Below are 71,331 nucleotides of genomic sequence, written 5' to 3' on the forward strand. Positions count from 1 at the left end.
AGTGTCAGCTTGGGAACTGAAAGGTCCTGGGTTCGATTCCAGTCAGGGCATGTACCTTGGTGGCAGGCATATCCCCAGTAGGGGGTGTGCAAGAGACAGCTGATCGATGACTCTCATCGATGGTTCTGATGCTCTATCTCTCTCCCCTCCTCTCTGTATAAAATCAATAAAATATATTTTTAAAAAAGAAATTAATAAAATATATTTTTTAAAAGAGTTATAAAAAAAAATGATCGTAAGAATCAAGTCAAAGATTTGGAACACAAAGAGCCAGAGGACACTCCTCTGAAGAGGCAAGAAGAGAAGAGAATCCAGAAAGTGGAAGATAGTGTAAGAAGCCTCTGGGACAAATTCAAGCATTCCAACATCAGAATTATGGGGGTCCCTGAAGAGGAAAGAGAGCAAGATACTGAAAACCTATTGGAAGGAATAGTGACAGAAAACTTCCCTCACCTGGTGAAAGAAATAGACTTACAAGTCCAGAAAGCACACAAAACCCCAAACAAAAGGAAACCAAAGAGAACCACACCAAGACACATCATAATTAAAATGCCAAAAGCAAAAGACAAAGAGAGCATATTAAAAGCAGCAAGAGAAAAGCAGTTAGTTACCTATAAAGGAACACGCATACAACTGTCAGCTGATTTCTCAACAGTAACTATGCAGGCCAGACGAGAATGGCAAGAAATATTCAAAGTGATGAATAACAAGAAGCTATAACAAAGATTACTCTACCAGCAAAGCTACCACTCAGAATTGAAGACCAGATAAAGAACTTCACAAATAAAATTTTTAAAAAGCTAATCACTGCCAAATCAGATTTTTAAAATCAAATTTTTAAAAAGTTCATCACTGCCAAATCAGAATTATATGAAATGCTGAAAAGTATTCTTTAAAAAGAGGAAGAAGATAAAGATAAAAATTATGAATAACAAATATGTAACTATCAACAAGTGCATCTAAAAACCAAAGGAATTAAAAATCTGATGAACAGTTTTAACCGGTGAATATAATAGAATCAGAGGTATACAAAGGAAGTGGACTGACAATTCTCGAGGAGAAGGAGAATGGGTGTTGCGGGAAGAGACTGAACAAAAATTGTACACCTACGGATGAGAACAGTGGGAAGTGGGGAAAGGGCAGAGGGTGGGGTAGGAACCTGGTGGAGGGGACAATGGAGGGAAAAAAGAGGGACAATTATAATAATCTGAACAATAAAAATTTATTTAAAAAATAAAAAAGAAAGAAAGAACATTTGTGATTATATTGGGCCTGTCTGGATAATCCAGGATAATATCAGCATCTCAAGATCCTTAAATGAATTCTATCTGCAAAGGTCCTTTTGCCATGTCAGGTAACATATCATAGCTTCCAGGGATAGGACATGGGCCTTCTTGGGAAGGGGTTATTATTCAGACTACCACGGCTAGGGACCAGGCAAAAGAGTACAGGGTGGGCCAGGGCAAGCCCCACATGCTTTCCTTCCCCCTTATCTTCTGCTTCCTTGCTTCTGTTATTTTCTGCAGAGTTTTCACTTCATAGAAAGCAGAATTCTTAAGAATAACATTTGGTTCCTGTCTGTGGTCACTTTGAACATAACTGTGCCCCATGCCCCCTTTTCCCTCCCAAAAGTGGCCGGGTTCAAAACCCCACTGCTTCCTCCCTCCTTCCTGGAAATCACCCAGGTTGCTCCACTGGCTCAGCACATATCGAAGTTCCATTCACTTCGTCATTCATTGAGGGGGCTGCTATCCGGGTTTCTCCACCCACCCCACCCACCCCGGTTCCCAATAAAGGAATGCAGAGCAGCTAGAGCAGCACAGACACTCACAGGCTCAGACACCAGCCACTATCTCTCCAGCCACTCTCTCCTTGAAGCTCGCCTCCTCGCCCTCCAGCATGAAGGTCTCAGCAGCCCTCCTGTGCCTGCTGTTCACCGTGGCCGCCCTCACCACCCAGGTGCTTGCTCAGCCAAGTAAGAGCCCTCCCTCCTTCCCTTGGAAGCACATCACCCCATCTCTGGGTGATCTTGGCCCATGAGAGCATAAGGGGAATCCCCAGGCTCACTTTAACAACAAGGTCAGGGAACTCGGGGAAGGATGAGGCATGCGCCTGCTCGCACAGGTGCTCCTGGGCAGAGGCAGGGTGAGAAATCCAGCTGCAGAACCCAAATCCAGCCCCTGTAAGGACTCCAGCTGTGGAAATACCCCCGGGCACACACAAACTGTCGTCACCGCCTGAGCTCCTTTCAGCAGTATTTGGAGGGCTGGGGTGATCGCAGAGACGGACCTCATGTGGTGGGTGTGAAGGTACAGTGAAGGTGAGTGAAAGAGCCCCAGCATCTGGACTGTGCTTCATTCAATCCAGTTTCCTGAGACACGGCTCAGCAAGAGGCAGTGGGCATGAGGAGACTCATGGCCAGGCGGAGGTTATGTGGAGCCTAAAGGGGGACCCATAGTGGGGTCCCTGACCTTCCTGACCACAAGGGTCTGCATTCTTAGCTCCTCCTAGTGACACTCCAGGGAATTAGGTCATTTTAGCAGCTCCCCTGCCCTCCAGTAGCAGTGCTCTATGCCCATGTCACAGCACAGGAAACTGAGTCAGTGTGACATCCTAGCTCTGCAGGATCCACAGAAGTATTGGAATCAAATGGGTTCTACCTCTACTCCTGATTTCCCTTCGCCTTCTCCTAACTACTTCTTTTCTGCTCCAAGTAAGATAAAAAAAAAAGTCGAGTCCATCCTAAAATGCTTTCTCTTTATAGTTCTTTTTCGAGACATTATCCCAATCTGCTGCTACAGTTTTACGGATAAGAAGATCCCGTTGCCAAAGCTGGTGAGCTACAAGAGAGTCACCAGCAGCAGTTGCCGCAGAGAGGCTGTGATGTGAGTTGAGCCCCAGCCCTCCCTAGTCCAGTTCTTCCCCAGGAAAAGGGAGCCTCAAACCTTAGAGTCAGAGAGGGAACCACCTAATCCAGTCCCCGAGGTGCCCAGTGGGAATCCTGAGGCCAGGAGGGAAAACCTGACTCTCAGCATCACTCTCCACCCCACCCCGGTGCTTATTCAGACCATGCCAGTGTCTTCCGCCAGAGGTCAGGATGGCTTCACCTGGGTCCTTTAGGGGAGCATTTGCCCTGAGTTCCCTCCTCCCTCTTCTATTAAGTTCCCAGGGCAGCTACTTAGAGACAACTGAGCTACATGGCTAGGCTGACACCTCAATGGAACTGCATCTAACTGTGCCCTCTCTCCCCACAGCTTCAAGACCAAACTGAACAGGAATATCTGTGCTGACCCCCAGCTGAAGTGGGTCCAGGATTCCATGAAGCACCTAGACAAGAAAACCCAAACTCCGAAGTCTTGAATGCCCACTCCACAACCCAAGAATCTAACCCTAATTTATTGCCTCCTATCTGTCCCTAAATGCCCTCCGATATTATTTTATTGTATTTTCAAAGAATATGAGCTTTGTTTATTGATATGAAACATGATGTCTTTTTTTTTTCTTTTTTTTTTTTAATAAGTTTTCATTTTTCATATTATTACAAATGTTCCTTCCCCCTCCCCCCCCCCCACCATTGCTCTCCTCCACCAGGTTCCCACCCCACCCTCTGCCCTTTCCCCTCTCCCCATTGTCCTCATCCATAGGTGCACAGTTTATGTTCAGTCTCTTCCCACGCCCCCCTCTCCCCTTTTCCCCAAGAATCGTCAGTTCACTCCCCTTCCATACCTCTGATTCTATTATACTCAACAGTTAATATTGTTCATCAGATTTTTTTAATTTCCTTGGTTTTTAGATTCACTTGTTGATTATTACGTATTTGTTGTTCATAATTTTTATCTTTGTTTACTTTCTCTTCTGAAAGAACCCCCTTCAGCAATTCATATAATTCTGGTTTGGTGGTGATGAACTCCTTTAGCTTTTTTTTATTAGTGAAGCTCTTTATCTGGCCTTCGATTCTGAGTGATAGCTTTGCTGGGTAGCTTATTTTTGGCTGTAGGTTCTTGCTATTCATCACCTTGAATATTTCTTGCCATTCCCTTCTGGCCTGCATGGTTTCTGTTGAGAAGTCAGCTGACAATCGTATAGGTGCTCCTTTATAAGTTACTACCTTCTTTGCTCTTGCTTCTTTTAATATTCTCTCTTTATCTTTTGCTCTTGGAATTTTAATAATGATGTGTCTCGGTGTGGTCCTCTTTGGATTCCTTTTGTTTGGAGTTCTGTGCACTTCCTGGACTTGTAAGTCAAATTCTTTCACCAGGTGGGGGAAGTTTTCTGTCACTATTTCTTTCAGTATGTTTTCGATATCTTGCTCTCTCTCATCTTCTGTAACCCCCATAATTCTGATGTTGGTTCGCTTGAAGTTGTCCCAGAGGTTTCTTACATTATCTTCAATTTTCTGGATTCTCTTGCCTTCTAGCTTCTGTGGAGGAGTGTCTTCTGGCTCTTTATGTTCCAAATCTTTGACTTGATTCTTGCGATCTTCCCTTCTGTTTTTAGGACTCTGTAGAATATTTTTTATTTCAGACAATGTATTCTTTATTTCTTGTTGATCCCTTATCATTTCTTGTTGACTCCTTATTAATTCTAGTTGATCTCTTTTCATATCCTCATAGGCCTTATCCATCTTTTCTAGGAAATTCTTGAAAAACCTTATAAGCGTAGATTTGAACTCTATATCCAGACGCTTTTTGTCCTCCATTTCTTTCGTTTGTGATCTATTTTGTTGTCGCATTTCGCAGTTACAGATGGGATGGGGTTTCAGGGTGGAGCCTGCAGCTTTGGCTTCCGTCAGCCCCGCCCTATGCGGGTCCTTCAGTGCTCGCTGCCGGTGCCTCTGAGAGAAAGGTGCCCTCGATTTTCGCCTGCTGCCAAACAGTCTATGCTCTCCCCCAATGAGCCCGGTATTGGGGTTCAGTTCAGTTGGAAGTGGAGTTGGAGGTGGCGTTCACAGCAGTCTGGAGCCCCAGTCTCCTTCCCGTCAGGGCAATCCCGCGGCACAGCCGACCGTCCCTTCTCTGTGCGCAGTGTGCGCGTCTCCGGGACCTCCTTTCTCCGCTACCCCGGGGTTCCGACTTACAGCCCAGCTCCCTATGGCTGAGCCTGAGTCCCCGGGGTCTGGCCCAGAACTGGGGTTCAGAGCAGTCAGGGGCCCAGCACAGTCGGAGTTTTATCTCCTTTCCGCTAGGGAACGCCCGCCAGGCACTCGGCCTCCCTCCTCTCTGGCTCCGTCCTCTCCGCGCGCCGCGTGTCTCCGTACCTTGGGCTTTTACAGCTCCTCCGCGCTTCCTTCTGGTTTTCTCCTTGCTTCTTGTTGTAGGATTTCCAGTCAGTCGACTTTCCTGTAGTTCTGGGTAATGTCCATTTTATATTTTAGTTGTATTTTATTAAAATTGTTGTGTGCGGCTGCGGCTAGTTGCCTACCCGAGCAGCCATCTTGGATTCTCTCTGAAACATGATGTCTTAAGTAATGCTAACCTCATTTAAGATATTGATGTTTTAAGTTTCTCTCCCATGGACACTGGTATTTGTTAGACATGGAGACTTTGTCTAAATTGCTTCCCTCAGGGGGGGTGCCCTGCAGTTCCACCCCTGAAGTGGCATGAGAGTCCTTGCAACAATCATGAATACAAACACGTGTTGTCTTAAATTCTAAGGCATTGCTAAAAACGTTATTATGGAGATGTAATAATTACTCTGGAGCAATTTATATATTTTTGTACAAAACCTGACTTTTGGTGTTTTCTTGAAGGAAGTTAAAAAGCTGAGTATTTGCTTGATAAGGACGGAAGGGCAAGGCTTCAGAGGACAGGGCTCATGTTTTGAAGGAATGAGGACATGGATTGCCTTGGTCTTTCCCCCTGGGGGCTCATCTGAGTGCCTAGACAGAAACCTTTAGGGCAAGACTCAATCAGGCATTCTACCCCTGCCATTCCGGCCCCAACACCATCTGCCCAGGTCCCAACTACCCTTGTGACTCCTTTAGCAAGAGTCCCACCTCCATTTCTTTTCTTAGAGTTCCTGAGCCACCCCATAATATTTCCCCTAATCGATTGCAACAACCCCCAACCTTTCCACATTCAATTAATTCTCCAACTTGGAAAAATACAGACACTGCAGACTTTTGGAAATCAGGGGGAGAGTTAATCATCATCAATAAAATGGTTAGAGCCAAAACCGTTTTGGCTCAGTGGATAAAGCGTCTGCCTGCGGATGAGAGGTCCCGGGTTTGATTCCGGTCAAGGGCATGTACCTTGGTTGTGGGCACATCCCCAATAGGGGGTGTACAAGAGGCAGCTGATCGATATTTCTCTCTCATCGATGTTTCTAACTCTCTCTCCCTCTCTCTCCCTTCCTCTCTATAAAAAATCAATAAAATATATTTGTAAAAATAAATATAAATAAATAATAAAATAAAATGGTTAGATTAGAATTTCATAGAGGGTAAGACTTGAATTTATCCTTGATGAATGAGAAGTGGGGGTTTTCTTCTTAAAAAAGTACAAGATCATTAAGAAAACAAGGAAGAGTGTAAGCAAATACCTAGAAAGTAAAAAAAAATGATGGCAGGTACATCAAGGAGGGAGAAAACTGCCCTAGCCAGTTTGGCTTAGTGGACAGTGCATCAGCCTGTGGAGGAAAGGATTCCAGGTTCGATTCTGGTCGAGGACATATACCTTGGTTGCAAACTCCTCCCAGGCTTGGGCCCTGATCAGGAATCAATGGAAAAATACCCTCAGGTGAGGATTAAATAAAAAAAAAGATTTTAATAAATATAATTTTTTTTTAAGAGGAACTGAACTGATCAGATTTCCATTGGGGTCCATTCTGGGTCAGGTGAGAGGGATGTTTAGAAAGGAAAGTTGAATGAACGACTGTGAATTTCAAAGTGGTTAATTAGTGCTCCACTTCATAAGTTAAAAGATGTTGAAAACATTCGCTCCACTGAAGAAGGACAGGCCAGAGTCGGAGGTCCCAGGTTCTGAGGTCACCAGATGAGTTTCAGGAAATGGAACTTAGTGGCTTCATGCACATCTGGAGAGACAGGGACAAGGGAGAGGCTTCTGCCATGATCCTAGCAGGAAGTGACGAGGACCTGACTATGGAGCCAGAGTCAGCCTTGGAAAAGAAAGAGGTGGGCAGGTGAAATGTTGAATGTGGTAGATGGAAGAGGCAGACCTGTGACCTAAGATACTGAAGTCCCTATCTCAACACACGTTTGAAGGAGTCAACTTCCCTGAAACCAGAATGTCCTCCCAATCACTATACCCCCATCCCCACCCAGGAGGCAGAATCATCCATTTCCACTGATGGGCCTTTTTATTCTAATGTCCCCCTAAAGTCTGTGTTCCCTTGCATGGTGTCTGACCTACCTGGGAAGTATCTGTCTGATCCACAGGTACACAGACAGACCCTGCTCTAAGAAAGCTGCTTTCTCACCCAAGCGAATGCATTTCGCATTCTACTAACCTTCCCAATCCCATCAGGAGATGGCTGCTGGGCCGAGACAGACCAGGCTCTGCCTCTGGAAGCCTGAGGTGCTAGGAGACCCTGGCTGGAGGAAGGACACGGGGGCTTTAATTGTGGAACTGGCACTGACCCAGCAGGCTGGGTGTTCTGAGTCTCCATAGATAAAGTGAGGCTAGCCTAGTGTTACCAATAGGAGCCCCATGGGCCCTAGATGTTAAAATCTGGGAGTGTGTCTCTCAGAAAACTTCCATTTCAACCAGCGGGAGCTGGAGAGGGAGAGAGGTGATTCCACCATAGCTTCCAGTCACACTTTCTAAACGGCCCTGATACATCAGTCAGCAGACAATTTCCCGGCAGCGGTGTATAGCACTCACTGCCCCTCATGCCAGGTCCAACCCCTCCCTGCCTCTCTCCCTCTCCTGCAGTCTATAACCTTAGTCTCCGGTCATGAGTCAACCTCTAATTGCAGCGGATGCCAAGAGGCAAAGGGAGTGGAGTGCGAACCAATGGGCCCTCTAATGCCAGGCAGGTGAGGTGTGGGGTCTGGAAGGAGGGGAGGCCAAGAGATGGGTGCCTGTGTGCTAAAACTCCCAAATAATCTGTTCACACTCCCATTTCAAGTCACATCTATTTATTTTGAAGAAATTTGGAATCCAGCTCAGCCTGGGATTCCTTACTCCTTGCATGATGAAATGTGAGCACAAAGCATTGGCCACAGGCCCAGCTTGAGGAGAGAATGTTAAGTATCGTGTATTGATTTCCTTCACTGCCAGCAGCCTATTCCAGGAAATCTGGGCTTTTTCTATCATGCTAAAAAGTCTTCCAGCCTCAGCTCATTGTCAAATTCCAAAGCCACTTCTACATTTTTACTATCTGTTACAGCAGCACCCTACTTATAGTTATACAATTCTGTATTTGTTTTTTTATTGTAACTATAACAGGTTATTATCAAACTAATGTCTTAAAGCAACACAAATATATTATCTTAAATTCTGGAGGTCAGAAGTCTTTCTGGAGGCTCTAAAGCAGAATTCTTTTTTTTTTTTTTTTGCCTTTTCCAATTTATAGGAGCTTCCTGAATTCCTTAGATCGTGGCCCTCTTCCTCCATCTTCAAAGCTTCATTAAATCCACCCATTTCTCTCTCTCGCTTTCCATGTCTGTCTCTCTCTCTCCTCTACTTCTGTCATCACATCTGGTCTCTGATTCTTACTATCCTTCCTCCATCTTATAAGAACATTTGTGGGCGGAGAAACCAAGATGATGGCATAAGGTAAACACCTAAATGCAGCCTACCACAACAATTTTAAAATTACAACTGGAAAACAGAGCAAATATCGCCCTGAACCACCAGAATGCTGGCTGAGTGGAAGCTCTAACATCTAGGAAGGGAAGATAAAGGACGCAGACCCTCAGGAGCTGTGGAGGTGCGGAGATCTGTGCTCGCAGAAAGGGTGGCTGCCAAATACGCTGCTGGCATATTTGAGGCACACTCGGAGAGGGTGGGCAGCTAACTTGCAGCTAGCTTTTTTGTTCAGGAGGAAAACAGAACCTCCCTATTGAGCCGAAACTGGTTTGGCTCAGTGGATAGAGTGTTGGCCTGGGGACTGAAAGGTCCCGGTTTCGTTTCTGGTCAAGGGCATGTACCTTGGTTGCGGGCACATCCCCAGTAGGGGGTGTGCAAGAGACAGCTGATTGGTGATTCTCTCTCATCGATGTTTCTAACTCTCTATCCTTCTCTCTCTTCCTCTCTGTAAAAAATCAATAAAATATATTTTTTTAAAAAAACCAACAAAACAAAACAAAACAAAACAAAACAAAACAAAAACTCTCTATTGCACTGATAGCCAGCTCCAGTCAAGAAGACATTGGATTGTCAGGCAGTGGGCAAAACTCTCTCACAGGTGCACGAGGCTAGCAGCCATTACTGGGGGACACAGGAACAGGACCCTCTTAGGGCGGGGCTGACAGGAAATGAAAGCTTGTCTGCGCCACCCCGAGACTCCACCCAAGATGAGCACAGAAGCCCACCCAGTGGCTAGCTTTCTCGATCTGGAGAAAAACAAAACCTCCCAACAGCACTGATAGTCAACTCTGATCCGGGAAGAAAATGAATGTCAGGGAGCAGGCAAAACTTGAGAACAGCCTTCCCCCAAGTGGTGCACATGCCAGCAGCCAGTGTTGTGGGACTCGGTGAATAGAACCCTCTTAAGGCAGATTTGGCAGGAAACCAAAGCTTGTCTGTGCCACTCTGAGACTCTGCCCCATCCAAGCTGAGCACAGAAGCCCTCCTAGCTGAGACACTGCTGATCCTCACAGCCAATTGGCTTGGAGATCAACTCTCCCCAGTGATACCAACAACAAGCAAAGCTTAACAACAAGACTGCACACACAGCCCACAAAGGGCTTCTCCAAGACTATACACTTCAGGTAACTGGGAAAGCTGAGCTACTGGGCCCTGCAAGGACACCTAGCACACAAAGCTACTCCATCAACTCAGGGAAGCAGCTAAAATGCAGGGAAGAAGCAGGAAACAAAGGAAGGAAATGGAGGAAAGCAAAAGAATGGACATAGAGTTCAAAACCACAGTTATAAGGTTTTTCAAGAATTTCCTAGAAAAGGCCAATAAAATAAACAAGACCTTTGAGGATATGAAAAGGGGTCAACTAGAAGTAAAGCATACACTGACAAAAATAAAAAATATTATACAAAGTCCTTAAAACAGATGGGAAGTTTGCAAGAATCAAGTCAAAGATTTGGAACACAAAGAGCCAGAGGACACTCCTCTGCAGAAGCAAGAAGAGAAGAGAATCCAAAAAGTTGAAGATAGTGTAAAAAGCCTTTGGGACAACTTCAAGCAAATCAGAATTATGTGGGTCCCAGAAGAAGAGAGAGAGCAAAATACTGAAAATCTATTGGAAGAAATGTGACAGAAAACTTCCCCCACCTGGTGAAAGAAATAGACTTACAAATCCAGGAAGCACACAGAACCCCAAACAAAAGGAATCCAAAGAGGACCACACCAAGACACATCATAATTAAAATGCCAAAAGCAAAAAACAAAGAGAGCATATTAAAAGCAGCAAGAGAATAGCAGTTAGTTACCTATAAAGGAGCACCCATACGATTGTCAGCTGATTTCTCAACAGAAACTATGCAGGCCAGACGAGAATGGCAAGAAATATTCAAAGTGATGAAGAGCAAGAACCTACAACCAAGATTACTGTACCAGCAAAGCTATCACTCAGAATTGAAGGCCAGATAAAGAACTTCGCAAATTAAAAATATATATAAAGGAGTTCATCACTGCCAAATCAGAATTATATGAAATGCTGAAAAGTATTCTGTAAGAAGAAGAAGATGATAAAGATAAAAATTATGAATAACAAATATGTAACTATCAACAAGTGAATTTAAAAACCAAGGGAATTAAAAAATCTGATGAACAGTATCAACCGGTAAATATAATATAATCAGAGGTATAGTAAAGAAGTGGAGTGACGAATCTCGGGGAAAAGGGGAGTGGAGGGGCAGGAAGAGACTGAACAAAAACTGTGCACGGATAGATGAGGACAGTGGGAAGTGGGGAAAGGGCAGAGGGTGGGGTAGGAACCTGGTGGAGGGAAGCAATGGAGGGAAAAAAGAGGAACATTTGTATTAATCTGAAGAATAAAGATTTATTTAAAAAATAAAAAATTAAAAAAGAACATTTGTGATTATATTGGTCCTGTCTGTATAATCCAGGATAATCTCAGCATCTCAAGATCCTTAAATGAATTATATCTGCAAAGGTCTCTTTACCATGTCAGGTAACATCTCATAGCTTCCAGGGATAGGACGTGGGCCTTCTTGGGAAGGGGTTATTATTCAGACTACCACGGCTAGGGACCAGGCAAAAGAGTACAGGGTGGGCCAGGGCGAGCCCCACATGCTTTCCTTCCCCCTTATCTTCTGCTTCCTTGCTTCTGTTATTTTCTGCACAGTTTTCACTTCAGAGAAAGCAGAATTCTTAAGAATAACACATTTGGTTCCTGTCTGTCGTCACTTTGAATATAACTGTGCCCCATACCGCCCCCCCCACCACCACCACCACCATTTCCCTTCCAAAAGTGCCCGGGTCCAAAACCCCATGCTTCCTCCCTGCTTCCTGGAAATCACCCAGGCTGCTCCACTGGCTCAGCACAATTCAGAGTTCAGGTTACTCCACCCACCCCTGGTCCCAATAAAAGGAATGCAGAGCAGCCAGAACAGCACAGAGACTCACAGGCTCAGACACCAGCCACTATCTCTCCAGCCACTCTCTCCTTGAAGCTCATCTCCTCACTCTCCACCATGAAGGTCTCAGCAGCCCTCCTGTGCCTGCTGCTCACCATGGCCGCCCTCAACACCCAGGTGCTCACTCAGCCAGGTAAGCGCCCTCCCTCCTTCCCTTGGAAGCACATCACCCCATCTCTGGGTGAACACGGCCCATGAGAACAGAAGGGGGATCCCCAGCCTCACTTTAACAACAAGGTCAGGGAACTGTGAGAAGGACAAGGCGTGAGCCCGGTCGCACAGGTGCTCCTGGGCAGAGGCAGGGTGAGAAATCCAGCTGTGGAACCCAAATCCAGCCCCTTTCAGGACTCCAGCTGTGGAAACACACACACACACACACACACACACACACACACACACACACACTGTAGTCACCGCCTCAGCTCCTTTCAGCACTATTTGGAGGGCTGGGGTGATCGCAGAGAGGGGCCTCATGTGGTGGGTGTGGAGGTACAGTGAGGGGGGGGGAAGAGCCCCAGCATCTGGACTGTGCTTCATTCAGCCCAGCTTCCTGAGACACGGCTCAGCAAGAGGCAGTGGGCATCAGGAGACTCATGGCCAGGCATAGGTTACGTGGAGCCTAAAGGGGGACCCATAGTGGGGTCCCTGACCATCCCTGACCACTAGTGTCTGCATTTTTAGCTCCTTCTAGTGACATTCCTGGGAATTAGGTCATTTTAGCAGCTCCCTTGCCCTCTAGTAGCAGTGCTCTATGCCCATGTCACAGCATAGGAAACTGAGTCAGTGTGACATCCTAGATCTGCAGGATCCACAGAAGTATTGGAATCAAATGGGTTCTACCTCTACTCCTGATTTCCCTTCGCCTTCTCCTAACTACTTCTTTTCTGCTCTGATTAAGATAAAAAGAGTCAAGTCCATCTTAAAATGCTTTCTCTTTGTAGGTCCTTCTCCAGATAGAGTCATTTCCCCAACCACTTGCTGCTTTTCATTCATGAACAAGAAGATCCCGATGGCAAAGCTGGCGAGCTACAAGAGACTCGTACACAGCCAGTGCCCCAGCGAGGCTGTGGTGTGAGTTGAGCCCCAGCCGTCCCTCGTCCAGTTCTTCCCCAGGAAAAGGGAGCCTCAAACCTTAGAGTCAGAGAGGGAACCACCTAATCCAGTCCCTGGAGGTGCCCAGTGGGAATCCTGAGATCAGGAGGGAAAACCTGATCCCCAGCATCACTCTTCACCCCAGTGCTTATTCAGACCATGCCAGTGTCTTCCGCCAAAGGTCAGGATGGCTTCACCTGGGTCCGCCAGGGGAGCAGCTTACCCTGGGTTCCCTCCTCTCTCTTCTAATTAGTTCCCAGGACAGCTACTTAGAAACAACTGAGCTGCAAGGCTAGGCTGACACCTCAATGGAACTGCAAATAACTGTGCCCTTTCTCCCCACAGCTTCACGACCAAACAGAACAAGGATATCTGTGTTGACCCCCGGCTGAATTGGGTCCAGGATTCCATGAAGATCCTAGATAAGAAAACCCAAACTCCAATGCCTTGAATGGCCACTCCACAAACCAAGAATCTAAACCTAATTGATTTCCTCCTAACTGTCCCTAAATGCCCTCCGATATTATTTTCTTGTATTTTCAAAGAATATGAGCTTTGTTTATTGATATGAAACATGATGTCTTAAGTAATGCTAACCACATTGAAGATATTGATGTTTTGCCGAAACCGATTTGGCTCAGTGTATAAAGCGTTGGTCTGTGAACTGAAAGGTCCCAGGTTGGATTCCTGTCAAGAGCATGTACTTTGGTTGTGGGCACATACCTGGTGGGGGGTGTACAGGAGGCAGCTGGTTGATGTCTCTCTCTCATTGATGTTTCTAGCTCTCTATCTTTCTCCTCTCCCTTCCTCTCTATAAAAAATCAATAAAATATATTTTTAAAAAAAAGATTTTGATGTTTTAAGTTTCCCTCCCATGGACACTGGTGTTTGTTAGACATAGAGACCTTTGTCTAAATTGCTTCCCTCAGGGGGGCTGCACTGCAGTTCCACCCCTGAAGTGGCATGAGAGTCCTTGTAACAATCATAAATACAAACACATGTTGTCTTAAATTCTAAGGCATTGCTAAAAACATTATTATGGAGATGTAATAATTACTCTGAAGTAATATATATATTTTTGTACAAAACCTGACTTTTGGTGTTTTCTTGAAGGAAGCTAAAAAGCTGAGTATTTGCTTGATGGTGAGGGAGGGGCAAGGCTTCAGAGGACAGGGCTCGTGTTTTGAAGGAATGAGGACGTGGATTGCCTTGGTCTTTCCCCCTGGGGGCTCATCTGAGTGCCTAGACAGAAACCTTTAGGGCAAGACTCAATCAGGCATTCTACCCCTGCCATTCCGGCCCCAACACCGTCTGCCCAGGTCCCAACACTGTCTGCCCAGGTCCCAACTACCCTTGTGACTCCTTTAGCAGGAGTCCTCCCCCCACCCCATTTCTTTTCTTAGAGTCCCTGAGCCACCCCCAATATCTCCCCTAATCAATTGCAACTACCCCCAATCTTTCCCCATTCAATTAATTCTCCAACTTGGATTAATACATACACTGCAGACTTTGGAAAATCAGGGGGAGACTTAATGACCGTCAGTAAAATAGTTAGATTAGAATTTCATAAAGAGGGTAAGACTTGAATTTATCCTTGATGAATGAGAAGTGGGGGTTTTCTTCTTTAAAAATTACAAGATTATTAAGAAAAGAAGGAAGAGTATAAGCAAATACCTAGAGGTTAAAAAAAAAAAAATGATGGCTGGTACATCAAAGAGAGAGAAAACTGCCCTAGCCAGTTTGGCTCAGTGGACAAGAGCATCAGCCTGTGGACAAAAGGATTCCAGGTTCAATTCCAGTCAAGGGCACATATCTTGGTTGCAGGCTCCTCCCAGGCCTGGGCCCTGATCAGGAATCAATGGAAAAATATCCTCAGGTGAGGATTAAAAAATAAAATTGAATTAATATGATTTTTATTTTTAAGAAGGACTAAACTGAGGTCCGGAGGTGAGTTTCAGGAAATGTAACTTAGTGGCTTCATGAATACCTGGAGAGACAGGGACAAGGGAGAGGCTTCTGCCATGGTCCCGGAAGGAGGTGACGAGGACCTGACTATGGAGCCAGAGTCAGCCTTGGGGAAAAGAAAGAGGTGGGCAGGTGAAATGTTGAGTGTGGTAGATGGAGGAGGCAGTCCTGTGATCTAAGGTACCGAAGCCCCTTCCTCAACCCACGTTTTAAGGAGTCAGCTTCCCTGAAACCAGATTGTCCTTCACCCCATAGGTATCCCCCCATCCGCACCCACGAGGCCGGAATCATCCATTTCCATGGATGGGCCTTTTTATCTGAATGTGCCCCTAGCGTCTAGGTTAGAGTATTGCACTCCCATTCAGCATGGAGCCTTGGCCTCTGAGAGAGTCAAGGACTACAGGTAGACTGGGACTTCAATGTATCAGGAAAGTCCCAGCTGTCATTTGTTGGGGGCATTATGTTGCCAAGTATGTTGGAAGCAAAGACTGAAGAAGACTTTAACTGTTCTACCTGGAGAATAATGTTTGAACCTTCTATGAACCAGAGACAAGCAACGACAGCCATCAAAGAAGGCCACGCCCACAAAGCTGTGTCCAGAGTTACTCAAGAGTAGCGATGGATGAGGAGGAGCTGGCCTGAAGGTCGATCTAGGGGCCCTGGACAAGGGAGCTCCTCCTGAGAGCAGGATCAGAGCCCCCAGCCTGGGAATGGGATTTACACAGAAGTATTTCAGAACTGCTGTAGTCAGTCGCTGCTGGCTGTCCTGCAGTGAGGGTAATAATAGTAATTCTCTTGTTCCTATTCCACCAGGCACCTGGGTGTGTTGGGGATAAATTGTTCACTTTTTTAAAGTACTATCATTTTTTTAGTTGGAAGCTATAAAATTTACTCCTATATGGCCTTATCTCCTTTTTTAAAACTGTGTAAGCTTTACCCAGCCCATATGACTCAATGGTTGAGCATCAACCTATGAATCAGGATGTTAGGGTTCATTCCCAGTCAGGGCACATGCCTGAGGGCTCGATCCCCAGTAGGGGGCGTGCAGGAGGCAGCCGATCAATGATTTTCATCATTGATGTTTCTATCTCTCTCTTCCTCTCATCCCACTTATAATTTACTAACTCATCCATTACTTCCTCTCTGAAATTAATTTTTTTTAAAAAACTTTTTTAAAAAAATTGTGTAAGTTTTAAAAAACTGTGGTTAAAAAAACCACATAACATAAAATTGATCCTGTTTACTATGTTTAAGTGTACAGTTCGGTAATGTGCAGTATTTTAACACTGTTGTACAATGGATCTCAAAACGGTTTCATCTTGCAAACTAAACCATTGAACAACAACTCTCCACGTCCCCCTCTTCATGGCCCCTGGCAACCATCATTCTATTTTCTGTTTCTGTACGTTGAGTTATACCATATTTCTCTTTTTGTTGCTACCTTACATCACTTAGCATAATACCCTCAAGTGTTAACCATCGTATAGCACGGGACAGAATTTCCTTTCCCTGTAAAGGCTAAAAAACATCCCGTTATGTGACTGCACCACAGTTTGCTCATCCATCCATTCCTCAGTGGACACCAGACTGCTTTCACCTTTTGGCTATTGTGAATAATGTTGCCATGGACACGAATGTGCACATATATCTTCGAGATCCTACTTTCAGTTCTTCTTCATTTTTACCCAGAAGTGGGATTGCTAGATCATGTGGTAATCCTATTTTTAATTTTTGAGGAACTGCCAGACTTGTTTCCATAGTGGCTGCACTATTTTGTATCCTATCAACAGGGCACGTGGGTGTCAGTTTCTTCACAACCTCTCTAACACTTTTTTTCAAATAGTAGCCATCCTGATAGATATGAAGGGATATCCCATTTCAATTTCCTTTCTCTAATGATTAGTGAAGTTGCAAAAAATAATATAGAGGGCTTTTATTAACCCTTGCAGAGCTTTCCCTAACGTTAGCACCCTACTTTCTTTAGGTTTTGTAAGGTTTATTGCATCTCTGCTCCACATATCATCTTCAGTATGTGATCCAGGTTGAAGGGAAGCCTCACCTGGGACATGCTAACCTCATGGTAAAGAGGGGGAAAGCCATAGTGGAAACATGAGATGATAATGTCTGCACAGAGATAACATGTGTAACTTCTGCTCACAGCCAATTGACCGAAGCTAGACTATTCATGCCACACAGAAGCCGTGTTCATGAGACATGGCCACAATCCCTTGGAGGCCCAGAACATCTCTTATCCTGAGTACCTGGAGGACTGCTAGGACCTCACCTCTCTCCTATTTCTGAGATGGTCATCTTCCCTCAAGTCCAATACTCAAGTGCTTCCTGGAAGCCAATCCACTCTCTCAGGTTTCAGTTCAGAAGAAACGGGAGTGTTTGGGGGCAACTTTTTTAGGAAGCCATCAGCATCACTCTGAATCTGTCTCCAGTAGCTTTTTATCCACTGCCCCTCCTTAGTTTCTTACTCTTAAAAATGACAACTAACACTCACTGCAATTGTGTCCTAGACTTCTAGACAGTCTCATCCCACTTAGGATTTACTAACTTGTTCATTACTTACAAAAATGAGGTGTTTTTATTATCTTTCCTTTTATAGATATGGAAACTGAACCACGGGATGAGTGGCTTTCCTATGGTTGTCCAGCAAAGTGAGCAATGTTACAGTCCTTTTCTTTTATTGTTATTATTTTTAATCCTCATCCAAGAATATGCTTATTGATTTTTAGGGAGGGAGGGAGGGAGGGAGAGAGAGAGAGAGAGAGAGAGAGAGAGAGAGAGAGAGAGAGAGAGAGAGAGAGAGAGAGAGGTGAGAGAGAGAGAGAGAGAGAAAGACATTGATGTGAGAGAGAACATTGATTGGTTGCCTTCCGTATGTGTCCCCACTGAGGATCAACCCTGCAACCTTTTGCTACCTGGATACAATTTTTTTCTTAAACATGTCACTCAACTGCCTCTTGTTTCCCAAGATTTCTTGGTCCTTGTTCCGCAAATAAAACAATTAGAACAATGTGGCTGTAAGGAGCTTCAGGCCATGCATGAAGTTTGTATCCGACAAATACAGGATGTGGATAAAGCTACTTGCTAAATCTGTGCTCATGGCAGATGTTGCATGTCAGTCCAGGCACCATAAACTCAGACCCAAAGCAAGGTCCACAATTCTCCCTGAGAGGTCTCACTTGGCTTCTCTCACTAGTCAAGAGTAAATAGTATCTTAACAAGTCCCCTCCTAAGCTCATAATAGGCCCTGCTAAATGCAATGTGGTACCCTGAGTTGCATCTTAGGAGAGAAAAAGGACATCAGTGAAAACACTGTTGAAATCCAACTGAAGCCTAGAGTTTGGCTTATAGTAATGTACCAAAGTGGGCTCCCTGATGTCAAGAAATGTACTATGGCTCTGTACCATCTACATATAAAAAGCCAGCAACCATAATGCTGGACCGACCAGAGACCAGAATACCAGAATCCCTTGCCCAGGCTGGCCCTGACCTCTCCCCCGACCCCCACCCCCTTAGATAACGTGATAGGGTGCAAGTTTGAAGAGGGAAAGTCAAAGACATAGGGGGGTAAGGCCTTAAGGGTCTGCGGGGCTGGGTGATGGGTCTGGAGTAGGTTTTCAATAGGAAGACTTGATTGGAAAACGGCTCAGCACAGTACCTTTCTCATCGCGACCAGGACGTGGACTGAACGGGCAGTTATCTCCTGAGTGCGCTTGGGATGGACATGCTCACAGCAGCGGCAATGCTCCCGAAACTTCACTGATTCCAAATAGCAAACAGCTGTCACCGCCAAAACAGAAAAATCCTCCCGAACGAGAGGACCTGCACGTTGCAGCGGGACTGAAGGAAACACCACTTGAGCAGCTAGAAAATCCGGAGGAAGTGTGCAGCCAGAGGATTGTGGGATTGTGGAGGCCGAGTGGGCGCCTAGGGCTCCAACGTGAGCCTGTTGCTGCGCATGTCCATAGCCAGCCCTATAGGCCCAGGTATCACAGTATTTGGACGTGACTTCTGGCGGAAAGTTATTTCCATGGAGGTTTGCTGATCCCTTGCAGCAGGAAGATCAGAATGAAAGGTTTCATTCGTTACCTTGATTTGAAGCGGAGGAAAATGGGATAGTGACGAATGAGAAACTTCGGGGACAGTGAAGGGCAGTTTGTCCAGGCGGTTGAGAGCTAAGAATTAGAGTTTAATTGGGATAGAAACCCTGCTAATAGCACCTAATGCCTGAAGTCAGAGCACTCTCCTTTTAGGTTTTCCAGTTCAAGTTTTTGGAGACTGCCTATTGAAACATTGGAAAGTGTTTGGATAGAAGCCCATAAGTATTAAGTACTTGCTGTGTTTACCATGCTTCGCTCTCTGTAAGGAATATGGAATAATGTTAAATGCCTCATGTTCTCAAGGAGTTTGAATTGTGAAATAAAAAATAAAGAGGAAATATAAATCTTAAAAATAAAAAAGAAGCTTGAGTTTTAGGGGCGAAATCAGACAGGCAGGTAGAGGGCTTAGGGATGACCAGTCAGGCAATTGGGCGAGTGGTTAGGAGCCAGCGGCCCGGATTGCTAGAGGGATGTCCCGAATTGCAAGAGGGTGCAGGCCAGGATGAGGGACCCCTGCCCCCATTCACGAATTTCATGCACCAGGCCTCTAGTGTTAAAATTGAGAAAAACGGATTCCCCAATCTGAGGAACAGAATAAAAAATGAAGATTCCCAGAGACCTATGCAACACCGTCAAGTGTACCATTAAACACGAATGAAAGACCCACAAGAAGAAAAAAAGAGGAAATAACATTTGAAGAAATAATGACTGCCTACTTCCCAAATTTGGTGAAAATCATTATCTTATACATCCAAGAAGATCAACAAACTCAAAGTAGGGTAGACTCAAAGAGATCCATATCAAGATATGGATATGGATCAAAGTCAAAAACTAAGAACAAAGAGAAGATATTGAAAGCAGCAAGAGAGAAGAGATTCATTGCATCCTGGGATCCTCAATGAGATTAACATTTAATTCTCATAAAAAAGCCATAAAAGTAAAAAAAAATAAAAAAAAATTAAAAAAAAGGAATGGCATGTCATATCCAATATGCTGAAACAAACAAACAAACAAAAAATTTACTTCGGACAAAAATATCCTTCAGAAATGAAGATGAAATGAAGACATTCTTGGCCCTCAAAATATCCCAAACAGAATCCTTCAGGTAAAAGGAAAGGGCATCAGACAATAATTCAAAGACATAAAAGTAAAGATAACCACATACATAAATATAAAAGGCAGTATGCATTTATACTTTTATGTAAACTATTTTTTCTTGCATCAAATTTAAAATGCATGTGCATAACGCAATAATTATAAATCTATGTTGAGGGGAATGCCATGTATACATACATAATTTGTGACCATAATATCTTTAACGTGAGGGAGGGGGTGGAGCTCTGTAAGATTCAAGTTTTCATATACTATTGAAATTAAAATTTTGTAAATACAAACTAGGTTCTGATAAATTACAATGATAATGGTGATCCTCAAAGCAACCACGAAGAAAAATAACTCAAAAAATATGATAAAAGAAATAAAAAGGTACACTAGAAACTACTATTTATCATCAAAAAAAAACACAACACAAAATAGTCATGGAGGGGAAGTGAATTCTGTAAGATGATCACATAAGACATATCTCATATTCTCATATCTTCTCCTCAACAACAGCAACCTTACATCCATCCTGGACAAAAGTGTCTTTTGGGGAGCTGTGGGATCTAGCACCATTTGCAGGGGAACTGAAAAGAGACTAGTCCACTCATTCGTCAGGTAAAAGGCACACAGATCTTGTCTCTTGCTATAGAATTTGCCATGGCACAAAGATCAGTTCTAGCCGAAACCGGTTTGGCTCAGTGGATAGAGCATCGGCCTGCGGACTGAAGGGTTCCGGGTTCAATTCCGGTCAAGGGCATGTACCTTGGCTGCGGGCACATCCCCAGTGGGGGGTGTGCAGGAGGCAGCTGGTGGATGTTTCTCTCTCATCGACGTTTCTAGCTCTCTGTCCCTCTTCCTTCCTCTCTGTAAAATTCAATAAAATATATATTTTTTTTTTAAAAAATCAGCTCTAATCCCTCTCGGGTGTGGTCCCGGAGGCCCTGGAGAACACTGTAGGTAGGCAGTCATCCACAGAAGAGACAGCCTTTGTAGAAGTCCATATTTTCAGCAGAGAAAAGTCAACACACCGCTGGAGCGAAAACAAACAAGTTCGGGCACATTGGAGAGGATAGAAGGGACAGTTTGACGTTACTGACATCACCACTCCCCCAGGGCACAACTCAGTGCCAGAAGAGACCTAGAACATTATTTCTCCTGAAGGGAAAGGGGAAGTGTGGAGTGAGCTTCCACCATGCCTCAGCTGTCCTGAATGCTACCACAGACACCGTTTCTCTCCTGCCCCATCACAGTACTGAGTTGTGAGCTGCGTGACTGGGAGGCAAGAAGAGACTGGTAGAGCAGCAAATAGAACTTTTGAAAGGTAATAAAGAGAGACAGGCCTTATTAGCTGCATGGTGAACTCCATCAAGTAACCCCCCACAATCCACTGCAATGGTCTCACTTGCAGATCCTGCTAACCAACCCCAGATACCCTGAGTGTGGCTAGTTCCCCGTGAGTGCTGTCAGCAATGGTGAGAGCGAGCTTTGTCATACATCTTATGAGCGTGCACAGAAAGCTGGCCTGAGTCAGTGGCCAGGGAGAGACCACAAATGTGAACTTTAGCTCCGCCCTTGAGAAAGCGAGAGAGGCTGGCAGCACTGGCCTGGTGTTGCGGGATTGAGAGAAGGGATTCAAGTTTAAAAGTTCTGCCACAAGATGGAGCTAGAAGCATGGAGTAGGCGTCTGTATAAAAGTTCTGAGAAAGCCTCAAAATCCCTAGCAAGACTGATGTGTTTCTCTCCAGAAGTCAGTCAGTAAAGACTGGAGCAAGTAACTTTCACTTCAGATTTAAAAAGAGAAATACAAGGTTTCAGGAACACACACAAAAAAAATTTAAAAATGTAACACCACCAAAGGATTACAATAATCTTCCAGTAACTGACCCCAAGGACAAGAGGATCTACAATATACATAAAAAAGAACTCAAAATAGCCATTTTAAAGAAGTTCAATGAGCTATAGGACACTATGGAAAGACAGTTCAACAAAATCAGGAAAAAATACATACATAAAATTAGAAGTCTAACAGATAGAAATCACACCAAAAAAATAAAACTTTTGGAGCTGAAGATGCAATGAACGAAATAAAAATAAATGCAGTAGAGCAGGGACCGGTTTGGCTCAATGGATAGAGCGTCAGCTTGGGGACTGAAAGGTCCCGGGTTCAATTCCGGTCAAGGGCATGTACCTTGGTTGCGGGCATATCCCCAGTAGGGGGTGTGCAAGAGGCAGCTGATCGATGACTCTCTCTCATCAATGTTTCTAACTCTCTATCTCTCTCCCTTCCTCTCTGTACAAAATCAATAAAATATAAATTTTAAAAATAAATAAATAAATAAATGCAGTAGAGATGTTCAATAACATAATGGATTTAGTACAAAAAAAAAGTTTACTGAGAAGACAGAACCTTTAAAATTATCTACTCAGAGAAGAACTAAAAAAGAGAAATGAAAAGAGTAAAGAAATCCTATGTAATCTCTGGGATAGAATCAAAAGTTATTGGAGTCCTATAAAAAGAGAGAAGAGAAACGGGAGAAAGCTTTTGTAAAAAAGTAATGGCTGGAAACATTCCAAATCTGGGGAGGCATTTTGGACATCCAAGTTTTTGTTGTTGTTGTTGTTGTTATTGTTATTGCTGGAGGCCCGATACACAAAATTCTTGCAAGAGTAGGCCTTCCTTCCCCTGGCTGGTGGCACCAGCTTCCCTCCAGCACCCAGGACCCAGGCTTCCCTCACAGAGGGAGGCTCCGCCTATCCGCAGCAGCCCTCCAGTGTGTCATTGGCCTGGGTCTCCCTCTTTGGGGTGATTGTGGAGCCCCCTGATTGATTGCCCCACCTGCCAGTGGCCTATGCCTCCCTCTGCAGAGTGATCATGGGGTGACGGCCGGGCTCCTGACCAATCACATCACAGCTGCCTTGGCTGGCCTGGCGCCAGTGGGTGTCATAAGGTGGTCCCGGATGGTCAACTGGATGGTCGACTGGATGTTTCAGTCTTTCAGTCGATTTGCATGTTATGCTTTTATTATATAGGGTTATTATTATTATGGGCATTCAAGTTTTTGAGGCTCATAGTTCCCCAAATAAACTCAAAGAGATCTTCTCCAAGACACAATGTAATAAAACTGTCTAAAACCAAAGACAAGAGATATTTTCAAAAGCATAAGGAGAAAATAGCTCGTAACTTACAGGGAAACTCCCAAAAGATTATCAGCAAATTTCTCAGTAGAAACCTTAAATCAGAAGAAAGTGGGATGATATAATTGAAGTGCTGAAAATAAAAACTGCTAACCAAGTTGTCCTTTAGGAATGAAGGAGAGATTTTTAAACAAAACCTGAGGGAATTTATCACTACTAGACCTGTCTTACAAAAAATACCGAAATAATATAAAGGATGCTAATTAGTTACATGAGAACATAGGAAAATATGCAACACATTGGTAAAAAATACGTAGATAGTCCAATTTAGAATACTCTAACATTGTAATATGATAGTCTATTAACCATTTAACTATAGAATAAAGGTTAAAGGACAAAGTATTAAAAATAAATATAGCTAGAATAATTTGTAGCATCAAAAACACAAAAGGGAGAGACATGGTAGAGTTTTGTATGCAATTAAAGTTAAGCTGTTATTAGTGTAAAATAGATTGTTGTATCTATAACATCTGTTATGGAAGCCCTGTGGTGACCACAAAGCAAAAATTTACAGTAGACACAAACAAGGCAAAGAAAGGGGAAGCAAAGCCTATCACCATATGAAAGCATTGATTCACAAAGGAAGGCAGCAAGAAAGGAAGGGAGAAGCAAGGGAACACACTCCAGAACAACCAGAGGACAGTTAATAAAATGGCATTGTTAAGTCATTAATGGTTAATAATTACTCTGAATGAAATGGATTAAATTCTCCAATCAAAAGACATAGAGTGGCTGAATGGACTAGAAAAACAAGACTCAACTCTATGCTGCCTATAAGAGACTCATTTGAAATTTAAGGATACACATGAAATCAAGATGAATGGAATGGAGAATATATCCCATGCAAGCGAAAAACAAAAGGGAGAAAGGGTAGCTATATTTTATCAGACAAAATAGACTTTAAGCCAAAAACTATAAGAAGAGATAAAGAAGGTCATTATATAATGACAAATGGGTCAATTCATCAAGAGGATATAACAATCATGAATATATATGCACCCAACATTAGAGCACCTAAATATATTAAGCAAATACTAACAGATCTAAAGAGAGAAATAGACAACAATGCAATAATAGTAAGGAACTTCAGTAACCCACTTTGCACAATGGATAGATCATTCAGACAGAAAATCGGTAAAAAAAAAAAAAAAAAAAAAAAAAAATAGAGCAAATATACCTAATAGATATACTACAGCACTTCTATCCAAAAGCAGAATAGACATTTTTCTCATCACACACAGAACATTCTCCAAGATAGATTATACAATAAATAACAAAAAAACATAGCAAATTTAAGAAGATAGAAATCATGTCAAGTATTTTTCCAACCACAATGGTATGAAACTATAAATCCGGAGGACACATGGAAAACCCACAAATATGGAAATTAAACATACTCTGAATTCAATTAAACATACAAAGAAGCAACTAAAAGAAAAACTAAAAAAATATTATCAAACAAATGAAAATGGCAACACAATATACCAATAGTTATCAATGCAGCAAAAGCACTTCTAACAGAGAAGTTTATAGCAATAAATGTCTACATTAAGAAAAAAAGAAATGTCTCAAATAAACAATTTAACTTTATACCTAAAGGAATTTGAAAAAGAAGAATAAACTAAATACAAAGCTAGCAGAAGGAAGAAAATAACCAATATCAGAGCAGAAATAAGTGAAATAGAGTCCAGAAAAAGAAAAAAATATGACCTAAACTAAGAGCTGGTTTTTTTTTTAAGAATGAACAAAATGGACAAATCTTTAGCTAGACTAAGAAAAAAAGAGAGAAGATTCAAGTAAATAAAATCAGAAATAAAAAAAAAAGACATTACGACAAATACTACAGAAATACAGAGACTACTATGAGCAATTATACATCAACAATTAAATAACCTAGAAGAAATAGATAAGGTCTAGAAATATGAAACCTACCAAAACTGAATCATGAAGAAATAGCAAATCTGAGTAAGTCAATAATGAGTAAGGATGAATCAGTAATCAAACACCCTCCAACACAGAAAATATCAGGACCAGATGTTTACCCTGGGGAATTCTACCAAACATTTAAAGAAGAACGAATGCCAATACTTCAGAAACTCTTCTAAAATATAGAAGAGGAAGAAACACTCTCAACAGCATATTAACAGAATCATATATCATAATCAAGTGGGAGTTATCCCTGGCATGCAAAATGGTTTAACATAAACAAATCAATAAGTGTAGCATGCCACATTAATAAACTAAAAGATAAAAATTATATGATCCTTTTTTTAATTTTTTAATTGATTTCAGAGAGGAAGGGAGAAGTAGAGAGATAGAAACATCAATGATAAGAGAGAATCATTGATCAGCTGCCTCCTACTGGGGATGGAGCCCAAAAGCCAGGCATGTGCCCTTGACTGGAATCGAACTGGGGACCCTTCAGTCCACAGGCCAACATTATCCACTGGGCCAAACTAGTTAGGGCAAAAATCATACTATCCTTTTAATAACTGAAAAATAAAAGCATTTGACAACATACTTAATCCTTTCCTCATAAAAACTTAACAAATTGAGTAATAAAGTATACATATGACAATCCCACAGCTGGCTTTAACTCAAAGGCTAAAAAATGTTCCTCCAAGATTAGGAAGAAGACAGAGGCGCTCACTCTCACCACTCTTACTCAACATAGCACTGGAATTCCTAGCCAGACAAATCAGCCAAGAAAAATAAACAAATGGCACTCAAATCAGAAAGGAAGAAGAAAAGTTTTCTCTGTTTACAGATGATATAATCATAGAAAATTCTAAAGACTCTACCAAAAAAATTGTTAGAAGTAATCAACAAATTCAGTAAAGTTGCAGGATATAAAACCAACATACAGAAATGAGTAGTGTTTCTATACAATAATAACAAAATATGTGAAAAAAAATGAAGAAAACAAATCCTTTCTCAAGAGCATCAAAAACAATAAACTACTTAAGAATAAATTAAATCAAAGAGGTGAATGGTCTTTACACTGAAACCTATAAGACTTTGATGAGGAATTGAAAAATAAATAAATAGCCCAGGACCAAACCAGAGAGGGTTGGACCTGCATTACCACCATTTGCCCACCATTCAGAACTGAAATATCATTGCTGACATGTACACATAAGGAACTGTTTGACATTGAAATTGGGTCTCAAAAGTATTGGTGGCCCAGAAAGAAGCTCACTACAGACTGATTCATATGCCTTTCAGCATAACGATTATTGCTTGTCTCATTTTTTATTCTTATAAGTTTATTTCCAGTAAGACATGATCTCACTCATCTAGGGAAAATGGTGACCAACATAGACTGATGAGCAAGAACAGACCCAGAGATAAGGAGCCATGTGTCAGACTGTTGGACCTCAAAGGGAGGGTGTGGATAAAAGGGAGAGATCAACCAAAGGACTTATGTGCATACATATGAGCCTAAACAGTTGTCAAGGACAATAAGGGGACGGGGGTATAAGTGGATGGGGAATGGGGGATGGAATGGGGGGTTGAGGACAAATATGTGATACCTTAATCAATAAAGAAATTAATTTTTAAAAGAAAAATAAATGGAAAGATATCCCATGTTTATGGTTAGAAAAAATAATATTGTTAAAATGCCCACATCATCCAAGGCCATCTATTAAAAAAATGAAAATGACAATAGCATTTTTTCACTGAAAAAAAAAAATCCTAAAATTCATATAGAAACTCAAGGACCCCAAATAAGCAAAGCAATCCTGAGAAAGAAAAACAAAGCTAGCAGCATCACAGTTCCTGATTTCAAACTATAATACAAAGCTAGTATAGTAATTATGTCCTAGGTGGTTTGGCTCAGCAGATAGAGCTTCAGCCTGCAGACTGAAGGATTCTGGGTTTGAGTCCAGTCAAGGGCACATACCTTGGTTGCAGGCTTCCAGCTCTGGTTGGGGGCATGCAGGAGGCAACCAATTGATGTGTCTCTCTCAATTCGGTGTTTCTCTGTCTCGTCCTCTCCTTTCTACTCTCTCTAAAAAATCAATGGAGAGAATCCAAGATGGCTGCACAGGTAAACACCTAGCCACAGCCGCACACAACAATTTCAATAAAATACAACTAAAATATAAAATGGACATTACCCAGAACTACAGGAAAGTCGACTGACTGGAAATTCTACAACGAGAAGCAAGGAGAAAACCAGAAGGAAGTGCGGAGGAGCTGTAAAAGCCTAAGGTACGGAGACACGCAGCGCGTGCACGGAGAGGACGGAGCCAGAGAGGAGGGAGGCTGAGTGCCTGGCTGGTGTTCCCTAGAGGGAAGGAGATAAAAGCTCTGACTGTGCTGGGCCCCAGTTCCAACTGCTCTGAACCCCAGTTCTAGGCCGGACCCCAGGGACCCAGGCTCATCCATAGGGAGCTGGGCTGTAAGTTGGAACCCCGGGGAAACGGCGAAAGGAGGTCCCGGAGGCGCGCACATTGCGCGCAGAGAAAGGACGGTTGGCTGTGCCGCGGGATTGCCCTGGCAGGAAGGAGACAGGGGCTCCAGACTGCTCTGAACGCCACCTCCAATCCCACTTCTAACTGAACTGAACCCCAGTTCGGGGCTCATTGGGGGAGAGCCTAGACTGTTTGGTAGCAGGCAAAATCGAGGGCACCTTTCTCTCAGAGGTGCTTGCAACAAGTACTGAAGGACCCTGAGACTCAGGAGCCGCATAGGGCGGGGCTGATGGAAGCCAAGGCTGTAGGCTCCACCCTGAAACTCCGCCCCATCAGGGAAGCTGTGAAAATGCCGAGATGAAATAGATCACAAACGAAAGAAATGGAGGACAAAAAGCGACTGGATATAGAGTTCAAATCTACGCTTATAAGGTTTTTCAAGAATTTCCTAGAAAAGGTAGATAAGACCTATGAGGATATGAAAAGGGATCAACTAGAATTAATAAGGAAATGATAAGAGATCAACAAGAAATAAAGAATACATTGTCTGAAATAAAAAATATTATACAGAGTCCTAAAAACAGAATGGAAGATCGCAAGAATCAAGTCAAAGATTTGGAACATAAAGAGCCAGAAGACACTCCTCCGCAGAAGCAAGAAGACATGAGAATCCAGAAAATTGAAGATAATGTAAGAAACCTCTGGGACAACTTCAAGCAAACCAACATCAGAATTATGGAGGTCCCAGAAGATGAGAGAGAGCAAGATATCGAAAACATTCTGAAAGAAATAGTGACAGAAAACTTCCCCCACCTGGGGAAAGAATTAGACTTACAAGTCCAGGAAGCGCACAGAACTCCAAACAAAAGGAATCCAAAGAGGACCACACCAAGACAAATCATAATTAAGATTCCAAGAGCAAAAGACAAAGAGAGAATATTAAAAGCAGCAAGAGCAAATCAAGTAGTTACCTATAAAGGAGCACCTATACGATTGTCAGCTGACTTCTCAACAGAAACCATGCAGGCCAGATGGGAATGGCAAGAAATATTCAAGGTGATGAATAGTAAGAACCTACAGCCAAAGATAATCTACCCAGCAAAGCTATCACTCAGAATCGAAGGCCAGATAAAGAGCTTCACTAATAAAAAAAATAAAAAAAAAAGCTAAAGGAGTTCATCACCACCAAACCAGAATTATATGAATTGCTGAAGGGGGTTCTTTCAGAAGAGAAAGTAAATAAAGATAAAAATTATGAACAACAAATACGTAACTATCAACAAGTGAATCTAAAAACCAAGGAAATTAAAAAAAAAAAAAAATCTGATGAACAATATTAACTGGTGAATATAATAGAATCAGAGGTATGGAAGGGGAGTGAACTGACGATTCTTGGGGAAAAGGGGAGAGGGGGGTGTGGGAAGAGACTGAACATAAACTGTGCACCTATGGATGAGGACAATGGGGGGTGGGGAAAGGGCAGAGGGTGGGATGGGAACAAAAAATAAAAAATAAATAAATAAATAAACTGGTTCTTAGATGGGGGTTTGTGGGGGGGGTGGGAAGGGTTCTACACCTAAGTTAACCCTGTTATTTGAAATCTCTTTGGGGGATTGGGATCTAAGCTTAAATTAATAAAAACTTTTTCTTAAAAATAAAAAAAAAATAAATAAATAAAATAAAAAATAAAAAATAAAAAATAAAAAAATCAATGGAAAAAAATATCCTCGGGTGAGGATTAAACACACTCACACACATACACACACACACACACAACTAAGCTATAGTAATTAAACGAGCATTTTACTGTTATAAAAAAAAATGGACACTTACCAACAAAATAGGATCAAGAGCTCAGAAATAAACCCTCACATTGCAGTCAACTATCTCCTGGACCACACACACACACACACACACACACACACACACACACACACGGATAAGGTTCTGTTTCTTAGAAGCACCAAGAAGATGGAATATACACACTGGGTTAGAAAATCAGCTGTTCTGATGGCTTACATCAAAGTGATCTGAGGAGAATCCAAGATGGCTGCTCGGGTAGGCAACTAGCCCCAGCCGCACACAACAATTTCAATAAGATACAACTAAAATATAAAATGGACATTACCCAGAACTACAGGAAAGTCGACTGACTGGAAATCCTACAACAAGAAGCAAGGAGAAAACCAGAAGGAAGCGCGGAGGAGCTGTAAAAGCCTAAGGTACGGAGACACGTGGCGCATGGAGAGGACGGAGCCAGAGAGGAGGGAGGCTGAGTGCCTGGCTGGCGTTCCCTAGAGGGAAGGAGATAAAAGCTCTGACTGTGCTGGGCCCCAGTTCCAACTGCTCTGAACCCCAGTTCTAGGCCGGACCCCAGGGACCCAGGCTCATCCATAGGGAGCTGGGCTGTAAGTCGGAACCCCGGGGAATCGGCGAGAGGAGGTCCCGGAGGAGCGCACAGTGGGCGCAGAGAAGGGCCGGCCGGCTGTGCCGAGGGATTGCCCTGACGGGAAGGAGACAGGGGCTCCAGACTGCTCTGAATGCCACCTCCAACTCCACTTCCAACTGAACTGAACCCCAATACCGGACTCATTGGGGGAGAGCATAGACAGTTTGGCAGCAGGCGAAAATCGAGGGCACCTTTCTCTCAGAGGTGCTTGCAACAAGTACTGAAGGACCCTGAATCTCAGGAGTCACATAGGGCGGGGCTGACGGAAGCCAAGGCTGTAGGCTCCACCCTGAAACCCCGCCCCATCAGGAAAGCTGCCTGCGAAAATACCTAAACCAAATAGATCACAAACGAAAGAAATGGAGGACAAAAAGCAATTAGATATAGAGTTCAAAACCACACTTATAAGGTTTTTCAAGAGTCTCCTAGAAAAGGCCGATAAAATAAATGAGACCTATGAGGATATGAAAAGGGATCAACAAGAAATGATAAGGGATCAACAAGAAATAAGGAATACATTGTCTGAAATAAAAAATATTATACAGAGTCCTAAAAACAGAATAGAAGATCGCAAGAATCAAGTCAAAGATTTGGAACATAAAGAGCCAGAAGACACTCCTCTGCAGAAGCTAGAAGGCAAGAGAATCCAGAAAATTGAAGATGATGTAAGAAACCTCTGGGTTTCTTACATCAAACGATCCAACATCAGAATTATGGGGGTCCCAGAAGATGAAAGAGAGCAAGATATCGAAAACATACTGAAAGAAATAGTGACAGAAAACTTCCCCCACCTGGTGAAAGAATTGGACTTACAAGTCCAGGAAGCACACAGAACTCCAAATAAAAGGAATCCAAAGAGGACCACACCAAGACAAATCATAATTAAGATTCCAAGAGCAAAAGTCAAAGAGAGAATATTAAAAGCAGCAAGAGCTAAGCAGGTGGTTACCTATAAAGGAACACCTATACGATTGTCAGCTGATTTCTCAACAGAAACCATGCATGCCAGATGGGAATGGCAAGAAATATTCAAGGTGATGAATATTAAGAACCTACAGCCAAAGATAATCTATCCAGAAAATCTATCACTCAGATTCGAAGGTCAGATTATGAGCTTCACTAATAAAAAAAAAAGCTAAAGGAGTTCATCACCACCAAACCAGAATTATATGAATTGCTGAAGGGGGTTCTTTCAGAAGAGAAAGTATATAAAGATAAAAATTATGAACAACAAATACGTAACTATCAACAAGTGAATCTAAAAACCAAGGAAATTAAAAAAAAAAAATCTGAGGAACAATATTAACTGTTGAATATAATAGAATCAGAGGAATGGAAGGGGAGTGAACTGATGATTCTTGGGGAAAAGGGGTGAGGGGAATGTGGGAAGAGACTGAACATAAATTGTGCACCTATGGATGAGGACAATGGGGAGTGGGGAAAGGACAGAGGGTGGGGTGAGAAGTGGGGGAAAGGAACATTTGTAATAATATGAACAATAAAAATTTATTAAAAAAAAAAAGTGATCTGAGAAGACTCTGTGGATAAGGAGGTCGCATGTAGATGGAATCTTTACCAATTTCTGTAACTGGGAGTAATGGATATTTGAAAAAGAGGTAATGAAGTGGCATGAACAAAGTCACAGAGGCAAGAATAAACTTGATGTAAAGCTAAAGCCAGACTAAACAATGTCCAGATTGCTTCCATAACTGTTCAAGGTTGTGTAATGCTCCTACACATTGAAAATGTTTCCTCTCTTGCATCCATGTCCATGATGGGTGATCCAGTTATGAGTATGAGGAGGCAACACATGGCCTCTCATTAAAGCTGTCGAATGAGCTCAAAAGAAGCCTGGAGACATTGCTAGAAATACATGACAAAGATTCATTCAAGCATGTTAGGGTTTATTTATAAACCAGAAACACCATGAGGCAACACTCGAGTGTCGCAAAGAAGATAGGAATACTGAGGGTTCTTATGGTAAAAAGCACATTTTTCAAAAATCTTTTTTTTTCAATTACAGCTGACAAACAATATTATATTAGTTTCAAGTGTACAGTATGGTGATTAGACTTTTGTGTAACTTATGAAGTGATCACTCCATAAGTCTAGTACCCATACGACACCATACATAGTTATTACAATATTGTTGACAATAATACCTATTCTGTACTTTACATCCCTGTGACTGTTTTGTAACTAATGATTCTTAATCTCTTCGCCTTTTTCACCTCCTCCTGTCTGACAACCTTCAGTTTGTTCTCTGTATCTCTATGCATTTGTTTCTGTTTTATTTGTTTATTTTGTATTTTAGATTCTACTTACCTACTACAAGTGAAATCATATAGCATTTGTCTCTCTCTGTCTGACTTATTTCACTTAGCATGATATCCTCTAGGTTCATCCATATTGTCACAAATGGCAAGATTTCTTTCTTTTTTTTATTGACTGAGTGATATTCCATTATATATATATATATATATAAAAGAAATCTTGCCATTTGTGACAATATGTATGAACCTAGAGGATATCATGCTAAGTGAAATAAGTCAGATAGAGAGAGACAAATGTTATATATATATATAACAATCTCAGATCTTCTTCATCCATTTGTCCATCAGTGGACACTTAGGTTGTTTTCATATCTTGGCTATTGTAAGAAACACTATGATGAACATGGGAGTACATATATCTTTTCACAAATAATGGGTTTCTTCCAAACTGTGGGATGCTTCTCTCCTATATATCTCACTGTGGTATTGTGAACATCCTCCCAAAAATCAATGCTTTTTAAACATTTTTAAGGAGGTGCTGTCCCAATTAAACCATAATATTATTATAGAAACTAATGTTTTTAGGAGAAACCAAGATGGTGGTATAGGTAAATACCTAAACTGCTGCCTTGCACAACAATTTCAAAACTACAACTAAAAGACAAAACAAACATCATCCAGAACCACAGGAAAGCTGGCTGAGTGGAAATTCCACAACTAGAAGGAAAGAGGAAAGCACACGGAGAATCAGAGGAGCTGCAAAAGGCTGGGGTATGAAGACACGCACATGGGCGGCTGAGCGCCTGACATCCCTCAAGGAGTCTCATATTGGAGAGGGTGCAGGCTGGGCTGAGGGACACCCCCACCCCATGCACAAATTTTTTGCACCGAGCCTCTAGTCATAATTAAAATGCCAAGAGCAAAAAAAACAAAGAGAGAATATTAAAAGCAGCAAGAGAAAAACAGTTAGTTACCTACAGGAAGCACCCATATGATTGTCAGCTGATTTCTCAACAAAAACTACACAGGCCAGATGGGAATGGCAAGAAATAGTCAAAGTGATGAATAGCTTCAGATAAAGAGCTTCACAGAAAACAAAAAGCTAGAGGAGTTCATCACCACCAAACCAGTTTTATATGAAACCCTGAAAGGTATTCTTTAAGAAGAGGAAGAAGAAGAAAAAGGTTAAGATAAAATTTATGAACAATAAATACATATCTATCAACAAGTGAATCTAAAAGTCAAGTGAATTAAAAATCTGAGGAACAGAATAAACTGGTGAATATAATAGATCAGGGGCAGAGAAAAGGAGTAGACTGAAAATTCTCAGGGGGAAAAGGGTGTGGGGGTGGGAAGAGACTGGACAAAAATCGTACACCTACGGATGAGGACAGTGCGGGGGAGGTAAGGGCAAAGGGTAGTGTGGGAACCGGGTGGAGGGGAGCTTTGGGGAGTAAAAAGAGGAACAATTGTAATAATATGAACAATAAAGATTTATTAAATTTTAAAAAATAAATTAGTGTTTTTAAATGTATGACTTGTAATTTTCACATGACATATTTTTGGATAAAACTTGACATTGGTGGATTTTAAAGAATGTTTTAGAAGAATGAGTATATTGCTGGCCTTGGACTTGCCCACAGGTTTGGCTTACCTGAAAGACAGGAGCGTCAGGTAGGCTGGGGCCAGGTGTAGCCAACTCAGCAGAACCAGACTTGACATCAGCCCCAGTCATTTGTCCAAATACCTTCTTTCTTTCAAGTCTGTTTCTTTTCTCACCATCCCACTCCCTACTCAACAGTCTCCCCCTCATCTATTGCATCAACCTTGTGGCTGGCTGGTTTTCCCCTTTCTGAGGAAGCCTTGAATCCAAAATAACTCAAACATCACATCACCTGCATTGAGAAATCAGGGAGGGGTCTGACAGATGACCTTGTAAAGTCTCCTCCACATCTGGGAACCATATGTCTTAAAAATTTCTATCTTGAGGAAGAGCAAGGAGGGTGAGGATCCTAAATCCAAGGCAGGATATTGACAAGCCCTTGACCACTTCAGGCTTTGAGCTTCTTTTTTTTTTTTTCCTTTAAATCAATCTTTATTGTTCACATCATTACAAAAGTTCCTCATTTTTCTCCCCTCCACCAGGTTCCCACCCCACCCTCTGCCCTTTCCCCACCCCCCATTGTCCTCATCCATAGGTGCACAGTTTATGTTCAGTCTCTTCCACCACTCCCCTTTTCCCGAGAATTGTCAGTCCACTCCCCTCCCACATCTCTGATTCTATTATAATCAACAGTTAACATCGTTCATCAGGTTTTTTAATTTCCTTGGTTTTTTTTTTAATTAATAAACTTTTATATTTTTAAGAATAAATTTTAAAATCTAATAATTTTAAACCTTTTTTTTTCTGCCCTGGGAACTGAGAAGCAAACTTGTTTACATGTAAACTTGCCCTTGGGCTATCAAAAGGTGTAGTCATTCAAATGTAAATGAACACATTGTTTAAAGATAGCTGCTGGCTGGAATTGGATTACCTGTTCTGGGTGGGAAGGGGTTTTTTTATTTGTTTGTTTTTTAATGTATTTTATTGATATTTTACAGAGAGGAGGAAGGGAGAGAGATAGAGAGCTAGAAACGTCGGTGAGAGAGAAACATCGACCAGCTGCCTCTTGCACACCCCCCCAACGGGGATGTGCCCGCAACCAAGGTATATGCCCTTGACCGGAATCGAACCTGGGATCTTTCAGTCCACAGACCAACGCTCTACCACTAAGCCAAACCAGTTTTGGCGGCTTTGAGCTTCTTGAAGGCAGAGGATTCTCATCAAAGCCCTAGTATAAATCTCAAGGTGTCAGGAGAAATTAGACAACTTAGAGTCAACCAGACAGCACACTTACTGGTGACAATTCGCTACCAATGCTGATGCTCAGGCCAGGTCCAGCAGCCATTTCTGCCTCTCCTGTTAATGAATCGTAAGGTAAATATCTGTGTTTTCCGATGGTCTTAGGCGACCCTGCTAGCGGTTCTCAATCTGTCGCGACCCACAGGTTGAGAACCACTGCTGTAGAGCAGTGTTTTTTAACCTTTTTTGGGCAAAGGCACACTTGTTTCATGAAAAAAATCACGAGGCACACTGTAGAGGCTGAAAGAAATAATATAGAAAAATTCCCCTGCTAGCCCAGACTTCCCTTGGGAATGTGACCTTTAGAACTGCCCCAGGAAAAATAGGGTATAAGCCACACAGCACCAGACCACCAGACTCAACCCCGAGGTAGTAAACTGGATGTATTATCAACACAGCACCAGACCACCAGACTCAGCCCCTAGAGGTCGTAAACTGGATGTAGTATCAACGTCCTGCGGCGGTTCCACCCTGTTCCTTGTGATAATGTCTATCCTCCCCTCAAGGAATTCCTGTCCCTCTTTCTGGAAGACCCCCTCCCCTTGTCCTTTGTTCTAACTTTGCGGTTTTTGCCTTTATAAGCCTGTAAGAAGTTCTGCTCGGGACTTGACTTGGCTGCTCCTGCGTGAGTAACAGGTCAAGTCCCAGCATGCTGGAATTAAGTCCTCTTGCTGTTTGCATCAAGTGCCGTCTCTTGCGTTTGACTGGGTCGTCGCTGATCCTGGGTCAGGGCAGGGGTCTCCTTTGGGGGGGTCCAACATCTTGGGGGCTCGTCTGGGATCAGCGGCCACCCCTCAACCGCGGAGCTGACCTTGGAGGTAAGAAGGGGTACCCCATGTTTGTCTGTCTGGTTCTGTGCTGTGTTGTGTTCATTGTCTGTCTGTCTGGTTCTGTGTTGTGTTGTGTTCATTGTCTGTGAAAGCTTCTGTTCAGGTTCTAGGTGCACACTTTCGGTTTGTCAGCCATTCAGTGACTCGTGAGAGTGGCCGGACAGTGGTCGGTAGACGTGCCGGGAGGGCCACAGGCTGCAACCCTGGGGGACGCCCCAAGGGTGCAGGAGAGCCAGGGGCAGCTGGCGGTCTCCAATCAGGTGTTGGGTTCGAGTCCCGGCAATCGGGTGTCGGGTTCGAGTCCCGGCAATCGGGTGTCGGGTTAGAGTCCCGGCAATCAGGTGTTGTTCTGGTCTGAATGAGTGTTGTTGTGAGTGTTGAGAGAGTGCGGCCGCAATTGAGTGTGTGGGAATTGGTAAAAGTGTTTTTGTTTTTACTCTTTTGGATTTGTTTTGGAATTATTTGTTGCTTAACTGTTTATAAATTGGGAAGAAAGAGAAAAATGGGACAAGGAAACTCAAAGGAGAGTCACCTAAGCCCCCTTGAATGCATAGTTAAAAATTTTCCGGACTTAAAAACGAGGTGAAGGCTATGGTGTTTCTGTAAGATGCCTTCACTCTCCGGAGACTCTGTGAATTGGAATGGCCGACATTTGGGGTTGATTGGCCTTCAACAGGGACCATAGACATGAGGCCCTGCACAGGAGTCCGGTGGATAGTCTGGGCATCCGGACCAAATTCCATACATTGATATCCAGATTGATGTTCTTTTTAATAACCTCAAATGGCTGAAGGAGTGTGGTTGTCTCCTTGACAAGGGAATATTGGGAAAGGGACCTCCCAGGTCCGTCTTACTCGGCCGGCCACAGGTGAGCAGAGAGAAAGAAAGAAACCTTTAATTTGTTTAAAGCTGAGTGCTCCGACGGCTAGCAAACCGCCCCGAGTGGCCACTGGGATTCCTTTTTCCCAGGGGTGCTTTGCTCTCTATCAGAGGGGTATCAGCCCACCTAACAATATTTATGTCTATGTTTATTGATTTGAAGGTATGAAATTGTAACAATTGTGGTATAAAAAAAAAAAAATTAAAAGCAGAGACCAAATTCTAAAGTTAACTATTTACAAGAAGGAAGCTTGAGCTGGCAAAGTTGCCAAGTCTGTCCAACGAGCTCATAAAACTAAATGAATCTTATTTCTGCCACCACCCAGTCTTGATCAGTGGTGGAGGAACGGTCTCAGAACTGTTTGTTTCAATTAGCCATTTAAGTTTAATGTAATTAATGATTACAGTACATTGTAAAATCTTTAAAGGAAAAGGAAAATATTTTGTGGGCCTCTTGGTCCTTGTATGTGTGTCAACTCAAGTTATAATTTTAAAATCAGTAAGAGCTTGTCAGAAAGTTCAGGGAGTGTGATTGCAGTGTAGGGGTCACCAGTTCCCCCAAGGCACCTTCGCTAGCCAGAGGCAAGCAGCGGACTGCCAGATGGACTGCCAGATGAAAACGCCCTGGTGGCAGCACCGCCTTAGTCACCTGGGACCGGCTCGCTCCCTGCCTCCATTCACCTCCAGGAGTTGTTTGAGTAGCTGGAGGCAGCAGATAAATTAAAACTGGTTTCCCAAATCATTGTAAGCAGCTTTTGAAATTCCCCACCATGAGGCGGAAACTACTTAGTTGATAATGGTAAAGGCTAGGAGGCTTCAGCTAAAGAATGTGTTCATTTGCATTTGAATGCTAATGTGATCTGCAGGGAGTGGCAAGTAATTCCATGGCCTTGCTTACAATGTTTAGTTTTTGACATTGATATCAGCTAAGCAGAGTCATAGCTACTTAAGTATAAATTAAATTAGAAAAAGTTAATTGCAGTAACTAAATGCCTAGAATATGGCAGGCTAAACTGTATTACATGTGTTAAGAATAAGCAATAATGATCAAAGATCTCAAGGATTAATTTATTCTCATTTTTCAGATGAGGAATCTATATGATGCTTGAGCCCTCTCCAGATTGTTTCATACAGACCTAAGTAAATTTGTTGGGAATTTATAGTGTGCCTCTTGTGAAGAAGTAAGCCAAGTCATATATTTTTCTCTTAATGTAGAAAAAGTGATAGCCATATTAATTTGTTTTGTTTTGCTTTTCTCATATGCCATTGTTGTTATCATTTCTAATTGCATTGTAAGCTTGAATTGGGCTTGTACCTGCATCTTGTATTTTGTTTAAACTATAGGAATCATTTTTGGTTTCAGTCATGTGTATCTACTTTATAGATTTAAGTAGACTTCATCACAAAGGTTTAGAATTGTGTTAAAACAATGTGAAAACATGGTTTAACGCCCCCGTGACTGCTTGGACACTTTTCACCGTGTTCTATTAGGGGACGTAAAGGCACAGTTAGAATTCTCCTGTTCCCCTTTTCAGTCTTTTCAGAATCTGAGATCTTTATCTGTAGGAAGAATGTGGCAGTTTAAAATTCAAGCGGCTACTGGGAACAGAGTGCTAGACCTGCTCTCTCTTCCCTCTGCCTTTCCTAAATATTTTAAAATAATGGAAGATTTGAGGTATGGTTATAGATTTTTGAAGGACATAGAAAGAAGGTTTAAAAGCTAATGTAAAATAGTGAAAGTTTTTATGAAAGTTGTGCATGTGATGAGAAAGAGAAACAGGGAGAGAGGGAAAGAACAAAACAGAGACTTAAGAAAGAGACTCTGGGAGTCCGAGAGGGAAGGATTTAGACAGAAGCAGAAACAAAAATTGAAAGAGAAAGTGATATGAATGTATAAGTGTAAATATGTATGTGAGAAAGGGAGGAAGAGAGATATAAGCTAGAGACAGGAAAGGACAGAGATTAGAGAGGGAGAGAGACAGAAGGTGAGGCCAGAAGAGACAGAGACAATCTGAAAGAAAGGGAGACTTAGATTCCAAGGGTTTTTAACCTCAAGCCCTGACGAGACCAGGGCTCCTTTCAATTAAGCTCCCAAGGGTAACCTTACAAGTGAGAGGCAAAGCTATTAATTTCCTGGTGAGCACTGGGCAGTTTATTCAGTCTTGACAGAGCCGATGGGACCTCTAGGAAGATATCAGTCCAGGGAGCCACCAGACAAACTGACTGTTTTCCTTGGACATCAAGAAGGACTGTAGACCTAAGAAGGAACACATACTAGAGGAACACAGCTGCTAAATTGGACTGAAGTAGAACAACAGGCCTTTAAGGAGCTAAAGAAGGCTCTCATCTCAGCACCTGCCCTAGCCTTGCCAGATGTTACGAAGCCCTTCCACCTTTATATGAGTGAGGTAAGGGGCATTGCCAAAGGGATTCTCACTCAGCCTCTAGGTTCCTGGAAGAGACCTATTGCCTATCTGTCTAAGAGACTATGAAGGGGGCAGATAAGCAGACTCTGGGCCAGGAGCTAGCCCTGACAACACCCCATGCTGTTGAGGCCCTCCTTTGAGGTGCTCCAGAGAGATGGATATCAAATATCACCCAGTGCCACGCTCTTCTCCTGGACCAGCCCTGCGTCCGATTCCATAAGACACTGGCCATCAACCCTGCCAGCCTGCTTCCAGATGATCCAGAGGAACCCATTCATGATGGCATAGAGGTAACAGACGCAGTACTGACAGATGTCCTGCCGTCATCACCAGACAAAGTACTGTTCACAGATGAGAGCAGTTACGTTCGGGATGGGATCTGATATACAAGGGCAGCAGTAGTCAACCTGGACCCCACACCATTTGGGCACAGTTCCTGAACTTTTGGCCTTAATCCAGGCCCTTCTATGGGGACACAGTGCAGTCCCCCAGGAAAGAGGATTACCAACTCCAGCCAGAAAGGACATTATTTTAGTCTTATTTGAGGCCATCTGACTCCTAAAAGCAGTTGCAATAGTGCACTGCAAAGGACATCAGAAAGGGGAGACAATTGAAGCCAGAGGAAATAGAGCCACAGACCAAACTGCTAAGGAAGATGCCCAAAAACCAGTGGGGCCTTTACAAGTCTTAGTAACCCTGCCGGACCCCGACCTACACCAAACAAGAGAAGGAATTGGCTAAACAGAAGCAAGCCATCAAAAGACCAGATGGTTGGTGGCCCCTTCCAGATGACAGATTACTGGTCCCAGAGGCTCTAGGTCGGACATTAGTTGCCCAGTTATACCAGGTTACCCACTTAGGTGCCACCAAGACTTCTAAACTTCTGTGAGGCAGATACAGGTAAATGCTAAGCAAGAATAGAGGGACCCCCTGAGAATTCGGGCCCCAGGAAAATTCCCTAGGAGAGCATTAGAAGGTGGGTTTCACAGAGATTAAGCCACCAGCATTAAGGTACAAGTATATGCTAGTTTTTATAGACACCTTCTCAGATTAAGTTGAAGCATAGGATAGAAACTACCTCTGTAGTAGTCAAGAAATTACTCCAGGAGATTATACCTAGAGTCAAGCTGCCAGTAGTCATAGGATCGATAACAGCCCAGCCTTTGTATCAAGGTGTCTCAAAGTATAAGCTCAAGCCTTAGGACAGGCATAAGTGGAACTCTAAAAAGTTTAATTAAATTTGTCCTAAAAACCAGTGAAAATTGGACCAACCCCCTGCCCTTCGCCCTATTATGGGCCAGGTGTATCTCCTACTGGGATGGTTACCCCCCTTTTTTGAGATCGTGTATGGTAGACCTCCCTCCATTCTTCCTGGGGTCAGGGAGAAACTGAAAGCTAGAATTCATAACCATTCCCTTGCTCAAGTCCTTATAGGCTCTGCAGTTAACCCAGAGAGCCACCCGTAAGCTTGTTCCAAATACACTGCCAGTGCCCACTGTGGACCCTGTACACCCCTTCCAGCCCGGAGACTCAGTGTGGGTAAAGAAGTTCACTGTCCAAGGACTCACCCCAGCCTCACAAATGACTGTTGGTTATGTCTCAACCCTGAACCCCCTTATTATTCAGAAATTGCTGTTAACATCTCTCTTGGAGATACCCCACAGGACATAAAAAACATCTCCTTGGACGCTGCGAAGGGTCACTGCCAGTGGGGTCGTAACCCGAAACTTACTCTCAGGGATCTACAAGGACAAGGGACGTGCCTGATGCCTGCTAATTACCCTCTGAAGGACTCTTTCTACACCTCGTCCTGCGCCTCCACCATCCTGCTACCGGAGGAGCCATCTCGAGGAGAAGCAGCCCTGCTGGCTGCCCCTGAAGGAACTTGGTGGGCTTGTACCAATGGAATAACTCCTTGTGCCTTTCCCCCGTTTCTCTTACAAGGAATCGCCTAATCACCTTCATCAGGGAGAGAATAAGTACTGTACAAGTACTAATGCTCAGACAGCACTATCAGTCTCTTCGTCAGGAAGACAGCTTTGGAGAAGGGTATATAAAGACTAAAGTTCCAAGATTAGAACTTACCAGAAAGAAAAAGAGGCGAATGTAGAGGCTGAAAGAAATAATATAGAAAAATTCCCCTGCTAGCCCAGACTTCCCTTGGGAATGTGACCTTTAGAACTGCCCCAGGAAAAACAGGGTATGAGCCACACAGCACCAGACACCAGACTCAGCCCCTAGAGGTAGTAAACTAAATGTAGTATCAACGTCCTGCTGCGGTTCCACCCTGTTCCTTGTGATAATGTCTATCCTCCCCTCAAGGAATTCCTGTCCCTCTTTCTGGAAGACCCCCTCCCCTTGTCCTTTGTTCTAACTTTGCGGTTTTTGCCTTTATAAGCCTGTAAGAAGTTCTGCTCAGGACTTGACTTGGCTGCTCCTGCGTGAGTAACAGGTCAAGTCCCAGCATGCTGGAATTAAATCCTCTTGCTGTTTGCATCAAGTGACGTCTCTTGTGTTTGACTGGGTCGTCGCTGATCCTGGGTCAGGGCAGGGGTCTCCTTCGGGGGGTCCAACAACACCACCATTAGAAAATGTTAAAAAATTTAACTCTGTGCCTATATTGACTATATATAAAGTAATTCTCTTGAATAGGAATCAAATAAACACAAAGAAAGTATTTTATAATTACTTTATTATGAAATATTAAGTAAACAAAATAGTGAAAAATTATAAAATTCTTGTCTTGTCTGCACCTACGGCACACCAGGCAACTGTAATTTTGCTATTGTTAATGAATCGTAATGTAAATATCAGAAAACAGATATTTACATTACGATTCATTAACAATAGCAAAATTACAGTTATGAAGTAGCAACGAAAATAATTTTATGGTTGGGGGTCACCACAACATGAATAACTGTATTAAAGGGTTGTGCCACTAGAAAGGTTGAGAACCACTGCTTTAGAGTAAGGAGGTGCAGCAAAAGCACTCTGCTACAGGCAAACACTAAGCAGAAATGAACTCTGCATGCTCAAGACCAAACAGAATCTGCTCACACTCTCTTTGTTAAGCCATATCTCTTCAGTTTCAAGGAATTCTAAATCCCTTAATCCTTTGGGTACAGAGGATTCGAGAGAAATCCCAAACCACAACCAGCAATGGAAACTGCTACATGACTGCACTAAATTGAATGGCATTCAAAGATTAGACAGGTCATACCACTTATGTGGCTAGAAAATGTGGGCAAGTTGACTGGGCCCGAGTCAAAGGGGATTTACAGCAGATAAATGACTCTCGTATTGGCATCCACAGTCGCTTAGACACTAATAAAAACACAGATTTCTAGGTAACATTGCCGAAGATTCTGATGCAGTGTTGGTGGGGAAGGCACCCCTTCCATCTTCTTAACTAGTTCGCAGCCATGTCTGTGGACTAGTGATGGGATATATTTTGAAGTTTCCTGATATTCTCTCTTTCAGATCAACGGAGTCTCTGGGCTTGACCTGTGCCTTCTGTTTGAGCTTCCTCATGCCCTAGATTTGGCTGCTGGATATGTACCAGTGCTGAAGTAGCAGAGGCTACAAATGCCCACCACATGTTCATGTGCTCTTCTACACTTTCCAGTCTAAATGTCATTTATTGGGGGGCCATGTGACTGAATTCCAATTAATTGGGTGAAGGTTAAAATAACATAAGCCACTTCCAGACCTAGTCCCTATAAACAACCCATCCTTCCAGCCTTGTCTTCCTAAGTCACGCTGACCTTAGAGGTGGAGTGCTCCATAAAGCTGTTTCTGGGTAAAGGTAACGCATATCCTCAAGTTACTGGTCACTGCTTGAGGAGAACCACTTGGTCTACCCTGATCTGTCTCATGGGAGAATAATCCTCTGTTGTGTTAAGCCATTAGAGTTTGGAGACTAATTTAACCTTGATTCATAGAGAATTTAGTGCCATGATCATGTGTTGCCATTAAAAACCTAAAATATGTAGCATTGGAAACTTGCAGTTTCAGCAGGCAGTAAGGAAGCTCACATCTCAAGTCGAAAAGATGGAGATTCACATTCCAAGGTGTCAAAGCTATCAGGTCTTATCTACGGAAATTATCTCTCCAAGGAGAAGTGTTAAAAGTATATATTAGCAATATGTTGGTAATTTTTTTCCCCTCCATTTGTTAAGAAAAGAATTGACTGGCTTTAAACTAGAAATGAAATGGAACAAAGTCCACAAAGTCAACATTGTTGGAAAAGCCATCTTATTCTAGATCCCACACTTTCATAGAAGGTACTTAAGGGAGAAAAAAGTTTCAGTAATAAAAATTCAAAAATTAACTCTAGATGAAGTGGCAGGGGGAAAATTTGATTGATGTTGTAACTTTGCCATTTCCAGCTTCACTAAGAGAAGGGAGGAAGGGATGGAGGAAGGGAGAGAACAGGAAAGAGAGATAGAGAAAGGGAGAGAATGGAGAGGAAAAGACAGGAAAAGAAATAAAGAAGTATATTTAGAAAGAATCTTGGGCTGTGGCTGCTACCGTGTTTCCCCGAAAATAAGACATCTTCCGAAAATAAGACCTAGCACATCTTTGGGAGCAAAAATTAATATAAGACACTGTCTTATTTTCGGGGAAACAGGGTAGTATGTGGAATTGACTGGGTAGGGAGAGATCAGAAACCTGTTACCAAGAGAACTGTATTACATTGCCAATAAGACAATGAACGAGTCTGAACTGGAAAACAGAAAGAGCCATTGACAGTACAAAACTGCAAGCAAACTCCAAGCTCTAGTGCAACAAGCAGTCTTCACCAGCTGCAGAGATCCGGGAAGAATGTCTCTCTCCATATGAGGAGTGGCCAACGGGCCCTCGGAGGATGAGGGACTTAGGCAACATCTGCCTGAAGGGCTGCGGGAAGGTTGCAGAATGTTGGCCACCGGTATCTCCTACCCTCCCCTCCATCGATGAGGATGCTGTCTTGTCTAAACTTAAAAACCAGACAATGGGCAAATAACTGTCTTCTTAGTTCACAGGTGACTTTACAAAGGAGATCCATGTCCTACTCACCCGATGGAGAGGACCATCTGCCATCCAGAGGTTCTGGCCATTTTGGTTGACCCAATGACTCCATAGGACTGTCTTAGGGATGGGTTCATTGTGTTAACCTCTGTTGAGAAGAGTGAGCCAAGGACAGACTGTGATGGAAACTATTAGTGCTCACCAAATATTGCTGTGCTCTGCTTCATTTATCAGGCTCCTTTGCACTTAGACGAGAGTCATAGGATGAGTTCAGGCCAACAGGATGAAGATTGATTTGATATAAGCCGCTTCCATGACGGGTTCTTCCAGAACATCCTGCGCAATCTCCCACCCGCTCTCCCTCTGCCTGGGGGGTCTTGGAAGCTACATGTTCCAGATGACAGCTGTAATTTACAAAAAGCCTAGTCCTTGAGTCACTTCTCAGAAGAGAGTACCTTCAGCTGCTTGACCAAGAGGAGACCATGACATAAACAAAAAACAAGTATCTGTTGCAAAGAGTCTCTGAGATTTTCATGCTTGTTATTGTTGAAGCATATGCTATGCATTACCGTGACCAATGGTTCAGGGAACTATTTCAGCATCCAATGCTTCAGTGTTCTCTTTTGTAGCTGATCACTCCAAGAGGATTATATACGATGATGCAACTTGCAGTGAGAATATTTTATAAACAGGGCTTTTGTTTTTCTGATGGACTCTGAGAAGCAGCCTTCATTTCTATAGATGGTTGCACAGCAGAGAAAGTCATTTCACATCCTTACCTTTGTTTTCTCATTTTTAACGCGAACTGAATTAGGATGCCTACTTCAGAGATTTCTTGGGAAGATTAAGTTAGTCAACACAAGTCAAATGCAATAATAATGTGACTTGCATAGATTGCACAAGTTAGCATGCTTATTGAGAGCTTGCTGTTCGCTAGACATTTTTTTTCATTTTTTTTATTAAGGTATTATATGTGTACAATTCTTATCATTGCCCCCCTCCACCCCATTCCCATAAATGCCCTCACACCCCCCCCCCGAGTTTTGTGTCCATTGGTTATGCTCATATGTATGCACACAAGTCTTTCGGTTGATCTCTTATCTCCCCCACCTCTCTCTAACCTTCCCACTGTAATTTGTGACATTCTGTTTGATATTTTACTGTCTCTGTATCTACCTTTTTGTTCAACAGTTTATAATTTTCTTTATTATCCATAAATGAGATCATGTGGTATTTTTCTCTCGTTGACTGGCTTATTTCATTTAGCATGATGTTCTCCAATTCCATCCAGGTTGCTGCAAATGGTGAGAATTCATTCTTTTTTATGGCAGCATAGTATTCCATTGTGTAGTTGTACCATAGTTTTCTGATCCAGTCATCTGCTGACAGGCACCTAGGCTGTTTCCAAATCTTGGCTATTAAAAATTGTGCAGCTATGAACATAGGGGTGCATATATCCTTTCTTATTGGTGTTTCTAGTTTCTTAGGATATATTCCAGGAGTGGGATTACTGGGTCAAATGGGAGTTCCATTTTCCATTTTTTGAGGAAACTTCATATTGTTCTCCACAGTGGCTACACCAGTCTACATTCCCACCAGCAGTGCACGAGGGTTCCTTTTTCTCCGCAACCTCGCCAACACTTGTTGTTTGTTGATTTGTTGATGATAGCCATTCTGGCCGATGTGAGATGGTACCGCATTGTCATTTTGATTTGCATCTCTCAAATAATTAATGACTTTGAGCATGTTTTCATGTGTCTCTTGGCCTTCCTTCTGTCTTCTTTTGAAAAGATTCTGTTTAGGTCTGTTGCCCATTTCTTTATTGAATCATTTATCTTCCTTTTATTAAGTTGCATAAGCTGCCTGTAGATGTTGGAGATTAAACCTTTATCAGTGATAACTTTTGCAAATATGTTTTCCCCTACAGTGTGATTTTTTGTTGTTTTGTTGATAGCTTCTTTTGCTGTGAAAAAGTCACTAGACATATTGTTAGAATTTTATACTAACATATACTTTGGGATCATTTTTCTCCAAAAGTAGCAAGAAACTACAGACATGGTCTCAGTGACCCTTGAGAAAGAGAGATAGCAGCCCCTACCTGGTCCTGTTTTGCAGACGGGAAAACTGGGTCCAATGACTCTAATTCGGTAAAATTTCACTAGATTGGGAGTCAAGCGATAGAGGTTCTAGAACCAGCTCAGCCTATAACATACTACATTGCCTTAGGGATCCTGTTACTAGTTCCCAAGTCTCAGGTTCCTATTATATTTTTTAAAAAGTTTTAGAGAGTTGAAATATCATGTGTGTTAACATCTCTTTGATCTGGGTATAAGTTTGCACTATGAGAGGAAATCTGGAGCAGAGCTGCAAAACAAAGCAGGAATCCTCCTTCCCAGGACCTTAATCTTCTACTCAATTATCATTCCTTAGAAAACACTTAGGAAGATAAGATTTTTCTCTCACAGAGAAGGACCTACTTCCTGACCATCACTTACAGTCATTCATGGCTCAGGTCCCACATTTCCTACGCACCAGACCAAGAAAAAGAGTGGATCTTCACTATGGTGGGAAGCATGCCTATTTCATTAGTTCATGTAGAACCAGAATCTGTCCAATGATAAGTTCTAAATTTTTTCATGAATTAATATGTGAAATGTCCAGCAGATACCTGTTATTCCTCTACTCTTAGTACCAGCACTTTTATGTAATGAGGATGCATCTGCAAGAGGACAACGATGAGGGAAGCTAGTTGAGTTGTGGTTCTCCGAGGATTCACAGAGACTTAAAAATTGGCAGGTACATTGATTCCAGTTCCTGGGTTCAGCAAAGCTCCTGTGGGTAAGGCTAGTTCTCCCAGCCCCAGCTTTGTCATTTGCCCCAAGTGGGGAGAATAGGAAGCTTCTGCACTGAAACCCTGGCCATGGAGAAGAGATAAAGAAACTCTGGCCAGCAAGAGAGAAAGGTCAAATGGCTAATTATTTCCCTCTTGAAGCCCATCCAAAGACCTGTGTTACTGGGGAAAGCCACAAGAAAGTATGTGAACTTTTTCAGCTTCAGAATTCTGAGGAAGAGAGATAAAGAGGCCTGGTGTAAGAAAACTAACCCAAGGTCTCAGTCTCATCTGAATGCTCATGTCCATTTATGAGCACAGAATTAGGAATTCTTGCTGGCCTAGATGACCTCTAGCCTCCCATCCCATATAATATATATACATGTTAGGGACAGCCAGGCAGCTGGACAGGACAGCTGCTGAACTTGGATTTCTAAAGATTGAGTTTATTCCCACAGATTTTTTGCCATTTAGAATCTAGGCTACCCACAGGTTGAGAACCACTGTTGTAGAGAACCACTGCTATAGAGCCTAAGACCATTGGAAAACAGATATTTACATTACGATTCTTACAGTAGCAAAATTACAGTTATGAAGTAGCAACGAAAATAATTTTATGGTTGGGGGTCACATGAGGAACTGTATTAAAGGGGTGATGCATTAGAAAGGTTGAGAACCACTGATTTAGATTAATCCAAAGCCCTTGGCGGACAACTGAAAAAAAAAATGAAGTTACTTACTGATAGAGTCCTCCAACCCAGCAGAGTTACGAAATTATTCCTACTCAGGGAACATAATTTCCCATGAATGTTGGCCAAACACCTCCAAGGCCAAGAGCATCCCAAACTCATACTAACACTTCTGAGACTTCACATCTCCCACATGTGCAACTCATAATCCTGAGAACTGACCCTAAAGTAACATGTTTTTACTTGAGAGTAGTGGGAATATTGGAGAGAAGATCTGGAGGAAGCAATGTGGCCAGAATGCCAAATCCTTTTCTGGTATCCCCTGGCCCTCAAAACCTGTCTCATTTCCTAATAAATATGAAATTTTACCAGTAATCTGGTTACTCTTCTGAGCACATTATATACTGTGGAGAGTGACTACAGCATTTGGACAAGTTCAAGCCTCGGACTAATAAGAGGGCACTGTCCTCTTGTGGCAAAACCACGTGCAGGTCTCAGCTTGGAGGGCTAAGCCCTCCTAGCACAATTACAGCCAAAGGCTATGGTTATAAGCTTGACCTTATGGTTCGAACCTGTGGTCCCAGGTGACTGAGTGAAATAGGCTGAGAGAGGTGCAGCAAGTGCTGCCAAAACAAAGCTTAACAGAGTTCTCAAGTGCATAGAATTAAATAGACTCAAACCCACAAGAGCATGGTAAACATCTTGACCATGCCCTTACTTTGCCTCGTGGGATATGACTATAAAATAAAGACTCGGTTTGCCAGCTGTGGCACTGTCTCTCCATCCAAGAACAGTGTCTTACCTAGCCTCAACTGTATTCCCTTTTCTGTCTTCTTTAATCCTTCACCGCCCCACACCCCCCTCCCCCAACCACCCCTGGCCATTCTGGACGTGGTGCCATATATGTAGATATACTAGTAAATTAACTAATTTAATTCACACAACAATCCTCTAAAGTTTCTCCATGTTAACTTAGTGGAGAGTGGTTAGTAAGTTGTCCATGGTACTTACTAACCTAGTTAGTGGCCAAGCCATCATTCCAACTCAGGAGCCTCATTCCAGAATCCATACTAGACCACCTCACCTGGCCATGGACAGGAAAGAGTAAGGAAGGGCCATGTTTTCTGGCCTCTACTTGCTCCCTTTTCAGCTAATTGGAGATCAATTATTATAGACAAGAGGCCCCCAATGGGGGGGGGGGGGGCGTGATTCAGGGTGAAGCTGGCCAGAGAGAGGGGCCACAGGCAGGTGGCTGGCCCCATTCCTGGTCAAACTCCTGGTTGAACTCGTGATTGAGGGGACAATTTGCATATTAGCTTTTTATTAGATAGGATGGGAGCCTAGAGGTCATCTAGGCCAGCAAGAATCCCTAATTCTGTGCCCATAAATTGACATGAGCATTTAGATGAGACTGAGGACTGAGACCTTGGGTTAGTTGCCTAACCCTAGGCAAGACCTCAGAGTCTCTCTCAATACATCTCTCTGTGCAACCTTTACCAATCAATTAATTTGAAATGCCAGCGTGCAGGAAAAGCCAGGCAAGGATCCTACAGTGCTTCAATGCCAGTATTCAATTCACCACAGTTTAGACTTTAAGTAAGGACCTCATTAAAGACTCCATTAACGGATTCTGCCCCTTGCACCATCTCCTATTATAGGGCCTCATGCTATACCCTGAGGAAATGTATGCTCTTTATTCTTCTCTTCTCTTTCTCTTTGCAATTTTTAGCCATTGAGCACCTCGTCTGCCTTGTGTGCTCAGGAGTGAGGGTGAACTAAGTCTCTGGTTTTTCATGCATGTTCCTTGAATACTTGGGGTGTACAGGTTTAGGGAGCCACCCATTCAGCTTCAAACAGACCACTCCATTACAGTGTATTTGATGAACAGGCTTTTGCTATGAATTCCATTTATAAAATTTAGGGGCTAAAAGAACTGGTTAAGAAATGCACAGGAACCTCCCTACTGTTTTTCCATAGTGGCTGCATTAATGTACATGTCCTCTGCTTTCCTCCGCAGTCTTGTCAACATTTGTCATTTGACACTAGCCATCCTAACAGGTGTGCGGTGGCTTCTCTTTGTATTTCTGGGGAGATGTTTGTCAAACATAACATAGAGCCTGCTAAAGAGAAATTGACTCCTTGGTTTTTAAAAAAAAAAAAAAAAAAGCATTACGATAAGTGCAGAGGATAAAGTAGGTAACATGGATAGGACTGTCCTTCACCTCAGCTCCTTGGTGGCCGTGGCTCATTGGCTTTGAAGATGCAGTTCCAGATGACTAGGTCCTTGGGACCTAACGTACTGCTTGGTGACCATATTATAGACTTGAAATTTGCCAAGAGAGTAGGTCTTAAGTGTTCTCACCACCAAAAAAAGAGGGAGAGGGTAACTATGTGAGGTGATGGACATGAGAGTTAATTTGATTGTGATAATCATTTTATGTGCATGTCAAACCAATGCATCATAACCCTTAAATATATACAATATTTATTTGTCTATTATTCCTCAATAAAGCTGGGGGGGAATGCCCAAAAAGCCCAGGCCAATAAGAGCTCCCCAGTTCTGATGTCCTATGGCACTGAAATTCTGGGGCACTCAGATTCTATGACCACTAGATTGAATAATGGGGGTGAGGTTTCCAGCCAGCCAGCCATGTTCAGAACTGCTGAGATCTCTCCACATCTGGATGGGAGCCATGCAGAAGTCTGAGGCCCCGACCTGGCCTCCCAGGTCCAGAAGACCATGTGAACACAGGGACCGGGGAAGGTTCTCAGTCCTCCTCATCTCTCCATGCCTTCGGTTCCCTTGCTCCTTTCCACACTACAGATGTTTTATCTCTGGAAAAGCAGAGCTCATGAGAATGACCTTCTCAGATTACCGTCCTTGCTCAGTCATTGCACAAGCTCTCTTACTTCCCCACGCTGAGTCCCAGGATGGACAAAAATGTGCCAAATTTCTTTCCGCCTCTTACCCATCTTTAGTCCTTGCCAGGAAGTAGAATTTGGTCATCAATTTAGGTCCTCCCTCGATGACCTGGCCATGAGTTTTCAAAAACAAAGGCTTCCCTGGAAGCTCCCACTCTCTCTATCCTCTTTAAAAGGCAGGCATAGTAGCCCGAGGAGCAGAGAGCCTGAGACAAGCACACACAGATACAACTCCCGCGAGAGGCTGAGGCAAGCACAAACACTGATAACTTCCACCCTGAGGCTGCATCTGCACTCTCCAGCATGAAGGTCTCCGCAGTGCTCCTGTGCCTGCTGCTCACCGTGGCCGCCCTCACCACCCAGGTGCTCGCTCAGCCAGGTAAGCCCCCTCAGATAGCTGACCACCTCCTAACTAACTATCACACCAGGCCCCATGAGTGGTGTGATAACCTGACCCTAACCCTAACCCTAACTATAACCCTAACCTAACCTAAGAAGTGCCCAACCTCACAATCAGTGGAAGAGAGACCCAAGTCAGTCCCACATTCCTTTCTGACATGGGTATTGAGAGAGACAGAGCATATCTATGATCTGGCTGCCTTTACAGTGTTTAGGGAAGGGGCACACAAAAGAAAGACCTTCTCTTACTGTGGGCACCGTGGGCAGCTGGGGTAGGGCTATAAGGAAAATAATTGCTTGATTAGAGGCCCAGACTTTGCACGGGACTCCAGGACTGCTTTCAGAAATGGTGGAATAGAGGAAGGATGTGAGGTTCCAGGGGAATCTCTTGAGGTGACTTATTTTGAGTCTGCTGGGGGGGAGGGGAATTTAGGAGTTTATATCAACTCATTCTTTATGCTCTGATGACTTAGATGTACCGCGTGTTATTCATACGAATAAGATCGTGCATGCTGTGGTAACAAACAACCCTAAGGACCAGTAACTTGAAACTAGAAAGGTTAATTTCTTACTCGTGCAGAATGTCTATGGTGTATGGACTAGTCCTCCTGCTTCATACGCTCAGGATCCTAGGCTGATGAGCAGCCACCTTAGAGAGCCTTGCTCCTTCCCGTGACAAAGGGGAAGCTAACTCTTGGGGTTCTTGCACTGGAAACTACTAACTCCAGCTCAGAAATGACACTTGTCACTTTGGCTTCTCACTCACGGGTCCAAACTAGTTACTGGCTTTAACCAACCAAAAGTGGCCAAGAGATGCAAGTGTACCATGCGTCCAGAAAGCAGAGAATGGGGACATTTGGTGAACAGTCCTATGATTGGCACACAGCTCCATAGCCCTGTAACGACACAGTTAGAGCGCACTGCACTGATCAGGCTTCTTCTACACGTTGCCAGTGGTGACAGGTCCTCACTTTCAGCAGGCGATCACAAGTCACAGGCAGAAGTATAGGACCTCAGGAGCTGATGAACTCTACTTTATTCTCTTGTATTTTCTTGCTTTCTCCTAAATTGCCTTCCTCCCTCCCAAAGGCATGCTTTAACAGAGTTACAGCCCTAGCCGGTTTGGCTCAGCAGATAGAGCATGTGTGGGCCTGTGGACTGAAGGGTCATGGGTTCAATTCCAGTCAAAGTTACATGCCCGGGTTCTAGGCTCGATCCCAATTAGGGGGCGTGCAGGAGGCAGCCCATCAATGATTCTCTCTCATCATTGATGTTTCTATCTCTCTCTCCCTTCCCCTCTGAAGTCAATAAAAATATATAAAAACAGCGACATAGTATTAGTGGTTCATCCTTTCTCTCATTTCTCCCGCAAATTCAGGTAACGTCCCAACCGTCTGCTGCTTCGATATGGCCAGCAAGAAGATCCCAAATCAGAAACTGCAAAATTACACAAGAATCTCCGACAGCAGATGTCGCCAGAAAGCTGTGATGTAAGTAGGCAGAGCTCACCCACTCTCTCCCCACTCAAACGTTCATTTCTAGGGGGCAGAGGTCAGGAATTGCTTCTGAGTTACTTGGAATCATAGACTCCGAATTGGACTCTCTCATCCAATTCATAGATTTTTCACTTCAGGGCATTTTCACACTTAGCTCTGTCTGCAAGCTTGTCCAGGTCATACCAGTTCCTTCCAGTAAAGAGCAAGGGTGTCTTACCTGGGCCATCAAGAGCAGCAGGAAACCCCAGAGCCCCATCCTTCCTCTGTCCCCTTCCTGCATGGCAGCCCCTCCACCCCATAGCAGATGGTCCTGGAAATGCGGGGGTTAAATGGACACAATTTTCAAAGTGGATCCTTCTAATCGCTTTCCCTCTCTCCCACAGTTTCAAGACCAAACTGAACAAGGAGATCTGTGCTGATCCCAAGACTAAGTGGGTCCAGGATGCCATGAAGTACCTGGACAGAAAAGCCCAAACTCCAAACCCATAAATATTGACTGTTTTGAGACCAAACCAGAGCTTGAGAAATGCTTGATTCATCTTCCTCCCTCCACACCCCATCCCTCAGTCCCTTGTCATTGTCCCCCTACCACCTCCCGCCCCCGTCTTCCTAAGAAGTGATCTGAGATAATCTCATCATCCCCTCCAAAGGAATGGCTTTTATTTAATAATTAACAAATTATTGTATTTAAATTATTGATGTTTTTAATATACTTTTAGTTGATTTCAGAGAGGAAGGGAGAGGAAGAGAGAGATAGAAACATTAAGGATGAAAGAGAGCCTGCTGCATGCCCCACACTAGGGATCAAGCCCAAAACTTGGGCACATGCCTTGACCAGGAATCAAACCGTGACCTCCTGGTTCATAGGCCAGTGCTCAACCACTGAGCCACACTGCCAGGCTACTGATGTTTTTAAACTTACCTGCCGTGAATACTGTTTGTTTTTAACATGTAAAGCTTTGGTCAGGTCCTTTCTCCTCTGTGATCCCCAATCCAGTCCCCCAGCCCAAAGTGCTATGTTCTTATTCTCCTCCCTCCCTCAAAACTTGTAAAGGTCCTGGCAAAGATATGAACATGTTATGTATTTTTAAGAAGAGGTGTGACTCATATTGTTAACTAGAAATAAATATTATTTTAGGAATACAGAAACCTGTATTTTGTGTTACAGTCAGCAGTTGTATTATTGTGGGAAATCCGCATTGAGCTGGGAGGTAGAAAGGTAGGGGTGACACGTATAGTTATGGGGGTGGGAACTGTGTTTCTGAGAAATGAAGCTTCAGCTTGGCTGGCTTTCAACGGGATTCAGGATAAAACTGACAGGACCGGACAAACCTTCTGTACTCCTCTGACTCCGGTCCCCAAGAGTGGCTTCCCAGACCTCAGCAGGACCCTCCCCACCGCTTTTTTCCTGGCCAACCTTACGCTTGCCCAAAGTCTCTACTGTGACCCATTGCAGCAGCCTGTGATACCCTCCCCGTGCCTGACTTGCTCCTCTGAGTGTCCTCCCGCCCAGAATACACAGGCAAATTGCAGGAAGGCGAGGTGATCCCTTGACAAGGGGGTCAGCCAGACTAAGGCTTTGCAGGCACTGAAAGAGGCATAAGCCTGGAACTTAAACTAGGTCTTGATGGATGAACAATGATCACAGTGTTTTATTTTATTTTTGTTGTTGTTGATCCTCACCCAAACCCAAGGATATTTTTTCATTGCTTTTCTTTTCTTTTTCTTTTTTTTTTCTTTTTTTTTTTTTAAGAGAGAGAGAGTGGAAGGGAGGAAAGGAGAAAAATATCAATGTGAGAGAGACACATCAATTGGTTGCTCCCCCGGTGCCCCAAACAGGGCTGGGGATGGAACCTGTAACCAAGGTACATGCCCTTGACAGGGAATCAAACCTGCATCCCCTTGGTGCATAAGCGGATGCTCTAACCACTGACGCACACCAGCCTGGGCTATCAATGTGTGTTTTTCAAGCTGGGTGGAAGCCCATTGGAAAGGTGGCAGGGTTCGGGTCTGAGTGAAATGGTGGGGAAATTTGGGAAGAAAAGTTGAGGCCAATCTGTGAAGGTGGGAGTTTGAGCTCCATTCAGAGAGTAATGAGTAGGAGAAACATATCATTTTTACCACCCAAATTAGGACTTTTAAGAATAGAAGGAGGCACCATTAGTAATTATGCTGGGACAACAGATATACCCTGTTTCCCCGAAAATAAGACAGTGTCTTATATTAATTTTTTCTCCCAAAGTTGAGCTAGGTCTTATTTTCAGTGGATGTCTTATCTTTCCATGCGCTGGGTCTTATTTTCGGGGAAACATGGTACTAGTAAATGAACACAGTCCCAGGCAAACCTGAGCATCTAGCCACCTGAGTACCAATAGGCATTTCAAGTTTGGATTTGGCAGGATAGTAGAGTGGCATGATAGAGGGTCTTCAGGAGTCATAACCATGTGGCGAAGGGCCAGATGGGAAGGGGAAGGGAAGAGCAATTAGCACGGTATTGCAATGTATAGGCAAGAGGTGACGGACAACAGAATCAGGGCATGGGAGATGGGAGGGGAGAAGCAATTGTGAGAAGAATGCGACTAGGTGAAAGGGAAATGCCGGATGTTGTGACTGGAGATGCAGGACTGGTGACACAGAAACCTCTGTAACTCCATAATGCTGCTGAGACCCAGACAATGCACTTCTCTTCCTCATTCTTCCCCTCCTCAAGCTTAAGAGCTTCTAACCACGTGGACAAGACCTCCGCTTCCTGTAAGCAACTCAAATCAGGATTCCTCTGCAGCCTATGAACTCAGCCTGCATTTCTGTCAGTCATGCGGCCCCCTATGCCTGGGCACAGAGACCAACTACAATATGTCCACAAGGTAAAAAAAAAAAAAAATCATAGGTGCCCTGCTGGTAGAACTCCACGTGGTGTAAGGCTGCCAGTATGGAGGGTCAGTTGCCCACTGTGTCACATTATGTCCAGCAGGGTCACTGCATCGTGTAGCTCCGGGAACACCATTCACACCAAAGTCCCTTTGGCCCACAATTTGGGATGCCCTTGACACAGGCAATGTTTTATCCCTAAATCAGGTCTCTCTCACTATGTTACTTTGGGCCTTGATTGTCCCATCCATAATATGAGGATAATCATGTTTTAGGAAAGAAAGGAAGGAATTTAACACATGACCCCCAAATGATTTCCTGCACTAAGCATACTTTCTCTTAGAAAACATTATTATCTTGCTCTGGCCGGTGTGGCTCGGTTGGTTGGAGCATCATCCTGAGCACCTCCGAAGGGTTCAAGTTCTGGTCAAGGTACATATCCAGACTGTGAGTTCAGTTCCCGGTTGGGGAATATATGGAAGCCAACCAAGTGATGTTTCTGTCTCTCTAAAATCTATTTTAAAAAAACACATATCCTTGGGTGAGGATTTTTTATTATTATTATTGATTTTTTACAGAGAGGAAAAAAAGAGGGATAGAGAGTTAGAAACATCGATGATAGAGAAACATCAATCAGCTGCCTCTTGCACACCCCCTACTGGGGATGTGCCCACAACCAAGGTATTATACATGCCCCTGACCGGAATCGAACCTGGGACCTTTCAGTCCGCAGGCCGACGCTCTACCACTGAGCCAAACTAGCTTCGGCGAGGATTATTTTTTTAATATACTATCTTCATCCATTGGGGCAGGTAAGGCTGGGTGAAGGTTCTGCATTCACACTCCCAAGTCAGACAGAGGCCAAGGTGATTGCACACCAACTACATCTCAAAAGAGCCTTTCTGGGAAGCTTCTCCATGAGAGCCTCCAGTGGAAGCATGGACCCCAGGAGCCATCAGAGAGCTTCTAGTGGCTACCACAGAATGGCTCTCGCTCAGAACAATCACTGCACCCCACTCCGGTGCAACAGGGGTCCCTGTCTCTCCTGCAGCTTAGCAGACTTCAGCCCCAAATGCCAAGTAGGGATGCACCTCCAAATGTTAGCATGTCCAGGAGGCAGGCAATATCCATGGGGTGGCCACAGGACGCCTCCCTGGGATCAGCAGACCCTCTGATGCCAGAAAATCTTGAAGAGAGGATTAGGAAGGGAGAGAAGAGGAGGAGAAATGCCTTTAACTTGTGAAAGACTAAAGATAATTTGCTCACATCCCCTTTACCAGTGGTCGGCAACCACAGCTCACAAGCCACATGCGGCTCTTCTTCAAAATAGACTCGCCCCGGCCAAAAACCGACTTCTGGGCATGGGCCACAGAGTTTCAATTGCACTGTACGTGCACGGCCAAAGAGCCGCATGTGGCTCGTGAGCCGCGGTTTGCCAACCGCTGCCCTAGGCCAAGCTCTCTCTTTTCTCTTTCAAGAAATTCCTAATCCAATTCACCTCTAACTGGGCACAGCATCGTCTGCCCCTAGAATATAAAATTGTGGGCACAGGGCAGTGGAGATATTTAAGCCTTCTGATGGCACCCTGATCCCAACGAGAAAGCAGAGATGGCACCAAATGGGAAGCAAACTCTTACATGAAAATTGTCATTCAAAGTGTGCTGGACAGTGTGGAAAGCAGGACGGGGCCTAGAGAGAATGTGCAGGTTTCAACCAGTCCCACAGGAAGCTTTAGGGCTGGGACAACCCAAATTGGGATGAGGGCCCAGATGTTTGCACTCCCATCTCAACCAGTCACAGATGTGGGCTGCTCTCGGGGAGGGGCAGAACTCTGGGCAAGGCACTCTCTCCGCCAAGGGCAGGTCTCACACAGCTGAGAGCTTTAGGCCGCCTGCGTGAAAGGAGCACTCCAGGTCCTGGGAAGAAATAAGATAAATAGCACACCAGGGAACCGGGACCCGCCCGTTGGGCGGTTCAGATTCACTTGTTTATCTAATACATCCCAGGACACTTCTCCAGAATCTAATCAGACCCCTCTTCTCAGGAAATTTGCAAAAGAAACATTAGTAGGGTGAACCACTCCTCCCTCCCCCAAATTGCTGCAACTGGTCATGAGACTATGATATTGTGATTGCCAACCAATGATCATTGTTGCCTATTCAATGTCAACAAAAATCCCCAATTTAATGGAATATTTTTCCTCAAAGAATCAGGGCTTCCAAAAATCCTGAGCACTGAGTTGTGGGGGATAGGAAACAAAAATTTCCCCAACTAGGTTGCTGGGAGTGATGGTAAATGGGGTGACTCCTACTTCCATCTCTTGATACTTAGATCCATGAATTTACCTACTGGGGATACAGCATCATGTAATCATTGATTTGAGAGATATATATAGAATCCTAGAGGATGGTACTCTATTCTTGCAAGATGTTTTTCCAAGCTGGTGCTTCTGCTGTGCCTTCAACAGGACATTTTATTCTATCAGGCCAAAGCTCTGGGTAATGTAGTTGCCTGGTAGGGTCAGTGGATGTCATGGGCATATGCCCGGTGCTGACCCTCATTTTCTGTAAAAGATATCTCTTGGTCTATCGTGTGCTGTAGGGTCTCATATCAATGGGTAAGCCTCAGGTGATGGTGCTGGCTGAGGTATTGAGCACAAAAATGACCAATCTGGAAAACGTACTCATTCCAATTAACAGCAATTACTGTCCTTTTCAGATTAGAAAAGATGCAATGTCATTACATGTGTATTTGCCACCAAATGGATGGATGATGTCATAACAGGGGCTCAAGTTTGGTCTTTGTTGCTGGCAGGGTGGACATGCAATAACTATCTTGGTCTTGGTGAGTGGGACCCATGCTACAGGACCCATGTGTAGACTGAGCCCTTGCTCCACAGCTACTCTGCTCCTGTGTTCACTGCCCAACCCCACAGTAGCCAATGTCAACTCACTGCATTATTCTGTTTGCTTGGCCATTCACTACCTCTCTTGTTCTCCAAATTCTCTGCTGGGCATTCAACAGAGATCTTCATGCTGTGTCTTGTTCCATAGGTCCATCCACATGCTCCTCTCCTGGACCCCATTTCCCCCCAACTTTCTACCCTTCCTGACCAACCATCGAGACCATTCACCACCCTTCACACATATTCTAACCACAGGCTCTTTCTCTATGCAAGTGGATGACCAGTAACCCTGCCCAAAGTTCTGCTCCCCACTCACTCCTTTCTTTTGAGACTAACCCTGAGCTGAGCTGTAGGACAGCGGCCGTCATGTTGGCCGTCTATGTGCTTACCTGAACCATCTCCGAACCACGCTCAGCCTTTTTCCTCCTCCATCAGCTGATCGTGGGTGACTTATCAGGCAGCTTTGGGTGTGAACTGAGGGGAAGGCACAGCAGAGTGGACATCATGAGGGTCTTGGTGGCCTGTGCACATGGCTTCCTGTGGCCTCCAGCCCCGCTGGTGCCCAGTCCCAATGCATCACTTTAGTCTCACAATGGACTGCAGTCAGGCCCACCTGGCATTATAACTTGGAGACTTTGAGTGAACCCAGCTCATAATGGGTAATTTGGGCTGCAGAGTGGATGGGGCTCCAGGCAGAATCCACTAACAGGAGGCAGGCCTGGGCCTGAGGCATGACCTCTGAGCCCTGGCTTGTTCTACAGCCAGTTTGGACTATATATACGGCTTCTAATTAATTCTGCAGTAAAATCACCAGGACCATGTCTAAAAGCATAGATTCTGGAGAGGATCCAAGATGGCTGCTCGGGTATACACCTAGCCACAGCAGCTCACAACAATTTCAAGGGAATACAACTAAAATGTAGAGTGGACATTGCCCAGAGCTACAGGTAGTCGACTGACTGAAAACTCTACAATAGGAAGGAGGGAGAAAACCAGAAGGAAAAAAACCTGAAAAAAAGCCTAAGGTACGGAGACATGCGGCGCGCTCGCACGCATGCGCGCGCGGAGAGGTCGCAGCCGGAGAGGAGGAGAGGGCTGGGTGCTGCCCGGCGTTCCCTAGCAGGAAGGAAATAGAACCCCCAGCCTGGGCTGAACCCCCGAACCGGCAGCGCTGAGCCCCAAGTTATGGGCCAGACCCTGGGGACCCAGGCTCCGGCAGGGGGAGACAATCCCGGGGGACGGCGAAAGGCGGGGCCCCCGGAGTCGCGCGCACATGGCGCACATAGAACTGAATGTTGACTCTGATGCTGGATTACCCTAGCCGGAAGAAACAAAGCCTCCGGCGGCGGCTCTGAGCCTCAGTCCAGACCGCCTCGAACTCCAGGTCTGGGCCAGTCCCTGGGGACCCAGGCTCGGGCAGGGGGAGACGGAGCTGTGAGGTGGAGTCCTGGGAGCGCAACGAAAGGCTGAGCCCCCGGAGTCGCGCACACTGTGCGCAGAGGACAGTCTGTTGACTCTGATCCTGGACTCCCCTAGTGGGAGGGAGAAAGAAAGCTCCAGACTGGAGGAACGCGACGTGGAGCAGGAGCCCCTGCCGGACACCGGCCAGCCGGGCGCCAGCAAGGAGCCGGGCGACGGGGCCCCCAGGGGGGGGGTGCCCCTGAGCCTTCGACTGCTGAGCTCGGGCCACGGAGCCAAGGACAGGGGCTGCTTCCTGGGCGGCGCCGACCCCGGCAACAGGCTGGAGCAGCGCGGGAGCTCGCGGAGAACAAAGGGGTGCCACAGGCCAACCTGCTGAGCTCCCAGGACAAGGAGGAAGAAACCAAAGAAGTTCTCAATGTGAAGAAATCAAGTGAGAGCAAATGATAGTAAAATTACTTAAGAAAGAATACAAAAAAGATCTTGAAAAATCAAAGACTAAGTCAGAACTCAACGCACCAGCCAACATTGCAACATAAATGCGTTTTTGTTTGTTTTTTTTAAAAAAGAAAAAAAAAAAAGAGAAAAAAGGGACAGAATGTTGGAACAGCGGCGACCAGGCCTAGAGTGGCCAAGCACAAGGCAGTGGCAGCTGGGCCCGGAGCAGCAGTGGCCAGGCCCCAGAGCAGCAGCAGCCAGAACAAGAGCATCAACGGCCAGCACTGGAGCAGCCAGACCTGGGGCAGTGGCAGCCAGGCCTGAGGCAGAGGCGGCCAAGCCCAGGGTGGCCAGTCCAGGAACACCCAGACACGGAGTGGCCGGGCCCGGAGAAGCCGGGCCCAGAGCAGCCGGGTTGGGAGCAGCCAGGCCAAGAACAGCAGTAGCCAAGCACGGAGCATCCAGGCTGGGAGCGGCCAGGCTCGGAGCAGCCGGGTCAGGTGCGGCCAGGCCCGGAGCAGTGGCTGCCAGGCTGGGAGCAGCCAGGCCGGGAGCAGCCGGGTCTGGTGTGGCCAGGCCCGGAGCAGCGGCTGCCAGGCTAGGAGCGGCCAGGCCCGGAGCAGCAGCTGCCAGGCTGGGAGCAGCCAGGCCCGGAGCAGCCGGGTCTGGTGTGGCCAGGCCCGGAGCAGCGGCTGCCAGGCTGGGAGCGGCCAGGCCCAGAGCAACAGCTGCCAGGCTGGGAGCGGCCAGGCCCGGAGCAGCCGGGTCTGGTGCGGCCAGGCCCGGAGCAGCGACTGCCAGGCTGGGAGCGGCCAGGCCCGGAGCAGCCGGGTCTGGTGCGGCCAGGCCCGGAGCAGCGGCTGCCAGGCTGGGAGCGGCCAGGCCCGGAGCAGCGGCTGCCAGGCTGGGAGCGGCCAGGCCCGGAGCAGCCGGGTCTGGTGCGGCCAGGCCAGGAGCAGCGGCTGCCAGGCTGGGAGCGGCCAGGCCCGGAGCAGCGGCTGCCAGGCTGGGAGCGGCCAGGCCCGGAGCAGCCGGGTCTGGTGCGGCCAGGCCAGGAGCAGTGGCTGCCAGGCTGGGAGTGGCCAGGCCCGGAGAAGCGGCTGCAGGCTGGGAGCGGCCAGGCCCAGAGCAGCCGGGTCTGGTGCGGCCAGGCCCGGAGCAGCGGTTGCAAGGCTGGGAGCGGCCAGGCCCGGAGCAGCCGGGTCTGGTGCGGCCAGGCCCGGAGCAGCGGCTGCCAGGCTGGGAGCGGCCAGGCCCGGAGCAGCCGGGTCTGGTGCGGCCAGGCCAGGAGCAGCGGCTGCCAGGCTGGGAGCGGCCAGGCCCGGAGCAGCAGCTGCCAGGCTGGGAGCGGCCAGGCCCGGAGCAGCCGGGTCTGGTGCGGCCAGGCCAGGAGCAGTGGCTGCCAGGCTGGGAGCGGCCAGGCCCGGAGCAGCGGCTGCCAGGCTGGGAGCGGCCAGGCCCGGAGCAGCCGGGTCTGGTGCGGCCAGGCCCGGAGCAGTGGCTGCCAGGCTGGGAGTGGCCAGGCCTGGAGAAGCGGCTGCCAGGCTGGGAGCGGCCAGGCCCGGAGCAGCCGGGTCTGGTGCGGCCAGGCCCGGAGCAGCGGCTGCCAGGCTGGGAGCGGCCAGGCCCGGAGCAGCCGGGTCTGGTGCGGCCAGGCCCGGAGCAGCGGCGGCCAGGCTGGGAGCGGCCAGGCCCGGAGCAGCAGCTGCCAGGCTGGGAGCGGCCAGACCCGGAGCAGCCGGGTTGGGTGCGGCCAGGCCCGGAGCAGCGGCTGCCAGGCTGGGAGCGGCCAGGCCCGGAGCAGCCGGGTCTGGTGTGGCCAGGCCCGGAGCAGCGGCTGACAGGCTGGGAGCGGCCAGGCCCGGAGCGGCCGGGACCGGAGCAACCGGGCCCAGAGCAGCCGGGTCAGGTGCGGCCAGGCCTGTAGCAGCAACAGCCAAGTCCAGAGCAACGAGGTCGGGTGCGGCAGTGACCAGACCCGGAGCAGCTGGTTGTGGAACGAACCAGAGCAACAGAGGCCAGGTCCGGAGCAGCCAGGCCCGAAACAGCTCGCTCCTTGCCTGTACCTGTCCACGGCTGCCTCTCAGACGTGGCTGGAAACTTTTGTGGGAACTTGAGGGTCTGCTGAATCAAGTGATGAAGGCTTAGATCTGGATGTGTTGAGTTAGTATAGCGCTGGGGTGTTGATCTGTGAGTGCCTTGGGTGGGGCCTGGATGAGGCTGGTTGACCTATTTGAAAATGTCTTTTGTGTGAAGTGTATCATTGGGCATGTGGAGGTATTATTGATATGAGAAAATGCTAAGTAACAGATTTACTATCTGAAAAGGGATTTACTATCGGGGAAAGGGAGGGAGGAAGAGACTGAACATAAACTGTGCACCTATGGATGAGGGCAATGGGGGATGGGGAGGGGATAGAGGGTGGGGTGGGAACCTGGTGGAGGGGGGAAGAAATGAGGAACCTTTGTAATAATATGAACAATAAAGATTGATTTAAAAAAAAAAAAAATAAAAAATAAAAAATAAAAGCATAGATTCTCAGATATCTTCCTCGAAGTTCCATGAGTCAGAATGGGCACAGGGCTAAGGGACCCTATTCTATCTCCTGGACTGGCTCCAGCTCTGGTTTGCCCGGGATTGGCTGTGTATTCTCAGGCAAATCGCTTAATCTCACTGGCAAAGTGAGGATAAAGATGCCTGCCACCAGAGGATTCTGTGAAAAGAGGGGCAAATGGCACTGTAACAAACGTGTGGGTGTGTCTTCCACATAGTTTAAAAGCCTGTGTGCTCAGAGGCAATTCTCACTTTTACAAGCTTTGCTCTTTGTTCCATGTGAGGAAGTATTTAGCTTCTCTCGGCCTCAGTTCTTTCATCTTTATAATAAGCATCATAAAAGCACTTATCTCAGATGTTGGCCAGGAGGATTAAATTAAATAACACCTATAAATTTGTAGTGCCTGGCATGGAGAACCAATTCAACAAAAGCAGCCATCATCATTTATTGGATATTTACTGCTTGCCAGTTGCAATGCAAGTGAGGTGTTAGACTGTTTCTTCCCAGAATTCCAAGCAACTTTGCAAGTCCTCGCTGGTTCTCTTTTGTAGAAGGGAGAAGAGAGGCCCAGTGCACGAGAGAGCACAATACAGCAGAAGGTTCAGGGGCAGGTCAGGGCACCTGGGCACTGGAACTCCTAGGCTTTTAATACTCTGCATGGCCTTTAAGATTTCATTTCTGTCCTTGGGCCTCACTTTTCTGTTTTTAGACAGTTTCTTCTTAAAATGTGTGTGTGTGTGTGTGTGTGTGTGTGTGTGTGTTAATTGATTTTTTAAGAGAGAAGAAGGGAGAGGGAGAGAGATAGAAATATCGATGAGCAACATCAATTGGCTGCCTCCTGCACGCCCTCTACTGGGGATAGAGCCCAAAACCCCGGACATGTGCCTTGACTAGGAATTGAACTGGTGATCTCCTGATACACTGGCCGACACACTCAATCAACTGAGCTACACCGGCAGGGTTCATTTTTATTTTTATGTTTTTAAATCTGAGGAAGGAGTGGATGGAATACATTTCTTTAGTATGGCCTCAGAAGAAATCTGAATCTAAACTGTAAAACAAAGCCTGGATTCACAGGTTGCACTTGCCCTGGACTATTCTTATCACCAGGGACCAAGTAAGAAGCCAGGAGATCTGTTCCCACAACAGGAGACTCATTTCCTGACCCATCGGAGGTATTCCTGACCACAGACTTCCTACGCGCCAGCAACAGAGACTGCATTGAATCAGCTTTAGATGAGAGCTGGCTGGGCGGTCACTAAGAGAGAGATCAGAGAAAGACACCAAAGAGCACCCACTCCCTGCAGCTGAGCTGGACTGGACAGCTGCACAGCTGACCGCATGGTTGGTAAGGTTGGGATAATAGTTCACATGAAGTTTATAGGCAGCAGAAAGCTGAAGTTGGGGGAGGCAATGGGAGGTCTGAAAAATGAAAACAACAGACAAATTTCCAGGCATCACTGAACCCTGGTCCAGCTGTGGCTCCGGCATCCCCCACAGGCTGTCGCACCAGCCATGTTTCTCTGAAGCCCCGAGCACTCAAAACATCTGATCCCTGCCCCTTTACCTGGACCTCTGCCCTCCAGCTGACATTTCTCATGGCTCCTTTTCCATAATCCAGCCATTCCTGGAATACCATCCCCAATGGAATATATCTCTATTTGGAAGCGTGAGGCAGTTTTGAAGCAGGGAGAGGGGGGAAGGAAGAAGGAAGAGTCCTGAGCTGAGGGGGGGTGGGGGGAGGAGATGTGAGAATTCCACTATCTATGCTTTGAGGCCCTTCCTTTCAAAGTCCCTAAAAGGAATGACTATCAAACTGAATGAGGACTTGCTGTGTTCTAGTAGGCACTGTTCAAAACAATTCCCATTCCTCAATCCAACTGACCCTTGCAATTTGTAGTGCCCTCATTTTTAGAAGTGGGAAACTGAGGCCCAGCTTCTAACTCCTCATTATCCTGCACCCCGCGACTAATGAGCATGGGGCTTTTGTCCAATGGACACAAGCAGGCGTTTTTCTGAGTCCCAAGACAGGGGCATTCTGGGCCTTCACCTCGAGGGAGAAAATTCCTAGAGGGAAGGGGCTACATCAGTCGAAGGCTATAATCCTTGATCTACTGATCTGACATCCACAAGAGGTGTCAGTCCCCTCTGGGCAGGGCCCTTGCACCTTCCTCCACAGTCACATGTCATTAGCCGGTCTCCATGAGAACTATCCGCTAGGGCAGAGGGAGCCTCGTCAGAAGCAGGGATGAGCTCAGTATGCAAGGAGAGCTGGACAAAGTCCCTGGGAGGCTTCCAACTTAGTGTTTCCTGCAATGTTTTTCCTCTGGTGCCCTCACTGCCCAGTCTTCATCCCTGCACCAGCTGTCCACTAGGAGGAGCCAGTCCTCAGCAAGTAGAAATCATGAGTGGGCTGTATTCATACCTTGTCTGTTAGCATCATCTCCAATCCCTTGCTGTGTGTCTTGATGGGTGTGTTATGGGGTAGGGGAGTTCCACTGGATTGATACAGCTCACAGCATGCGTTTCCCTGGAGTTCTGGGTGTAAGGCACAGGGCTCTCCAGCTTCTGCATCTCACAGACTGCTCCTCTTGCCTTGGCTGGCATGGGATTCCCCCTATGAACTCACTCGGGGAAAGACTCTGACAGCTAAAAACCAAGGCTTGCAAACCACAGCACTCAAGGTTCTTTATGTGCCACCCAGCTTTGACATCCTCTGATGCTAAGATCTAAGAGCTTTATCACTGTAGAGTCCCTGGAGCTTTTCATTCTGCCCAGGTTCTAATTTAATACCATCCTGGGTCTAACGGAGTTAGCAGGATGCAGCCATGCAGAGCTGTGGCAAGCCTCTGGTTGGGCTACAGCCACAGTGCTGAGCCCCTCCTGGGGATACTGCCAGAGGAACATTGGGTCTGCTCATCTCTTTTATGACCACTCTTTTCTTCCTTCCTCCCTCTTTTACAAATTGTATTTTCTTGAAAAGCACATGGAACCCCTAGGCCCAGTTCCAGCAAAGTCATTAATCAACAGAGCCAAATATCAACAGTACAACGATTGAAATTTCTTTTAAGCCAAACTTTTAAAACTTCTTCAAAATAGACTTGCCTAGGCCATGGTATTTTGTGGAAGAGCCACACTCACGGGGCCAAAGAGCCGCATGTGGCTCATGAGCTGCAGTTTGCTGACCACGGCCCTAGGATAATGCAACTCCGAGCGTTTCCTCTTCTTAAACTGGGCATGACTGGTTACCAAACGCAAGGGGTTCATTTGCCTGTGTGCATCAAAGCCCAACCAAAGGTGAGCAGGAGTTTGCAGCAAAGAAAGGAAAGGTTTATTAGCTTAAAAAAATAGGGCCAAGCCGGGAGTCACAGGTGAGTGATAGATCCTCCCTTCCTCCAGTTGATGGACAGATGTAAAGCCCACCTGCAGCCAGACATTCCTGAGCTCTGAACCACCAATCAGCACCTGCCAAATACCCTAAGCCCCTGATTACTAAGTCCCCAGGTCCCTAATCACCAATCAGCATGTGCTGAGTGCCCTAAGCCCCGTCCTCTATCCAGCCCTCGCTCTCTTCCACCCCTCTCTCTGGAAGCAGCCTGCAGGGGTATTCTTCCCTCCAATAAAGCCTGTGTGTGTCCTGCCATCTCGGTCTCCGGTTACCTTCTCTATTTCATCTATCAGTGAGCTTGTGCAAAGACCTGGCTACCGGATGGCTTCTCAGGAACGGGTTATACAGAGGAAAAATCACTAGTCCTGGTGGAGTGAGCATCATGGTCTCTATTGATTGGTTGGCGCTAGGGTAGGGGGTACTTGATCATCACATCTGGTCCTGATGTCAGCCATGGCACTGCTCTGTCTGGTTTCACAAGCCTGTGGTCAGTGGATCGGTATGCTTTTCTGGATCTGTAGCTGAAACACAACTGAGGCCTAGATACTATCTTTGGTTTAACTAAAACTCTATCCCTGTGGTTAACACACCCACGGCTTTGCTGCTAAGATTGCTTGATGCTGACCAGAACCTCAGTGTCCTGAGGGCTTAGTGGTCAAAGGAGTGGACATGCAAGAGAGAGGGGGGTGGGGGAGTCAGGATGCTCCTAGGCTGCACACGGCCAGTGTGAATCACAGGAAAGAAAGAGAAAAGTGAGGTTAAAGAAACGGGAGTTTCTTTGTGGTTACAACTGCACCTCCCATTTCTATCTCAGCCATTTTGTTCTTGGAACTGGATGGAAAATGTGCTTAGTCCCAGCTCACTGTTTCCTTTCTTACTTTGAAACTCTCCAGGACCCAGTGCCAACTCTGCAGGTTTCAGATCCCGTTTCATCATTCCTGACCATGGCCCTGCTGAAGTGAAAGCTTCCTTCCTCTCAGCCTCCTAACTCTCCACCTCCTACAAAACAATGAGGCATGACTCTAATAAAAAAAATAAAAATAAAAATAAAAATAAAAAAACAGAGGAGCGGAGAGGCTGAGGCAAACTCTGAATCTCCATGGTGTTAAGAGGTGGGGGCTGTGCTCCCATAGAATGTCCTTTTGACTTGGTGGTCTCCATGCCGGTTCAAGACAGGCTCGCTCCAGCACCGGGATATTAGTGCCCAATGCCAGATCGCTGGGACTCAAAGACTTGAGTCACCTGTCTAGCACCAGCTCACAGCCATTCCCTTTCTCACCTGCCCACCATCCCGTGGAAATCTCCCTCCCGATCTACTGTAATAGCCTTCAGTCGTGTTGTGTGAACTGAGGCCTCAGAGGAAGACTGTGAGACAATAGACAGTAGTCAGAGATGTAAGCAGGATCTGTCTTAAAAGATGGAGTGAGATAAGAGGAGATGGTTCTACAGAGTTAGTTCAGGGTGGACAGAAGGAGAGCTGGTCAGAAGCAGAAATCTCCTCTATCTGGAATTTAGTCCAGGAAGAGGAGAAGAGTATAAATATTTTAGAATGCAAGCTTGGGGTCCTATTTTAGAGGATCTTGAATGTCAGGACGGACAGTGTGAGTTCAGTTCTGAAGGTGACAGACACTGAAGGTTTCCCTGGGGACCTGAGGCACAGCCTGGGCTGGGAGGAGGCACTGGGTGCTCTCTGAGGTTCCTGTGTACTCTCATGTTTGGTGTCTGCCGCGCTCCCTCTCCCCCTCCTCTATCTTGAACTTGCATGGTAGTCTTTGTCATGACCTGTTTAATTCTCCCATGGGCCACTGCTCGATCTCTAGTCCTGGCTCACCATGGAATGGCTATGTGACCTGCTAGAAAATACTTCACCTCTTTCTTTTAATGCCCCTTTCCATTGTTTCTAGGATTTGTGGTGTCTGATTAACTCTGGGGAGAAGCTGTAAAATGTAGCCAGGACTTAATATTTCCCAGGATAGCCCTAGCTGGTTTGGTTCAGTGGATAGAGAGTTGGCCTGTGGACAAAAAGGTCTCAGGTTCGATTCTGGTCAAGGGCATGTACCTCAGTTGCAGGCTCCTTTCCAGACATTTGCAGGAGGCAACCAATCTATGCGTTTTTCTCACATTGATATTTCTCTCTGTCTTCCCCTCTCTCTTCTGCTCTCTCTGAAAATCAATGGAAAAATACCCTCAGGTGAGGATTTTTAAAAATATATCCCTAGGATATTCCTCCACCTGACCCTGATATTCCTTGGGAATCGCTTAAGAAGATGGAGATCGGCTTCCATTGCAGGACACTCATTTCCTTCCCAGTGCTAACTTACCCTTGTCCCCTACTGACTTCCAGTGCAGACCCCGGTCTCAGCACTCACTGGCTCCTGAATTACAAGCATTTGGTTGCGTGTGCTTTAGCTAACTGCTAATGAGGACGTCCCTCAGGGGAAAGAGAAGAAGGTGGAACTTGGGCAGTCTCAAGTTTCGTTTTAACTTGTCACACTGAGATTTCCCCAAATCAAAGGAGGAAAACAAAAACCAAAAAAGGAACATTGCAAAATCAAAGGGACTCGCAGTCTTTGAACTCCCTGCAGAACTTGCCTAGGGTGCCTCTTGATATCTATCATACCTGGGATCTGTGTCCCTTCCTTCTGGGGCCCAAAGCACTCTGCGCCTTTGGTTCATGTGAGAATTCAGGGGCCTCATTCTCCCCTGCATCCAGGAGACGCTTTTCATTTCCTCATCTAGAGTAGAGGCCTTCCTGGAGTCCATCTCTGCCACAGGTCTTCACCTGGAAGCATGAAGACAGCTAACAGATATTTGTCCAATAGTCCACACTCCTCTGTCCAATAGTCCTTGCCTAGCAGCCTCTAGGCCCCTCATTATGGGCCCCTCATTATCAATATCCATAACAACTAACTTATTAAATATTTTTCATATGCTAATAGCTCACTGGTAATGCCTTTTACCTGCATTGACTTGTTTAATTCACACTCATCTTACCCATAGGGAAACTGAGGTACAGCGAGCTGAAATAAGCATCCAAATCTGGCAGTCCTGCTGCAGAGTTCATGACCTTAACACCATCCTGCCTCCAAGAGACAAGCAGCAAAGAATTCGTCCCAGCCTATTCCTAATGCCCTAAGCCAGTGATCGGCAAACTCATTCGTCAACAGAGCCAAATATCAACAGGACAACGATTGAAATTTCTTTTGAGCCAAATTTTTTAAAATTAAACTTCTCCTAATGCCACTTCTTCAAAATAGACTTGCCCAGGCCATGGTATTTTGTGGAAGAGCCACACTCAAGAAGCCAAAGAGCCGCATGTGGCTCCCGAGCCACAGTTTGCCGACCACGGGCCTAAGTGTTTCAAGATAAAAGAAGATAATCATGGGAGAATAAAAGAGAGGGGAGCATAGGTATCTCCTGGCCCAGAAATGGTCAGCATGTCCCAAAGCTGGGGTCATCCCTGACCCTGTGGCCCTGGAGCACATCTGTGAAGAAGCACACCCCTGCTTCTCATAGCCCCAGAGAAGGCCTTGTGTCTCTCCAGCAAGCCTCTTGGGTTGACACTCACATTGAAACCTGTGTGTCACCCTGGCCTTATGCACCCTCACATTTATAGGAGCCAAAAGTGGGACCGCTCTGGTTAGGTCCCAGAGCTACCCAGCAGGCCAGTCAGGAGTATGCCGGCTTGACATGAATCCCTTCATCGCCTGGCCCACCTGTCATCCTCAGAATGGACTTTCACTGTTTTTTCTATGTTTGCTTCCAGATGCACTTTTTCTATCAAGCATGTTACTGGAGAAACAAGACATCCTGGGGTTGTTCCATGGGCCTTCCTTGCGTGTGGACTGGGGAGCCCATACAAACCTAATTCTGAGATCTCTCTGGACTGTGTGTATCGGTTCTATATGATGCAATCGATGGGACAGTCCCTAAAGCTGAAAAAAGCTCTCATCCTGGAAGTTCCCTTTTTCCACAGAGGAAAATATGGGGGTGGGATGTGTTTCAAGTTCCGTAACTTTTGCCTTGTTAGGAGATGACTGTGTTTCCAACAGATAGAACATAAAAGATGTAGGGGTTTTAATGTCTCTCATAAATAAATAAGAAAAGGAACTTCTGCCGAAACTAGTTTGGCTCAGCGGATAGAGCATCAGCCTGCGGATTGAAAGGTCCCGGGTTGATTCCGATCAAGGGCATGCACCCTGTTTCCCCGAAAATTTATATTAATTTTTGCTCCCAAAGATGCGCTAGGTCTTATTTTCAGGGGATGTCTTATTTTTCCATGAAGAAGAATACGGTACACATTTATTGTTAAATGAAAATAAAGGAAATTTATTACCTGTATATGGCATGGTAGTACAGTAGTTGTCAACACAAACCAGACAAACTGTGAATCCTACAGTATCAAGAATTTACTCATTTATTCAATGACAATTATTTCATCATCTTCTGGGACATCATCATAACAATCCAATTCCTGAATTTCCTGGTGAATTTCTTGTGACTCCATTTCTTTCAGAATCAGTAGACCAAATCTCTCGTTTAGCAATAGCACTGTCTTTATTTTTTTTTATTTTTTTTTTTTTAGAATATCACAATTTTATTGTTGTAAATTCTTGGGGAGAGACAGAAGTAAATTTTAGCTTGAGGAAAGGGGAGGGACAGAAGGGCAAGTCATACATGATGTTTTAGTCTGTTCTATTCTATTTTACTGTTATTGTATTACATTTAGTTCAGGCTGACAAATATAAAAATATCCCTTATTGCTTGGCATTAACCTCTGTTTCTTTTCTTTCAATGTTGTTAATACTGTATCATAAAAATATTTATGTATACACATGATTTCATAACTGTAGATTGTAAATAGAAATTTTGTTATTGTTACGCCCAGACTTCATGATCCCCAAGGACCACCAGGGAGCTGAGTCCGATGCAATAAACAAAAGAGCCTTTTCCATGCTAGCATGGGCTCTGTCCCACTCACACCAGCAGCATGGCAGAAGAGAGAGCAAATTTCGCCCGATCCAGGGGTTT

General features: G+C 45.0%; 2 protein-coding genes and 1 long non-coding RNA gene across 5 annotated transcripts; all 3 read left to right on the forward strand.

Moving 5' to 3' along the window:
- The first annotated feature begins 1,807 nt into the window (after positions 1–1,807).
- On the forward strand, positions 1,808–3,487 carry LOC311610831 (C-C motif chemokine 2-like). Its single transcript, XM_084862345.1, has 4 exons — positions 1,808–1,975; positions 2,310–2,320; positions 2,587–2,885; positions 3,255–3,487. Exons 1-4 carry the CDS (start codon positions 1,900–1,902, stop codon positions 3,358–3,360), a joined length of 492 nt encoding a protein of 163 aa, XP_084718471.1. The 5' UTR covers positions 1,808–1,899; the 3' UTR covers positions 3,361–3,487.
- An 8,204-nt stretch (positions 3,488–11,691) lies between these two features.
- Positions 11,692–53,879, forward strand: LOC311611060 (C-C motif chemokine 2-like). Of its 3 annotated transcripts, none has more exons than XM_084862793.1 (3): positions 11,692–11,873; positions 12,682–12,811; positions 13,178–13,679. In XM_084862793.1, exons 1-3 carry the CDS (start codon positions 11,798–11,800, stop codon positions 13,281–13,283), a joined length of 312 nt encoding a protein of 103 aa, XP_084718919.1. In that variant the 5' UTR covers positions 11,692–11,797; the 3' UTR covers positions 13,284–13,679. The 3 variants fall into 3 exon arrangements, with proteins under 3 accessions (XP_084718919.1, XP_084718920.1, XP_084718921.1); XM_084862794.1 differs by lacking the exon at positions 13,178–13,679 and adding an exon at positions 53,112–53,868 and having other exon boundaries at positions 11,701–11,873; XM_084862795.1 differs by lacking the exons at positions 11,692–11,873; positions 12,682–12,811; positions 13,178–13,679 and adding exons at positions 50,966–51,212; positions 52,611–52,722; positions 53,112–53,879.
- On the forward strand, positions 37,584–39,748 carry LOC311611065. The gene is made up of 3 exons (XR_014793057.1): positions 37,584–38,867; positions 38,918–39,364; positions 39,583–39,748. It is a non-coding gene; the product is annotated as an uncharacterized lncRNA (long non-coding RNA).
- Positions 53,880–71,331: the final 17,452 nt, after the last annotated feature.

Source organism: Pipistrellus hanaki (assembly GCF_964339955.1).
Source record: "Pipistrellus hanaki genome assembly, chromosome: 16".
Taxonomy (NCBI): Eukaryota; Metazoa; Chordata; class Mammalia; order Chiroptera; family Vespertilionidae; genus Pipistrellus; species Pipistrellus hanaki.

Coding starts and splice junctions, on each gene's coding strand:
- LOC311610831 (XM_084862345.1), top strand. CDS start 1,900: ATGAAGGTCTCAGCAGCCCTCCTGTGCCTGCTGTTCACCGTGGCCGCC. Junction 2,886..3,254: donor TGCCGCAGAGAGGCTGTGAT/GTGAGTTGAGCC, acceptor CTCTCCCCACAG/CTTCAAGACCAAACTGAACA.
- LOC311611060 (XM_084862793.1), top strand. CDS start 11,798: ATGAAGGTCTCAGCAGCCCTCCTGTGCCTGCTGCTCACCATGGCCGCC. Junction 11,874..12,681: donor CCAGGTGCTCACTCAGCCAG/GTAAGCGCCCTC, acceptor TTCTCTTTGTAG/GTCCTTCTCCAGATAGAGTC. Junction 12,812..13,177: donor TGCCCCAGCGAGGCTGTGGT/GTGAGTTGAGCC, acceptor TTCTCCCCACAG/CTTCACGACCAAACAGAACA.